General features: G+C 33.3%; 5 protein-coding genes across 11 annotated transcripts in view; 4 read left to right on the top strand and 1 right to left on the bottom strand.

Moving 5' to 3' along the window:
- Nucleotides 1-944: 944 nt before the first annotated feature.
- LOC108359942 (uncharacterized) lies at nucleotides 945-2,355 on the top strand. Its single transcript, XM_017612034.1, has 4 exons — nucleotides 945-1,526; nucleotides 1,586-1,705; nucleotides 1,762-1,838; nucleotides 2,143-2,355. Exons 1-4 carry the CDS (start codon nucleotides 1,463-1,465, stop codon nucleotides 2,269-2,271), a joined length of 390 nt encoding a protein of 129 aa, XP_017467523.1. The 5' UTR covers nucleotides 945-1,462; the 3' UTR covers nucleotides 2,272-2,355.
- Nucleotides 2,356-6,502: 4,147 nt separating this feature from the next.
- Nucleotides 6,503-8,540, bottom strand: PGAP5 (Per1-like protein PGAP5). Of its 2 annotated transcripts, XR_001847020.1 has the most exons (7): nucleotides 8,093-8,540; nucleotides 7,852-8,036; nucleotides 7,626-7,792; nucleotides 7,338-7,544; nucleotides 7,122-7,258; nucleotides 6,803-7,052; nucleotides 6,503-6,567 (listed from the first exon to the last, which is right to left on the bottom strand). XR_001847020.1 is itself a non-coding variant. In XM_017612026.1 (6 exons), exons 1-6 carry the CDS (start codon nucleotides 8,333-8,335, stop codon nucleotides 6,888-6,890), a joined length of 1,104 nt encoding a protein of 367 aa, XP_017467515.1. In that variant the 5' UTR covers nucleotides 8,336-8,540; the 3' UTR covers nucleotides 6,787-6,887. The 2 variants fall into 2 exon arrangements, 1 of the variants encoding a protein (XP_017467515.1); XM_017612026.1 differs by lacking the exon at nucleotides 6,503-6,567 and having other exon boundaries at nucleotides 6,787-7,052.
- Nucleotides 8,541-8,634: 94 nt separating this feature from the next.
- Lam (Lamin) lies at nucleotides 8,635-13,979 on the top strand. The gene is made up of 4 exons (XM_017612024.1): nucleotides 8,635-8,737; nucleotides 10,090-10,543; nucleotides 11,110-11,813; nucleotides 11,872-13,979. Exons 2-4 carry the CDS (start codon nucleotides 10,108-10,110, stop codon nucleotides 12,583-12,585), a joined length of 1,854 nt encoding a protein of 617 aa, XP_017467513.1. The 5' UTR covers nucleotides 8,635-8,737; nucleotides 10,090-10,107; the 3' UTR covers nucleotides 12,586-13,979.
- Nucleotides 13,980-17,724: 3,745 nt separating this feature from the next.
- Nucleotides 17,725-25,882, top strand: Oscillin (glucosamine-6-phosphate isomerase Oscillin). Of its 6 annotated transcripts, none has more exons than XM_017612018.1 (6): nucleotides 17,725-17,983; nucleotides 22,425-22,531; nucleotides 22,706-22,833; nucleotides 22,904-23,445; nucleotides 23,968-24,058; nucleotides 25,659-25,852. In XM_017612018.1, exons 2-5 carry the CDS (start codon nucleotides 22,434-22,436, stop codon nucleotides 24,028-24,030), a joined length of 831 nt encoding a protein of 276 aa, XP_017467507.1. In that variant the 5' UTR covers nucleotides 17,725-17,983; nucleotides 22,425-22,433; the 3' UTR covers nucleotides 24,031-24,058; nucleotides 25,659-25,852. The 6 variants fall into 6 exon arrangements, with proteins under 6 accessions (XP_017467507.1, XP_017467512.1, XP_017467509.1 ...); XM_017612020.1 differs by having other exon boundaries at nucleotides 17,728-17,945; XM_017612019.1 differs by having other exon boundaries at nucleotides 17,728-17,971.
- A 29,940-nt stretch (nucleotides 25,883-55,822) lies between these two features.
- The window catches only part of Ret (protein kinase receptor Ret oncogene), a 39,831-nt gene continuing 34,158 nt past the window's right edge, over nucleotides 55,823-61,495 (top strand). Inside the window, exon 1 of the mRNA XM_017612017.1 lies at nucleotides 55,823-56,186. Within this exon, the coding sequence (XP_017467506.1) occupies nucleotides 56,051-56,186 (136 nt within the window). The 5' untranslated portion in view covers nucleotides 55,823-56,050. The remainder of the gene's footprint in view (nucleotides 56,187-61,495) is intronic.

The raw sequence follows: 61,495 nt of genomic DNA, 5'->3' as shown, positions 1-61,495 counted from the left end.
TTAGGGGGTGATCCAGTTGCACCATCTTTACCGTCTGGATCGTTGCGTGATCCATCTGATCTTGAAAATCATGAATTAGAGTTTGATTCAGTCGAACCTGATCCTGAGCCTTTAGCTTCAGGATCTTTAGATAACTTAGGTTCTGAGTTTGAACAAAAAAGTGAAGAAATTAGGCTATGGGCCATTAGGAACAATGCATCTCAAAATGCATTAGACGATTTGCTTAAAACTTTGCGCGCAGAATAGGAGTTAAAGGTTTGCCGCTTTCGGTCAAAACTCTCCTAAATACAAGCAGACAAAAGGTTAGCGTTAAAAATATTCCCAATGGCGAGTTTTTATACATAGGTATACAGAAGAAGTCTTAATCGATGTAGGTATTGATGGCTTACAACTCCTTAAAAGTTCGAATCGAGTTTTGTGGCCTATACTTGGAGCTCTTTCAGACTTCCCTAATGTGAAACCATTTATGATCGCTTGTTTTTCCGGTTTGAAAAAACCGGAAAGCATTAATACTTTTATGGCCGATTTTTGCTCAGAAGTGACGTTTTTGAGAGAAAACGGGGTTAAAGTTGGTCAAAACCAAACATTAAAAAAGTTTAATGTTCGTTTATTTTCTTGCGATTCTCCAGTTAGGGCGTATGTTACAGGTATTATGTCACATAATGGTAAAAATGGTTGCCCCAAATGTTGTCAGGAAGGATTGTATAGAGATAGATGGGTGTGTTTTTTGAAAACAGTTGGTCCACTTAGATCAGATATAACTTTTGAATTGAGAACTAATACCTCTCACCATGTTGCCGAATTTAAAGAAAAAAAGAGCGTTTTGGAAGAAGCAGGTAGCAGGTAGCATATATGGGGATGAGATAGTTAGCTTCAATATCCACGGCTTGCTTCATTTGTCAGATTGTGTTAAACAGTTTGGCCCTTTAGATTTCTTTTCAGCGTACAGATTCGAAAACTATATGCAGTTCCTTAAAAAACTGGTTAACAAGCCCAATCAAATTTTACAGCAAATATATTTAAGGCTCAATGAGAGACAAGGACTTAATTCTGATTTTAACAATACTTCGATTGGATCATTTCAGATAAATCCTCTTAAAGAAAAAGATTGTTTTTGTTTTAGTCCAAAAATTGGACCTTTGAAAGCTTTTAACATTATAAAGTCATCCGAGTCAGATAAAATTCATTGTAACGCTTTTCAGACAATAGAAAATTATTTTGAGGAACCTCTTCTTTCCGCCAGTGGTCTGAGAATAGTTTTCGCTAGTAATTTAAGTTCTGAAGTCGTTGAAGTTGCTATTGAAGACATTGACTATAAGTACTTTTGTATCCCTCACACTGGAAAATTTCTTCTGATTCCTCTCTTGCACAATTTGTTTCACGATTTTTCATACAATACCGCACATTCTGTTTGAATTAAATAAAACAAAAACATAAATTTAATAAAGTTATATAATTTTACATGAGCTTCAACGTTAGCAATCTTTTTGAAAGCTCCATGTTCCAAGGCAGTCAGGAGCGAAATGGTAAGCGAAACCACTTTTCTTTGAGTTACAAACATGTTTGTAAATTTTTCTTGGCATAGATCTTGAATCAATAATTCAAAAGAGGTGCTACACGTCCACAAATGCCAATCATATGCAGGCAACCACATCTACACCAATGAGCCCAGAAATAGCTGAGGCACCTGCAGCATTCAATGAAGGTAATTTAAAATTTTCCGCTGAATTCAAGTTAATTAAATATTTTGTTTCATTTCAGAAATGATGGGAATGCTAAAGGAAATTTTAGAAAACCAAAAGGAGCTTGCAGCAAAGATGACGACGTTGGAAGCCAATGTGTGTAAATGTTTTTCATACTAAATAAATTTTTTAATTAATATGTCCTATATTTTAATAAATACCATAAAAATCCAGGTTCAAACTTATTTTAATATAATACTGTGAAAATTCGCTAAAAATTCTTATTAAAAAGTTTGAAATTTTGATGAAAACTTGCAGAATTATTCTAAACTTCGTACATAGTTTGAAATTTGGATTTTTATGGTATTTATTAAAATATAGGACATATTAATTAAAAAATGTATAAAATTTATTAACTACGAAAAACATATTCATATTCATATTTACATATTTCTAATAGCAAGTTATTATACACGCCAAGGTGGCCTTTATGGTGGAAGGGCAAGGTGCTCTGACCCACAACCAAGGAATCATCAGCGAACAAGTTGAACATATACAACAAAATGTAAGAAATAATTCTGAAAAATAAAAAAGTACATATACAGCTACGATCAAAGATTTAGCACCAATATTCCAAATGATATTGTTTGCAACTTATGTTTATTTATTTATTTTCAATAATTTTCATTGCAAATATAATTCAATCTACTTTTAACATAAACCCCATAAATGAAAGTTTAAAAGCTGACACAAATTTCTCAAATTTTAATCCAACAAAAATTAATAATTATTTAAAATAAATAAATAAGCATAAGTTGCAAACAATATCATTTGGAATTTTGGTGCCAAATTTTGGTGCTTTAAAGTTCTTTAAAAATATTTTGTAAATGAGGCCATAAGAGCTTAGGGGGAGAGTTACAACACAAAAATACATTTAAGGCGCAGCGAAGCACGCCGGGTAATTGCTAGTATATATATAATTTGCTAAATTCATAGGCCATCATTTGTCTACTTTATTAAATTGAAATTTTCAGATCAAATCAAATGCCAAATAAAAGTAAAGGGCCATTCCATTGTGAATGGTGGCAATGTGATCAATAGTGAATTATAGCTATGTCATCGAAACTTAATTTTTTTATGACGGTCTTATGCAGTTTTTTCCATATGAAAACTTTTACTTTGTATGGAAGAAAATGCGTGATACGGTCAGCAAAAAAAAAAAATATATCCAAAATTAACGTGATTTTTAAGCAACTTCGAACTTGGACTTTTTTATACTAGAATTTAGTAGGCTATAAAGCTGCATACCCAAAATTATTCTGGAAATGAAAATGCTTGGAATTGGAATGAAAAGTTTGTGGAACTTTTAAAATTTTTTTACAGTCTGAAAGTTGGATTTATATGACCTTTGTTAGACATATTAAACGAACACAATATAAATAGTCAAAACTGTTCAAAATGTTAAGGTGCTATCATTTTGTAGCGGGCTGTAAATAAATAAAAAACATATTCATCGTTTGAAGAAGGATGTACAGTACGGAAAATGAACTTTTTGTGAAATTATTTAAGCTTTTGAGAAAATGATTTGAAAAAATAGTTTTATTGGATAAAAAAAAATTAAATGACCTTCAAAAATTAGGGATTTTAAACTTTTTCCTTTTTGGCCTGAAAATAATAAAATTAAAAAAATTTAACCGCATGTTTCTATGGTCGTTAGGACCGAAAAAACACATTTTGAATTTTATTTTGAAAGTATTTTGGAATGAAAAGTTTTAATAATAAATAATATAATATAATGTAATAAATTTGAATAAAAATTTGAAAAAACAATTTCCTTCACCTTAAAAACGCCCTTTTTGACCTGCATGTACATATGTATGTAATGAAGCTAAAAAAAATAAAATGCGTTATTTTTTTGGTTCTTCCGACCACGAAAATGGATTCCTTGTCGCTATTTTCTGGTCAAAATGGGGAAACATTTGAAAATCTCTGTCCTTGAAGGTAATTTAAATGGTGAAGGAAATTTTTTTAATTTTACAGAATTTTCGATCTTATAAGCTTTAAAATACTGTTACATTTTATTCGCTAGCTGTTCTCTTGCTCGACATATTAGATTTTGTCACACAACAAGTTAATTTTCCATATTGTGGGACGCCGTAATAGAAAAAATTTAATTCAGTTAAGTGCGCAGAAATTGCAGTTAGTCCTTTTATGATATGTCAAAAATCTTTAAAATAGTTAATTGTATTTCAAACGAAATGTTCTTTAACTGTATTTACTTCTACTCTGCTGAGCAATTGTAACAAGAAAAAAATCACTTTGACAAAGTAAGGAAGCAAAGTAAATTTCAAGGCTTTATCCTCTGGATTTTAGTCCTTATATTCTGTGGCCATTATGTATTTTTATTCAATGCGGTAGGTCTAACTAAAAAACCTCGACGCTTTTTTCTCGTAGTTTTTATTCTGTTTTTAACCGACTTCAAAAAAAGGAGGAGGTTATCAATTCGACGGAATGTTTTTTTTTTTGTATGTTACCGCATAACTTTGGACCACGTCAACCGATTTTTATAATTCTTTTTTTTTAAGGAAAGGTGGTTTCTCAGAATAATTTCAAAAAATGGACTTGGCACCTTTTCACCTTTAGGTAACGATATGCATATAGCATCATGCATATATACAATAAATAGTATCTACAAATCGTCACTATGAATGCAAAAGACCCTAAATGCAACTTTTCCGAAATTCACTTACTTATTTACCAAAATTCAAAGCAAAACAAGATTTATAGGTATCTTTAGAAAGCTTTTCCTATGTAAATTTAAAGTGGTTTGCTTTCTTTATACAATTTCAAATTTGTCCAATAGGCTCTTTTGCATTGATGGTGACGATATATTCTACGCATTACAAATTGCAACTATATGTGCAATTATCGGTCAATTACTAACGTCTGTGATAATGCCTGACATCTATGTATTTCACTAGCAGAGATGTAAAAGAGAAAGGCATTAAATGTTAAACTATACAAAAATACAATGTCGTTCCCACGACAGTCGGGTCTACGTAACCGGAACGACCCAGATTTATATCTGGCCAAGGACTGTCACTCCAGCAACACTCCCCAAAAAGTCTTTGGGGAGTTTGTATGCTGTTACAACAACAACAACACAATGGAATCTATTGAAAACCCTCACAACTGTGTTTTATTTATTTTCGAGTTTTATTTAATTGTGATATTGCTATGTCGACAAACCATAAGAGCATAATACGAAGCATTTAGCTGTTTTCAGAAATGCATCAAACCCATGCATCGGTCTTTTATTTCGAAACTATAATTGATAGAAATCTCTTATTAGCGCAACGAAGTTTGAATTAGGCATTTAATCGTAGTTCTGCATATTGAACATCTCCATCAATTACACATAGCTAAGAGATAAAATAGACTGATGCTTTGGCCTGATGGATTTCTTAATACTAGGTGTACTTCTTTTAAGTAAGTACATGTGTAAATGAATATTTTATTTAAAATTTAAAACTTCTATTTATTTTCTGATTTTGCTCGTACATATATGGAATCTCCCAGCCCACTTTTCTCCTTTCTATTTTTTATGGAGTGCCACAAATTGAAGGTCTTCTAACTTTGGTACCCATAGGAGTGCTTTCAAAAGGGCTTTTGGAGTGCTTCTAAAGCTGCTTCTTTAATTCATAAAAAGCAAGTTTTTTACATATTTAAGGTTCATATTAAATATATTTTACTAAAATTAAAAATGCATCACGAAATTCATTTATAATGCTTAAGGTTTATAAACTATATAATACAATGTTATATGTACATTCGCGTAAATGTAAACAGAAAGGCATGCAAAGAAACATTTTAGCATTGCTTCACTTGACAAGGCCTACCTACATTATGGTTCGAATACGGATAGCATCGAAACCTCAGTTTGATTGTCATATGGCAAATATAGTTAAGTGCTATAAAGTGTAAGATAATATAATTTAGTAGTCTAAAAAAGGTGCAGCAATAATTGAAAAAATAAATACATTGTCTCAATCAAAAATTCTGCGGATTTAATTTAACTATTTTGTTAGCGAGGAATTACTCGAGTTTTAAGGCAGTAGATAGAATTCTTAAGACAAAGCTGAAACAATAGAAATTTGGATCTAAGATCCATGTACATATACCAATGACAAGCATATATACTAGTTCCTTTTTTTAAAGCTTGAAAGTACTTTTAAGTCACTGCGGAGAAATCACTGAGAGCAGTGATGAAGAATAGTTTCATCTATACCGACCCAGTAGATAAAAGTTTTTGCTAACAAAGAATATAGGATATAAAGATGCTGGATCTGTCGACCCATTCCTCTATCTAGGTACTATATCGAGAGGCTTAGTCCATTACACAAACGCTTTTTAGCATAAATACGAATATAAATGGATGCTATGGCATTTTGGTGCGGTTAAACTAGCCGAAGATTGTTACGTAATCAAACCGATATGAAACTTCTTTATATTATACGTATGTATGTGCATATTTCGCTCATACTATTTTGTCGTTTAACATAATTAAATCTTATGTATACACTGGATGTTCCACTCATTTCATATTTAATATATACATATGTATGTATGTATATACTAGTTATAATTTGTATTTAAATAAAACAATTTAGAGAATATAATTTTTGACCTTTTATTTGCAAATAGATTGCAATCCAAATTTCTATTTTCGTTTTAATTATCACCGTAACGGCTGTGTTCACGAAATTGGACCTCTATTTTTAATATTTTTTTCAGCCGGTATTTAGAGCATAATAAAACCGTTATTTTTATTTGTACGTACTTTTAAGTTAATATAGTATTAAAACAGGTAAATAGAACGCAAGTAGCTACGCTCGATTTATTTATTAATTATCAAGGATTCGCGAGAAAACAAAAATAATAATTAAAAACAGAAAACTTCAAAATAAAGATTTGCATATCCCAAAAAATACCGATCATTTTCGGTACCTGGCTAAAAAAAAATAAATTAATTTTGCTGTCTTTTAAAATACAAGTAGTTATACTAAATCGGTTATATATGTACAATTTTTAAGAATGACTAATGCTTTTGAAAATTTTTAATCTACTAAAATTAAGATGGCCGCAAAACCTAATCTGGAAATCACATACAAAGGCATACAAATACATTAAAATTCTGTAATATGTTTAAGTAATCCCTTTTTTTATCCTTTTGACCAGAATTTTTTTGCACAATTTCCATATAATTGCACCCAATAACAATGTCGCAGTCGCCATGTAAATATTGTAGACATGCTGTTGTGGCAGCATATTGCATTTTAACACAGAATAAGTACTCGCACTAAATGAAGCCTGTAGAAAGGAGTAGAAGGTAAGAAAAAAAGAGTACAAACATTGAAAATATAAAATGTTTCGCCATACCATTAAGAAGCTTGGCTCAACTTTATTACGCCAACTAAAGGAAGCTACTGTATACTCTTCAACACCAAAACGATTAATGCTGAAGCAATAGTGATGACTATGACCAGCAAAGGCAACGCGTGGTAGGAGCAGGCGACCTAAATTATATATTGGTGTATTAGACGTAGGCAAAATACCTACTATGCAGTCTCACTTAAAAATAAAATAATGTGTCACCTATTAAATCGGTAGATTCCTTTGAAAGCACCTCCCAGTTTTCACGAAATAACTCTATATTGGGTGCATCATGTTCCCTGCATACTGCATCCGATTTTCGATAGGTAGGAAAGTGTTGCATCAAAATCGGACGACTGTAGGTTTTGTGCACCTTAAGCGCATGGATGTCGGTGCATGTTTCCCGGTTTTTTAGACATGTTAATTGTGCTGCAATGCATTATTAGTAGTTTTCAAACAAAATTTCTTGTAACAAAAAACTTCAAGATGTGTAATTATGTATATATTTACCTGATATTTTATTTAAATCACGCAAAGCTGTGTTACAGAAGCTACAGCCATCATTTAACATTGCCATCGAGTTGATCATTACAAAATGATTTCCTTTGATTGTGTACATTTCCACACCACTGCTATTGAAGTGTTTTGAAAAACGCTTAATAAAATAACCGCCCATTCTATAAGAATATTTGTGAATAAGTTCAATACATTAAAAAAAAAAACAACTGCTTTGTACTTATAATGGAATCCGATATCATGATTACCCACAGCACTAATAATAGGAACGCCGGCTGGTGTGCTGAAAAGGCGATGAAATCGTTGTACATAATGTTCAAAATCACTATTATTAACAAAGTCGCCCTCATCGAAAAGGTCACCCAACACGAAAACGACATCGGGTTGGAAGAGTCTCATTGCAGCCTATAATATAATAATTACTTTAAAACCTTTATTAAACAAGTAAAAGCACATTTTACCTGAAAACTCCGATGCATATGCCATTCTCTGTACAGCCGATCTAGCCAGTGGCCACGTATTGGACCCAGTAGATGTGTATCGGCAACTATAACAGCCCTCAGCTCCTCCTCATTTCTATTTTTAATGATTTTATGTGACAGCTTTGGCCAATTGCAAAATGAAAGCTGAATAAAATCCGCCAAAAACTCACAGTACAGAAATGTTAACAAGGCAATGCACCCAATTTTTGTCCGCCAGTGCATTTTTAGTTCTTACATTTCTTGCAAATGAAACAAATTGGCAAACATTTTTAAGTAAACAATAGCAAAACAAGAACAATTTCAGTCGTCGGCACTTTGTTGTTAAAAAATAACGAAAATAGTTCAAGTTAAAAAGGAGCAAAAATGATGTTTACGAATGGTTGTACGAAATAAAATGAAAAGAAAATAGAAAAGGGTGTGTAAAAATGTCATAAAAGAAACGGAGCTAACAAAACTTGGCAGCACTGACTTAACGAAACGCCACTTTCATCGTAACTGACAGTTCGGCAGAATAGCATAACCTCCAAGAGCGCAGTGAATTTTTCTAACGAGTAAAGTGCGTCTGCTGGTGAACTTCTGTTAATTTTTTAATAAAACGCTTAATTAAATTGTGTTAAATATTTGGTGCGTATTCGAAAATTGTTTTCCGAAACTTTGTGTTAAGAAATAAAGTGCGCGTTTAATTATAATATAATTAGGCGAAGAAATGTTGGTTTAGAACGCGATGGCGTGGAGAAAGTGGTGCATTTAGCAATGGCGGCTTGATAGCCAGTGAACAAGTACCAAATTCTGGCGCAAAATTCTTTTGGGGGAAATTAATTTAGTCAAATGTAATACCAAATTACCAAAAGAATAAGTACGTTTTAGCTGCTGGGTCCTGAGTTCTGAATTTAGATCAAAGGAAAGGTCAAGCAAAATCATTTGATAGGCAGCTGCAGTGGTTGGAAAGAGGAGGGGGCCCCTTATAGTACAGTCGCCGTGATGAAAATAGGCAGTATTGTGCGCCCATGTTTTTGAGGGTATCAAGGGATCACGTTCGCAGGGCGATGCCAGACTTGACGCATAGTTGCGAAATTTCAGTACCTTCGTTAACTTTTTTTTCACCACAGTAGATAGAATAAAATTTGTTTAGATACATATCGCTAGCTTAAGAGCGAAATACACCACACAAGCGGTTTGACAAACCAAGCGAAATTTCCCTTTGCTTCAAGCCATTTGTGCTGTGTATGGGGGTGTTTGAAGGTTTGACGGCGGTTTGTCAAACCTTCAAACACCCCCATAGACAGCACAAATGGCTTGAAGCAAAGGGAAATTTCGCTTGGTTTGTCAAACCGCTTGTGTGGTGTATTTCGCTCTTTAGAGTGAAAAATTGTGTAGTCGAGTTTTTAATTTTAAAATTTTACATGAGAAAATAAATAAATATCATTCAATAGAAACAGTTAGAAATAAAATAGGTAGTTATGGGTAAATATTTGTATCATAGCTAGTTAGATCTTTTCGAAAGCGATATATTTTTAATTGATATTGCCTCTTGAATCAAAATATAAAAATAGTGGACTTAGGCACTTTTCATTCTGAGCCAGCGGTACGTAGCTATTTTCCGAGGGTTATTGTATATCTATATTTAAAAAAGAAGGTATTGGCTGATTATACGAAAGTCGATTATAAAGTCTGTATAGGCATCTAGTATAAACAATATGTAGGCGTAGATTATTTTCAAAATAAATTTATGTGGCTACCTATTTAGAGAAATAAGTTAAGTTATAGAAACATGTATGATTGATAGTAAGATACATACATATATTGTAAAGGGGTAGCACTTCTTTTTCAATGCTTGCCGCCACAGAAATATTTGTACAATTACATACATTTATGTAAATTGGCCCTATCGATAAGGCCGCATTAAATTCACGTAGATACATATATTATTGTATATTAACATATTGCTTATAATAGGTTAAATATCTATATTTTAGGTCGTGTAGCAGTGTACAATGGCAACGAAATCAAAACGCGCCGGAACAGCCACGCCCCAACCGCAACCAGGCGGCACATCTACGCCTTTGATACCCGGCGCTAATCGCTCCGCTAGCCCACTGAGTCCTACGCGACATTCGCGTCTTCAGGAGAAGGCTGAATTGCAAAATCTAAACGATCGTTTGGCATGCTATATCGACCGTGTTCGTAATTTGGAAACTGAAAATGCGCGTCTATCCATTGAAGTGCAGACCACGCGCGACACAGTCACTCGTGAGGCTACCAATATCAAGTCTATGTACGAAAATGAGTTAAGTGACGCGAGACGGTTGTTGGATGAAACGGCACGGGAAAAGGCCAAATTAGAGATTGACACCAAGCGCCTTTGGGATGAAAATGAGGAATTGAAGGCAAAATTAGACAAGAAAACTAAAGATTGCTCATTTGCCGAAGGTATGAGAATATCCATTCTTATCATAAAAATGTGACTTATCAATCAATGACAAGCGTTTTGCGTTTACTTAGTATTTTTATTAGATTATATATAACAACATAAAATGTATAACGTCGTTTAAAGTGCAAAACCGCGTATCAACAAAACCGCGTATGTGAGATTGCATAAATTATTCTCTAGAGAGTAAAAACACTAATATTTCAAAATGGTTATCTTTTTTATAAAGCAATCGCATTCCTGGCTAGTATATTTCAGAACGAATGGATAAGGATTGAGCCAAGATCTTGTGTGAGCAAATCCAATTTTTGGCAGCCAATGTCAGTTAGGCGGTTTTTCAGAATGACGATACGCGGTTTTCATTTCATTTCATTTATTAAACAAATTCATTAGTACAATAAGATCTCAAAGTTCTTTTATAGTACAACAGTAATTATAAAGCACAAACATAAAGCAAAGAAAGGAAAACAATAAGTAAAACCAAATATAAAAAATAAAAGAAAAAGAAAAATGCAACTAATTCTTTTTGTACTTTAAACGACGATAACTTAAATTTATTTCCCTTTAGGTAATGCTCGTATGTATGAATCACGCGCTGCTGACTTGAGTAATAAATACAATGCCGCCAATGCTGACCGCAAAAAGGCTGTGGATGAATTAAATGAAGCTCTCAAAGAGCTGGAGCGTTTGCGCAAGCAATTAGACGAGGCGCGCAAACTACTGGAGGATGAAACTCTGGCTCGCGTTGATTTGGAGAATAACATACAAAGTTTACGCGAAGAATTGACATTCAAAGATCAAATCCACATACAGGAAATGAATGAAACACGCTCACGTCGTCAAGTAGAAATTAGTGAAATAGATGGCCGTTTGACCGAACAATACGAGGCCAAATTACAGCAATCTCTGCAAGAATTGCGCGACCAATATGAGGGTCAAATGCGTGCCAATCGCGACGAGATCGAACTACTGTATGAACAAAAGATTAAAAACTTGCAATCGGCAGCAAATCGCAATTCAAGTGCTGCTTCGAGTGCTATAGAAGAGTTACGTTCTACGCGCACTCGCATTGATGCGCTCAATTCGCGCATTGGCGAATTGGAGTCGACAAACAATGCACTGACTGCACGCATACGAGAGCTGGAACAGTTGTTGGACCGTGAACGTGCACGTTATAATGCGGATATTGCCAATTTGGATGCAGAATTGCAGCGTTTACGGGACGAGATGGCACTACAATTACAGGAGTATCAAGATTTGATGGACATCAAGGTAAGAAGCGGACGATTTAGTTTAATAGTCCACATATTTTAACGTGAATTTCTTGTAGGTCTCATTGGACTTGGAAATTGCCGCCTATGACAAGTTGTTGTGCGGTGAGGAATCGCGGTTGAACATCACACCACATACATCTACCGCTTCCGGTTCCTTCAGTCAAAGTTTACGTGGCACACGCGCCACGCCAATACGCAAAACACCATCACGTGGCGCTTCTACAGTGCCGCTTAAACGAAAACGCACAGTCATCGATGAATCAGAGGACCTCAGTCAATCTGAGTACTTTGTAACTGGCAGTGCAAAGGGCGATATTGAAATTTCTGATGTTGATCCGGAGGGAAAATTCGTAAAATTGCATAACAAAGGTAACAAGGAGTTACAAATCGGCGGTTGGCAATTAATTCGTACCGCTGGCAGCAATGAGACCTCATTCAAGTTCCATCGCACGGTCAAAATTGATGCCGGCGCTGTGGTAACTGTATGGTCTTCCGATGCTGGCGCGACACACGAGCCACCAACTAATATAGTAATGAAAACACAAAAATGGTTTGTTGGCGATAACATGAAGACATCACTGTTCAATGGTGACGGCGAAGAAGTAGCTGGCTCAGAACGTCTAAAACGCACAATCGTAACGCATTCTTCACGTCATCGCGCCTATGGCGGCCGTTTAGGCATCTCGTCGGTGGACGGTGTTGGCCATGAGGAACTTTACCACCAACAAGGTGATCCACAGCAGGGAGATGAAAAGTGTCGTCTCATGTAAATGTGTAGTTCGAAAGGAAAAAAAATGTAACACTAACAGCCAATTTCACGAAAGCAATTTAAGTGAAAAATGATTTTAATTTTTTGAAATTTCTATGGAAATTGACAAAATAAAAAATCATTTTCAATTTAAATTGCTGGTGAAACCGGCTGTAAATGTAAAATTACTACAAAAGATTACTATAATTTTCATATTTTTTAATTGTAATATCGTAAATTGGAAAGCAAAAAAATGTTTTAAGCAATACTGCAAAAGAGCGCATACCAAGAAACGTCAATTGATAAACACAATAACACTAACCCATTATCATCTCACCCAATAACTCAACCTAGTACATGCAATATTACATAGCATAACGAAATTCCCGCTTCATACATACATACCACATCACCGTACAAAACGCATCGTCTGTTTTTCCAGCTGCTGCTATAATTTTTTCACTACTTGCCACACATTTGGAATTTATTTAATATATGTGCAGTTTCTGAAATACTTGCTATCCCGTTTTTTCTTACATAATGGGGCAGTTAACTATAAAATAGTTTTTAATTATAATTGCGATAAATAAGTCATATTTTATTTTATTAAAATGACATTTAAATAGCTGCTGTAGTATTCATCTAATTATGCTCTACTCTTATAAATTAAAAGCAGAATCCTACCACTTAAGCGAAAGAGTAATAAAACACATGTTGAGTAATAAGAAAACAAAATTTGAAAGGAAACAAAGATGTATTAACGGTCGTCGCAGTTTTTAATGAATCATACAATTATCAAAGAGTACAAGGAAAGCAATTGAGTTTTTCTGCCATAACTAACAGTATACATACATACATTTATTTTTTTTCTTGCATTGAAAATGTACAAATTTATGGTTCCAGTTTCTGGAAGTTTGAAGCTTTGAGGTACAAATAAAAAATAGACAAGAAAAAAAGACTCGAAACATTTGCAGCAAGCAGTGTATTTTTTTTTTGACACAAAATACAATAGTTGAAATGGGCAGAAAGCTTAAACTTCTTTTCTAACCCTAGATTGCGTACATTTGGAAATCAAGTTTAGGCTGAAGTAGAACGAAAGAATGTAGCGGTCTAAAAAATTTTATTAATTAATGATGCCTGCTATGTGTGGCTGGAAGCTCTGCGGCTCCCTATACACTTCGCTATGCATATTAGCCATCATTGATTTGCTTCAGAAGGAATATTTTTTGGCGCCTGTCGGCGGTCTATTCTAATTGAACCTATGAAACATGAACATATGAAAGCAAACATTCAATGTTTGAACAACAAAATTAAGAAAGTATCGTCCTAAAATCTTACTTTTAAACAAACCTTACGTCTAGTTTTAAAATCCTAAAAAAATGTAGCAAATGGAGCTTAATATGTTGAAAAAATTTTATTTTCAAAATTTTTGTACACACCAATTGTCGCTAATTTAACTCTTGAGTGTTTTATTTAATTTTTCTTCTATTTCCGACCAAATACTAATTTCCCAAAAGGTACAAAAAAGTGATCCTCCTAAAAATAAAAAGTGAAGAAAACGGTTTGCGCTTTCTTTTCGAAAGTTTTACGCGCTTTCGACAATTTTCAAACAATTTAAATAAATTACATATATCTAATTATTACGTGTATGTTTTAAAATTAATTTAATTATAGTATATTCAAAAATTAAATCAAATTATTTGTCTTTATGACCATTCACTACACTTTTCGGAAATGCATACAATTTGTATTTGCAATGACATTTATTATACACATAATTTTTTTAAAGAAATAATTTGCTGTTCTCCCTGTGTTCGTGAAAAATTTTCAATAAAACTTAAAAAAAAATATTAAAATTGTGTTTTTTCAAGCTAAAAGTGGTTCTGTGGTTAGTTTAAGGTGTGTACATAATTTTTATATATCTTTGTATAAGAGGGTGATTGTGATCTTGAAATAAGTATTGGGGGTTTTTGTTAGTTTGATATAAGGCGTTAGACTCAGATAGACTCCATTCCCTGAAGATTTTTTTATTTTAAATGGCGGAGTTGATCTGTCAAAAAAGTGTCTAAAAAGCTCTTTCGAAGTTCGAATTTCCCCCTCCCAAATTTTCGGAGAAAATGCCACTCCCAGGGAGTTAATTATTGGAGAAACAAATTCCCGGCGAACAAATTGGGCTGATAGGATTCGTCGCTTCTAGTTCTGACGGATCGGTAGATAATCTATCTATTATGTGAACGTTCATCGTGTGTTGAATTAGGTAATGCCAAGTCCTAGCTATGTAGACGATTGCACGATTATAGCCACGTTACCAAACATCGACAGCCTTGTGGTAAAATCACTGGATGTCTCTCCGATCTTTGAAACATCTGCATTGCCAAGAACTTCGATGTCTCTGCCACAAAAACCATCACCAAACTCTCCACAACATGGCAATCAGTCTAATGTTCTGGGGTTTACGTGCGGTAACCCTTTTTTCTCAGCGCATAAATTCGCCATTTGTAAAAAACTATGTGCCAGGAGCAAAGTTTTCTAACAGATAAGCGGCAGCATTAGAGAAGCCGATAAAGAGCGTTTCGTAGTGGAGAAATCTGCCAAATCGCCAGAACGCAACTCTGCGGAAGGCTACAGGCTGCCATCTTATGTCGCCCGATCATCACCTTACTAAAGAAACCCGGATGCTGGCGGATAAAGAACACAACGCGCTATTATAGAATCAGCTCCGCATGGTACATATGTCACCGTGGGATTTATCCCAAACATGCTCTATTTCGAAACAATCAGCACCCACCAACTCGCCGAATTGCAACTGGTCGACTGGAGAACGGACATAGAGGCGTTCAACGAATCACGATATAAAGCGGCACTCAGTAAAATACATAGCGATGCTGTCAGAACGGGTCTTAGCACCCATAAGAACAACGTTGTTCTAGGTGGTCGACCGTCGCCCATCCATATTGAGGAAGCTGAATTGCCGAAAGAGATAAGCTGCATCTTAGCGCAATGCTATGCAGCCAAAAAAATATATAGGCAACACATGGGGATTGCCCAAGGTAACTTTGGACCGCGTTAACCGATTTCAATAATTGTTTTTTTTTTTTATGGGAAAGGTGTTACCTAACAGGTGGTCCCATACTAATTTGGTTTTAATCCGATTATTAGATCATGAAGAAATTACCGATAATCTTAAATTTTTAGATGAGAATTGAAGTCAGTTTTGTTTTTTGCTTAAAAATTACTTGTTTGTTCCCAAGTTCATTGACCTCAAGTACCCCGTCCGCGTACTTACTCACCAGATCCCAGTTCGTACCACCCTAATGCCAGTAAATTTAAGCTCGCTACAAATCATTAAAATTTTGCTAAGGAAGTATTTCGATTCGAAAGCAATTGTTGTGTTATTTGCTATTTGTCGTCATATCTTCAGCATTTACGGTTGGATCTAAAAGTAAGATATATAACGCAACCTCAAACTGTCATTTCGTATGTACGTTGCACGTATTTTATTTGTATTCCATTACCCAGAAATTAGCAGAACATTCAAAAACTTAGCAATCTGTTGAGTTTAGATTTTGCTTCACATTTTTTTCAGTTGCATTTTTATTGCACTGGTACAAATGGTTGTGCGAAGTTATGCGTAGTATGCATAATCAGACCTTTACGTATAATATACACCGTACACCGGGAGTGTAATCTATGCGAAGTAAATATAAAGGAGATATCGAAGCTTTCTATGAAACGACAAATTCTACAGTATCGGTCATATCTATAGCACGCCATTTCGAAGTGTTATTGTGTGCCACTTATGTTTATTTATTTATTTTTAAGAATTTTCAATTAAAATACAGTTCTTTCTCTAACAAATCCCATATAAACCCAAGTTTAACAATTTGTAGAAAACTTCAAAAAAGTGCAACAAATTTTCACCTATGTTTCAAACTTTTTTCTCGGAAGTGTTTGAATTTTTCTGAATACACAGTTTTATAGCCCAGTCAATTTTAGTCTGATAATGTGCAAGTTTCAAGTGACTGAAGGTTACCGTTGATTTTTTAGAATTTTTTTCACCAAAGGTGTTGCGGTTTTCATCCATATACAAACAAATTGAGTTTATTCATTATATGGAAGCCAATGCCACAAAAAAATTCTAAAAAATTAACGGTAATTCGTAGCCACTTGAAATTTGCACGTTATCAGACTAAAATTGCAGTGGCTAAAAAACTGTGTACTCGAAAAAATTCTAACACTTCCGAGAAAAAAGTTTGAAACTTAGGTGAAAATTTTTTGCACTTTTTTGAAGTTTGCTACAAATTGTTAAACTTGGGTTTATATGGGGTTTGTTAGAGAAAGAACTGTATTTTAATTGAAATTGATAAGTTGCACACAATATCACTTCGAAATGGCGTGCTATAGATATGACCGATACTGTAGAATTTGTCGTTTCATAGAAAGCTTCTATATCTCCTTTATATTTACTTTATTTAATTGAAAATTCTTAGCAGAAAATAAATAAACATAAGTGGCACACAATAGCCGTCATCGATTCGCCAACAGTGGGTACAACCAAACTCGCTAACGTCTATCCGTGCTAGCTAACTTTGTTGTTGCTTTCACATGCAAAATTTTTCGTTAAGCGACCGGAACTAAACATAGCAAGCAGCGAAGTGGCAAATCGATGACGGCTATTATCACTTTGAAATGGCGTGCTATAGATATGACCGATACTGTAGAATTTGTCGTTTCATAGAAAGCTTCTATATCTCCTTTATATTTACTTTATTTAATTGAAAATTCTTAAAAATAAATAAATAAACATAAGTGGCACACAATAGCCGTCATCGATTCGCCAACAGTGGGTACAACCAAACTCGCTAACGTCTATCCGTGCTAGCTAACTTTGTTGTTGCTTTCACATGCAAAATTTTTCGTTAAGCGACCGGAACTAAACATAGCAAGCAGCGAAGTGGCAAATCGATGACGGCTATTATCACTTTGAAATGGCGTGCTATAGATATGACCGATACTGTATATTAAAATCAAAACTCAGCCGACAACCGTAATGGGCAACCCAGAATGCGTTGTGGTAGTAGTACTACCGTGGTGGTAGTACCGGCGTAAATACTTATGCATAGTTGATAGCTTGCTGAGCAACAATTCTACACAAATTGACTTTCAGAATATATTTTGTGCTCACGCTGAGCACAACTGAAATAAAGAGTGCGGCGGTCAAAACTAAAATATACTACATATAAATATTTTATGGTGCTTTTTTCAACAATCTGTTTGTGAAGTCGGTTTGTGGTTTTAGTGATTGCAAATTCCTTAAGTCTGGTGCTTTTGCAAACCAAGAAATCTAAACAAAATTATCAGAGTTTTGATAGAAACTCGTAGGTACTGCCGTATACAGCATTTTTAAAGTAATATAAAAGGTAGTCGTTCGTTTACGTGAATACATATGTGTAAATAAATATGTATATGTAGGAGCATTTGTATAAAAAGTGATAGTAATATTTGCCGCTTATTCCCTAAGAGCCGTTCCTATCCACTTTTCCTGTGACATTCCATATCGAAAAAGGTCAATTACCTTGGGACTGTGTGCTCTGATGTGCTTGCAAAATTTTTTATGACGTACATGTATATGTAAATACCTATATATATATATATATGTATGTTTGTGTGAACACACTCCCATGTACATACATACAGTTGCGGTCAAAAAAATTGAATCAAAATTCAGGACAGTGGCTTTGTTTTTTTTTTTTTTTTTCTAGCAGATAATTATCAGGAATAAGAAGAGTGGGAAAATTGAGAGAATTACGCTCACGGAGAGCGAAATAAAGAAATAGTAAAGCAATGCAAAACTAGCAAGTAAACAGCTGATCGGTGTATTTGACTATCGAAAATATTTGGCGCGAATTTTCGTTTATTCATTTTGACTAGCAACTGTAAAAATTTTACTAGCATATAGTCTGTTCCTTTGAACTTCGGACTAAAACCTGTGGAACTGTCAAACTACAATTTTACTCTCTCAAATGAGAGTAAAAGGAGAACAGATGCAGAAGTGCATAGGAACGCAAAAAGCACTATTTCCTGTAAAAACGTCAGTCGGTTTGTTTACATGTCATTTGTACAACACTGATTTAGCTGAAATATCACTAAATAATTATTAAAATCTATACATATTCAAACATTTCGTTGTTTACCTCCAGTTTTTTTACAAATATAAGGTACTTTGCTTTCACCGCTGTTAGTTTTTGTCAAGTTAGTTGTTAGTTTTATATCAATAGGAACGACTTCCTGTAAGTTCTGACTAAATCCTGTAAACCGGACTGCTATTGGAACAGACTAATAAATTAGCAAGGGCTCTATTCTGTAACTGTGAGTTTTTAAGTGTACACTGAAAATAGTGTGCACTCTTCATTTTGCGATTCAGGAAGAGTGAGAATGAGTTGTAGCTGTCAAAATTGTGTACACTTCTCTTCCGAAAAACTCACTGAATTTTAATCGGTGAGTTTTTGGTTGTGAGTTTTGCACTCGGTGTACACTACATTTTATCACAATTACAGAATAGAGCCCCAGGAGAGCCACAAAAATAATAAAGCGTAAGAACGAGAAAGAGCTGCTAGTTTCTGCTTTTTTTTGTTGTTAAGAAACGCTTTTCAGCAGAAATTAGTGATAGTTTGTTATATTTATCTGTTAATAAACAAACCTGGTGTTGCTTGCAACTTATGTTTATTTATTTATTTTTAATAATTTTCATTTAAATTATGGTGTGATATAACCCTCATCAGTCCAACTCGGGCTACGCTGACCACAATATTTTTGCGCAGAACAATTCATTCAATTTAAGAGTAATAAGGTGTAAGTTTCAAGTCGCTAAATATTACAGTTGATTTTCTAGATTTTTTTTTGCCGAGGATATTAAACATTTTCTTTCATATAAAAATTAATTTTGTTGATGCGTTATATGGAAGAAAATGCCAAACACCCTCGGCAAAAAAAAAAATTAAAAAACAAGGGTTATTTTTAACGACTTTAAACTTGCACTCTATTATACAAAATTGAATGGGCTATAAAATTGCATACTAGAAAATTTTCTAAAAATTTTAAATAAAAATTTAGAAATTTTGATGAAAATTTATTAATTTTTGTGCACTTATTTGGTTTCTGACATGTCTCGAACTATATTTTAAATGAAAATTATTAAAAAAAAATAAATAAATAAATATGAGTTGCAAACAATATTAATTTGAATTCTGATGTTATTATTTTGACAACAGTTGTTATGCATATATGACATATACGGATTTTAAATTTTTCTTAAGTAATTTTTATGTGATAAGTATATAAATAGTAACAATTTTATTGATAGCAGAACAGAAGCTCTTAACTTACTTTGATTAAAAGTCATAGTCGCGTTGCAGCATTGTATATGAGTATAGAAGAGGCAATAATATTATGCATGCATATACATACATACACACATGCATGTTGCTTTATTGTGCTTCTACTTGTAATCAGACCATGCCAACTTGGCTCATGCCGTACCGTTTTACGCCGGTGGCTGATTGAGCTATTACAATTGCTTTTTTGTATTTGCTATTTGCACTACTAAATAGGAAAGAAAGACATAATCCTCTTTTGATTAAAAAGGATGGCACCTTATTTAGCACTTTTATTTTTCTATTTGGGCAAATCCAGCGAAAAGTCCACCGCGTAAAATAAAATTTAAAATCTTATATCTGATGTATATTGGAACGCCAGGATGGTGGCGCCAGGATCGAGATATTTTGAAAAACCGTATTTCTGCTTTGATTTGTTTCGCATTTGGCATATATAATTGAAACGTAGTAGGACATAGATTTGCAAAAAATGAAACCGCTGGTGGCGCTGATGTCAAAATACAAAGTACGTTCGGCATAAAATGTATGTTTTCTTCCCGTTGAAAATTCTTTCAAGAAAAATATTAACAAAACTTTTTCAATGGAAATTTTTAGTAACGTAACGCCAGGTAACGTCTACTCAGATAATTTCGCTGATTGAGCATGATGCAGAAAAGAGTTCTACATTTCAAAACTTGGAAACCTTAACCTTAAACATTTCTAATTTTACTATAAAAGATTTTAGTCTTGCCCAATTCGCAGAGCTTTGCAATTTTGTAATCGAAGTCAAAATCCATTTCCGTTTTTTGTAACGTTATGCCCAGCGCAGAAGTCTACTAATAAATATCCTTAAATCGCTGCTACCAACAGTTGTAATTTTTAACTGAATAAGGGCCCATTTAATTGCTAAGCAAATCTAGAAAAGCCTTTTAAAATTTTGACATCTTCAATTCTTTTTTTTTTTACATTTTGTCATTCGAACGTCACGAAACGCCAGTTTAGAAATACCCACAAACATATGTATTTGGCACTTTTTTATACCCAAATGGTAGCTCATAGCTAAGAATGGTTGGCAGCCCTGCCTGTAATGTGTGTAAAATATGTATGTATGCATATTTTTTTTTTACGTAGGAGATAATGCATTTACATATGTACATGCATATATTTATGTATTTATGCATAAGTTGCGCATGTGTTTTTCATTGCTTATCTCTCAAAGCTTGCACAGATCTCCAACCACTTGTAGCTGCCTATTTATTTAGCGCGTTGTTTTACTTCTCATTGCAGTTTGAAAGCTTATAATAATACATACAGTAGTGTTCAAATAAAGGTTACTACAACTATTATAAAATTAATTTACAGATATAAATATGATAAAAATAAGTTAATATAGCCACTGATTCAATATAAAAACAATTCCAAAGCGAATTCATACAAGGTGGTAGCGGAAGCCCAATAACTACACTAACAAATTATCCGCACGTTGACAATCAGAACACAAAAAATGTACAACAAACACATCCTTTTGACAATCTGCGCAATTCTCCTTGAAATCTGCTGCTCCGGTAACGCCAGCTTGTATGAATTCGCCTGAACAATCCATGATTTATTAACACAAATTTTATTCAAAAATTAGAAAATAATATTAAAGAAGTACAGTATTCCCCGCTTAATTGACTCCCGGTTAATTGATTTCCCCGCTTTTTTGAACCACCTTCTCGGTCAAAAAAATTTTGCTTACAAAATACAAGTAAATTTACCCGCATAATTGAACCCGGATAATTGATTTCCCAGCATATTTGGCTAAAAATATGTGTTATCGAAAAGAAATATACCTTTAATTTTCCCCGGTTAATTGCTCAACAAATTTTCGTTAAAAAAATAATCTGGCATTACCGCACATACGTTGGCATCTCTGATAAGAAATTGAAAAGAAAGCGGCATACAACATAAGATTCGTTAAATTGGACGACCATTGTACTTAAAATACACATATTTATTTTGTTTTAATTGATTTGGTTGCCCAATTAAGAAGGATTTCTGTAATTGCACGAGCTGTTCAATTAAACGAGTATCGGTTATTTGATTCCCCGGTTAATTGAACCAAAACTTGTGCAATTTTAGAAGTTCAATTATGCGCAGAATACTGTAGTACTAATTAAGCAGCGTAAAATTGTTCACTTTCTCTAGAACATTTCTCAATAATACTTTGATGGTATCTTCCTGGATTTTTCGGCTAGCCGAATAAGCGCTTGCGCCTTAAGTCCGTAATGTCCATTGCGTGTCCATTTTTTCGCTTTTCATTCCCTTTTCACTAGAGCCTAAAATCTCTTGATTGCCCGGAGCTCAAGGAAATTGGGTGTTCTTAAAGGCGATTAAGAGTTTTATTTTCAGTCTGTTATCTTTTTATGCTGTGATTACTCCTTTAAGTGGTGTTGTTCTGATTTCCTTTTAATGTCCTATTAATGAGTTTTTTCTTTCTTTTTAGTAAATTAAGATGAAATTAGTGATCTTAGACACAGCAGACTCAGTGGGAGTTTGGGCTGCCAAATATGTGATGAAACGTATAAATGATTTTAAGCCCGGACCAAACAAGTGAGTAGCGAATTCCAATTTTTTTTTGTAACATTTTATTTCGAAATAATTTCGCAAATTATTTCAAAAGATCAATTTTTACTCTTAAAATGTTTCCTTTTGGATTGAAATGAACCAGCGTAGTTAGTTGAACTATTCATAACAATTTCGCCCTTTTTTATTTTTTTCTCATAGATACTTTGTTTTGGGTTTACCCACCGGCAGCACACCACTTGGAATGTACAAGAAACTCATTGAATATCACAAAGCCGGAAAGGTGTCTTTCGAGTATGTGAAGACATTCAACATGGACGAATATGTGGGTACGTATTTATGTTTCAGCTGAAATAACATTGATAGTGTACCTCATTATATCCACATTCATTCTTGAAGGCATACCCCGCGATCATCCTGAAAGCTATCACTACTTCATGTGGCATCACTTCTTCAAACACATCAATATCGATCCCAAGAATGTGCATATTTTGAATGGCAATGCCAAGGATCTTCTAGCCGAATGCCAACAATTCGAGGCGATGATCAAGGAAGCGGGTGGTGTTGAACTTTTCATTGGCGGCATTGGACCCGACGGACATATCGCCTTCAATGAACCGGGCAGCTCGTTGGTCTCACGTACGCGTGTGAAAACATTGGCACAAGATACATTAGAGGCGAATGCACGCTTCTTTGACAATGATATGAGCAAAGTGCCCAAGCAGGCATTGACTGTGGGCGTCGGCACAGTGATGGATGCCAAGGAGGTGATGATTTTGATTACAGGCGCACACAAAGCATTTGCCTTGTACAAAGCTATTGAGGAGGGTGTAAATCATATGTGGACTGTAAGCGCATTCCAGCAGCATCCCAATACGCTGATGCTTTGCGATGAAGATGCCACTTTGGAGTTGCGTGTGAAGACAGTGAAATATTTTAAGGTAAGGGGAAAATTTAAAAGTATTTTTTTCGTATATTTTGTGTTTATCAATTTGCTGGATTTATGAAATATTTTATACACTTGTAAATACTATGTACATATGTATATACTGGTGTTATTATAGAATGACTCATCCGCACTGATCTCAAGCATCTTTAGCTCTTAGTTTCATATGTGTCGAAAAGTACACGACCTCATCCTATTTGAAAAAGCTTAAAAAGGGACAAATAGTTTGGTGATGGCGAATTTTTTTAAAACACTTGGTGTCTGGTACTTAATATGTAAGATGTTCAAGCATGTTTTTTAAAGAAAGAAACAATTTTTTGTAATTTCATTTGGTAGTAATTTAGACTCAATAAAAATACTAAATACTTTTGAGTAAAATGTGCGGCTTTTAGTAATATTTAAAATAATTGCAAATAATATCTAATAGCTTGTTTTAATGGTTTCTTGTTCCAAAATTCTTTGAAAAATATTTAAAAAATATTCTCGTATCTTTGTCTTTATTTCCGTAAAATACCAGGGCATCCTCAGAGATGTACACGAAAAAATGATTGGAGATGAAGCTGAGACAAGCGAAAATTAAATTGCTAAATTTTGCTTAATTTTGAAGTGTACGTATTTTCAAAATAATACACATTTTGTAAACTTTATAAGCGATTTAAGTATTCGAGAATAGATTTAAGGCTTATTGTATGTATGTACATACATGTTACATGTAATTGAAGTTGATTATGCATTTCTCTGAGAGTGCGAGACATTCGCATTACTGGCGTCTCAAGGAATTTGGCTCTTCTTCGTTTATACAGCTTCTGCAGAAGACATTATGGAGAACCCGTCTCACTTAGGATCTGAGGTAGTGTGTTTTTTTCGCTAGCCCCCCCTGACTAAAGTTCTCTATCTCGAATAGAAATTGCATACCTTTTTGCAAAGCTTAATCGTGATACACAATAGTCCGATTTTAGCTGTGCAAAACGGAATTTCTGTAAAAATTATCGAATCAGCGATTATCGAATTATCAGCGGATATAAAAACTCTGCCCAATATTAAGACTTATAAAGGATTCTCATTTTCGTTGTTGGTGTTTCCGACAGGGTAGGAATATGATATGCTGTGCAATGATTTTCCGTCATCCCGTCAAATTCGGCTTGGAGACAGAATGAAAAATTACACTAAGATGGCATAACACCCAACCCGGTTTGTCTCCAAACGGACGGAAAATCATTCCAAAATATATTATATAAAAAACCTATTACCTCATCACATAATTGAAAACCATAAATGCTGAAAATGAGGATTGAGATAAGAGCTTTGAAGTTTGTATTTTTCCTGTTTTGAATAAATATTAGGGTATTCACAAAATGTCGTAAGCATCGTAATGTCTTAAAGTTGTATACATACATTTCCAATGTAATGGGTGAAATAGTTTTAAGTGATTCGTAGGTATAATAATTACATATACATATATTTTCTATCCCTTTAAAAAGAATTTAGCGTAGTTACAAACATGATCGACTTGGTTTCTCGTTTTTCGATCTGGAGACAGCCACGTAGCTTGATGGATCTTTTTATGCTGGAGCATAGTAATACATAATACCATGTTTCGAATCCCGGCGAAGGCGATCAGCCCCAAATTGTTATCGGAAATTCCGTTGTGGGGGCTGAATTTTCGGACAGTGGCGCCAAAGATCCTTTCCTTGACCACCTTGGGCATTTGGTATCCACATCAGTGTGTTTTGAAATTTTTTGGTTTTTGTTGCACGGTGTAATCATATCCAAACTGTATGAATTTGTTTGACTAATATTATTTCTGCAACTTTCTCAATTTTCAACTGATTTTGGACTTAGATAGCTTTCTAGATAGGAAATATCAATAGAAATTAGGCGTTATAGTAAACTAATTGAAAAAGTTTCGTTTTATGGGATGGGGAGTAACACAACCTAGGTGGATCGCCAGTTGGAGAAGGTTGGGAGCCACTGTCTTATTGTATTGAGCTCACATCTTGCGCTTCAAGCAGTCAAAACAGATTTTAATAGATAGGGTTAGTCAAAAGATACAAGCATATATTTAAATCAAAAGAATATGTGTGATATATAGGAATAACCTTTCGCAAATAGAAATTAAGCCATTAATTTTTGTTGTTTTGTTTATTTAATAAGATTTGTGATATAAAAAACTCCGTAACTAAACCTTTTAATTTTTTTTTCCTACAGGGTCTTATGGAACTGCATGGTAAAATGGTGGAAGGTGTCTGAAGGATTATATCGTTTTGATACAAAATTTTTTATATGTATGTACATTTCGGATACAAATTACCTCAACGAAATAAAATTTAGTTATTTAGTACGAAATTAATGTTGATATTGCATTTGTTCTAATTAAAAATAAACAAATAATAAAAGACACACATATTATGTGGAATATAAATGTTAAGAAAATTATTTGAAAATATGTAGGTACATATAAGAATGCACAGAATAGCGTTAAATGAAAATTTAGCAGCAAAAGCAAACAATTAAGAAATAAGTGCTGAAGCTGGTTAATGTATAATGTTGCCATATTCACAGTTTTACCTGTAAATTACAGTTTTTTAGACAGTATTTTAGTTTTGTAAATAGCTTCCTAGTACGAACTACGGTTTTTTTCAGATTTGTACAAAACTTAAATTAAAATATATCTTTTGGTTTTTAGAAGTAAATGTTTGAGTGCGATGGAGTTGCAGTATTTCCTCTTTAGAGAAAAAACCGGGTCAGCTGCATGAATAAATTGTTATTTTTCTAAAAATTCCTTAATTTTTTTTAAGTTTACATTGTCTTTTTTTAATAAAGTATTAATAAAGTAAAAAAAATTCTGTGAGTGAAACAAATCTATCACTGCACGTCTGAAAGCATTCAACACAGCGAGTTTACTCACCGAGCTTGCGTGGTCCAGTGGAGGTGAAATTAGTTCAATTGGGTCATAAGGTTACGGCGATTGTTTCTTTGTTGTATTAAGAGAACTCGGCATTATTTGACGAAGAAAAAAGTGCTTATTTATCAAATTAACGCACCGACTCACACTTTGGAGCGTAGTTAATGGGGGGTTGTCGCCTTGAACAAACATTTTTCTGAACAAAATTTTTTACTGGAATCCGTAATAAAATTTACCTTTCTTCAAAAACAGGGTTTTTTTGCTAATTTTATGATCTAAAAAATTATATCTGAAAATGACAGGTATGATCGAAAAATCAAAAATTAAAATTTGGCGCGAAAAAATTAAACGCAACTTTAACATTTATTCTTGATCTAAAATATAAAAAATTACTACCACAACCGGCCAACTCCGTCCTGCGAAGAGTTAATTTTTCTTTTTAAAACACTTTGGGTCATCATTTTCACCAGCAATTCACGATTTCCAGAGGCATATTTATATCATAAGAACGCATATATCGTCAGAACGCATATTTCCATTGCCGTCTTAAATAACCTAACGAAAGTGTTAAGTCCGTTAAGAAGTGCTTGAAGTTCTCTAATTATCTGGCGTTCACAGCACTGTTAATCCCACAACGAAATAAATTTGACGAACGTTTTCCTCTTCACTCCTTGGCGGCAACAATGATCCGTTTCGATGGTGAATCGTTCTCACGTAACGATTTTTAGTAATATCTCGACATCAGCGCCTCTTTTTTGCAGTAGTGTTGCCCTTACCGTTACCAATACATATCTCAAACGTGAACCAAATCGGGTCGCCTCCTTTAAATATCGTTTTCTTTAGCCTGTAACCATCCAACGGTTAAATGATGATCTTTAACACTTTCAGGACCATAAACCTAATTAAAAAAGTTTGAATTTCAAATTGCGATGCCAAAAAAAGGCTGATGCAAATGTAGTGGTCGTTCACATTTTTCTTTAAAAAAATACTTATTGTCCTAAATATATATATTTTTTAAAGTTTAGACCGAAATTAAAAAATTTAATTTTTTTTCTTAAAAATAAAAAATTTCCGGAAAATAATTTTTTGCAATATTTGTTAAGATTTTTGTAAATTTTGATAAAAAACAGTCACAAAAGATATATTTATTACAAAATCATTAACAAATTTTAAAGATATATTTTTCTCAAAAAAATTTATATGGATATATTATTTATCATTTTCTCAAAAATATTATCTACTATTAAAACTTAACTAATCTTATTTTAGGGACGAAATTGATTCTCAAAAAATTATTCCTACTAAAAAATATTGATTACCCATTTTTTTTTCATGTATTTAACCCAAATGAAAATACAAAATTTTTGTATACATATAGATTTTATTAGTTTTTTGCTATTTATTGGCCTAATGAAAAATTATATTCAATAATTTATTGAGCTTGAGGCTGTTTTTTATGAAAAATTATTGTGAAAAAACAACAATAGTTAACAAATGGTGAACTCAAGCTTAATAAAATTGTTTAGTATATTTATTCTTAAATTTTTATTCTCAAATCCTCAAAATCCTTATTTCTTTAAAAAGGAAAAAATTAAAAATGTTATTGTGTACATACATACATATGTATATACACATTAAATCGAAGTAAACTTGAAATTCCTAGCTGTTCTCAAAACAAATTTACCTATTCCAAGATAGACTTTATTTCTTTAAAAAAAGAACCAAAAATTTTGTTTCCCAAAACAAAGTTTACTTTTTAATGTCTCGTAATTTTTTCTAATTTTCGCAATATATTTTTTTCATGGAAATCGTTTTTTTTTTAATTCTTAGTTTTTAATAGTTCTGATAAAAAATCAGATTTTTTCTTAAAATTAGTTTTCCTAAAATCCCTACAGTTTTTTTCCCAAGAAAATTAGGGAAATATTATTTACAGTATTTTTGGTATTTTTGTTTTTGTGTTTCTTAAAATTATTAGTTAAAATTATGAAAACGTAAATACAGAACCGCCAAAATGCACACTATGGGTATTTATGGAAACTCGCAAATGCCTCCTAACCGCGTAACCCTCGTAAATTATTCGATTTTTCTTACCAAAATAAGTAAGATTACGGGGTTTACATGGTTACGAGGCATTTAAGCGTTTTGATGAATTACCCTACTAAATACATTCTTATGAATACAGGACTTTTTGGGAAACATGTTTCCCTTGATAGTGAAGGGGTTAATATAAAGTCTCTTCTATAAACACATCTTTCAAATCCTTTCCAATATATAATCTGGCTAAGGTCGAGAAGGCTAGCACTTGCACCTAAAAGACAGAACCGACTACGCAGGCATAAGCGACATTCAGGCGGACAATTGTACGGTATAGAGGGTTCTTTAGTCCCAAATTGCTCTGTTGCCTTGGTAAGAGATTTGTCTTGAAGCAAATTCCAATTTAGTCTCTTATCAATAGACTGCAGAAAACGGAGCATGAAAATCATGTCCACTTATCAAGGGTATTTCCAAGATATTTAACTTTTTCAGATTTTTGAAGCACTGTCCTTCAAGGGCAAATGAATCAATGCTCTCCCTATATTTTCTTGCGAACGGAACAAGAATAGCTTTTAGTTAAGGCTGACCCTCTCATCGGCTCACCAATTTAATACCAGCTGTACTCATAACGTCTCAGACAGGACTGAATCAAGGCTATATATATATATATAACTAAGCCACCCGTTTCTTTCTTCAAAATATTATTTTTTTATTTTTTAAATAATTGCCACTTATTGCATTTAACTCAAATTTAAAGCAATTCTGTAATTCTACTTCCTACATATCAATTGCTGCTATTTACTGGCAGCAACCCGATACGTTTTTATTCAGCGGTTAATGTTGCCTAGTTCCTGTAGCGAATTGTGCAAAGTGCAACGCTCCCAAGAAAGGGGCAACACGGAGTTACGCGATTAATGTTGTTTACCAACATTGCATCATTTCACCTGATTCGCGGTGAACAAGCGGACTGTAAGCTGGTCTGGAGTATGCTCAGCAAAACAAAAGTGCATAAAATTTAAGAGAGTGAGAGATAGGGGAGTGGGGGAGGGAGATTGCGAAAAAAGCTATAGAAAAGCAGAAACATCATTAAAACGCTCCACTTTGTTTGACCATTGAATAATTAAATTGTAAATCCCAATGGATAGCAAAGTGATCAATGTGTATGTATATATCTATGTATGTACATTTGTATGATCGCAAAGTAGTACATTAATATTCACTTAGGGCCGTTTTCTCATCCAACCTTCAGTTTACCGGCCACTTTATCGTCTCGATATACGAGTTTTCGTTTTCTCATCAGCGCATTAATTTCTCGAATCGATAAACTGTTGCTCACCCGATGCAACCTTTAAGATTTGTACCCAACTTTAAATTTTGGTTTGGTTTTGGTTCATGAGCCAGATATATTAGATATTTCAACCAAGGTTTTGGTTTTTGCTAACAGTTGCTCTTGCTCTATATTTGCTTACGTTGCATTGCCAACCTTTGAAATTTTATGACGAATGTAGTGAAGTTTCACTCTCGGAAATGTAGTGAAGTTTCACTCTACGGAATAACAAATTTATTTTTACCTGCAAGGTAAGAAAACGAAAACACTTTAAATTGAGGAACAATTTATCTGCCCTGTTAGTAAAGGCAACTTTGCTGCTTACATTAGAAAATGGCCCTTAGTATATTAGACCTTTCCACCTACTTATCTAACAAAAAATATTGTCGTACACTCCTGAGTTTAACAACACAATTTGGAAAAAAATATATTTTTTTTCTGGACGAAACTACATTTGTTGCTGACAGCTACATACATGCGACAAAAAAAATTATTTTGAGCGCGTGTGAATCGGTAACAAAGTGAATAAAATTTCAGTACCTCATGAGGCTAGTGAAATTTTTGACAAATGCATAGAAACATTTGTATATCGCAAAGATTGTTCATGATTACACACACTTTTTGTTAAATAAAAGCTTAAATTTATGAATTGCAATCAACGATGGTAGATGTTTTCGTAAAATATTAATTTAAAATCTGTGGTTATCAAAAATTTACTGCTCTCAAAAAATATTTCATTTCACACAGCAGATTGGCAAAACTGTCTCACCATAGTAGAAATATTATTCAACAGCTTTCCCCATAGAACTTTGTTACCGATTGCCACACGCCCTTTAAAATAGTTCCATCGGAAAAATTAAAATACTTATTTAGGAGAAGTTTATTTACTTTTGGTGAACCTTAATTTACTGACAGTAGGTGATAAGAACTGAGAACAGAGGGTCAGTTCTCGTTCTGCGTGATTGCGAAGTGATAAAAATAACACTTTTACACCGCATTTATTTCGGTGTTAATTTTATACTTTTCACTTCACTTTACGATAACGCAGAACGGGAATTGACCCTCAGCTGGGCAAGTTCTAGAACGGGGTACTTAAGGTCAATGAACTTTGGAACAAACAAATTCTGTAATAGAGACAAGAACATTGACATGTCTTACTACATATAATATCCGATTGTAAGTGACGAAGAATTAAAAAAATGTGACCTCTACCTTTGGCCAAAAAAAAAATTTTTTTTCGAAATTGTCTTGAAAAATACTTTAGATTTCTATTTCCGGTGCAGTCTAATGTACATACATACATACATACATATGTATGTTACTAAGTGGATATGTCGATTTTTTGCAGCTAATGTTCCAAATTTTCGACTGCAGCTCAAATGGATGGATGTCATTGGCCGAAATAAAAAAGAAATGCAGAGGCAATAGTGGGACAGCAGTTAGTGTTTAATAGAAAAATGGGGCAAACAGATTGGTAAATGGCGAAATGGGTTTGTAGACACTTACTTACTATAAGTATTTACATACTTACGTATGTATGTATGTACATAGTATTACGTTTGTTTAAGTGGATATAAAATTTCAATTGTCAAAATTAAAGTTAAAGGCTAAATAAATAGTATTTACAAATACTTACATCTCCTAATCAACTATCATTATCTACAATGTAAAACATAATTTTTGCTTATCTACCCAATTATGCATACAAGCCAATTTCAATCAATACCTTTTTATGAAACTTGCGTTTATACGTTGTCACTTATCTGTCGTCCTCGTATGGAAATACAGGTTACCCTTAGTTCAATATAGTGTTTACATATTACATATTTTATTAATTTTATTTCCTGATATGTTTGTAAATAAACCGCTACAACGCATGTAATTTGTAACTCCATTAATAAATGTCAAAGGAATAAGTGGTTTGTTGTACATATTTCACACTAATTTCTCACTTACTTGCATATCTGGATATAAATTTGACCTAAAACTGCCAAAAACTAGGAATACTAGTTTGCAATTACAAACATAGCAATGTGTGATTATAACTGCATATGTATGTATTTATATAGGTAATATCACATGTGTCCATATACCCTGTAGGCAATGTAAAGCGTGGTGCAACGAAATTTTATATATGCAGGGGCGCAGCCGGACAATTATTTAGGGGTACGGCTGTAGATTAGTTCAAGTATTTCAGACTAAGTCTAGCTAACGCTAGATGATCACACAGAATGTGGTCTGACGTCTCTTAGTTTTCAAGTGTGTGTGTGGTCAGGGGGAGTGCATGTGCGAGCGCAGATTATTATCACCGATTAGGTACACTGTGAGAAACCTGAGGGAGTCCGATATCCGTTAACCTCCGTAACATCAGGTTTCAGGTCATTCGAGGATCAAATAGGAAAACATTTATTGAATAAAGATAACAAATTCATACACGTAGGTTTTTGTTGTCGCTGAATCCTTGATTCTTCAACACTCACTGTTTGGCTATACTAATTTTTCATGACACTCCAATACATAGTCAAGTACTCGCACTACGTTAAATGAAGTAACATGCGGGGATGGTCGACCACTCTGCGTAATCACCTATGGGAATAGGCGGCAATGTGTCTCACTCCAAGTTGTTTTTAGCGAAAACCTAATTAGGACTAGTAACTAGTATTCTTAACTTTTGTTTTAATTTTTACGATAACATTCAAGAACTAATTGTACATTTGCGCTTAATTACCATTAATAAAGTGGCTAAATTGTGTAATTTTTTCTCGTCTTCTTGAGGTATATATGCACATACTTTTAGGGAATTATAATTATAGGCTTTCAGAGTTAAATATTATAAATTTTGGATGTATTATATGCTAATATAAGTATGTCGTTTTTACAATTCCTTGTCAACTAAAGTAAGGATAGATTAACATCAAAAACATACGAAAACTCCGATATTTCAATAACTGAGGATGCTCATTTACTCCAAGTTCATACTTACAACAATCTCTTAACAATAAATAAGACTGTTATAGACTTTTAGGTAGTTTAGAGAAAGTTGGGACGACGATATTTGGTACCCGGTGCGTCGGGTATATACTTAAAATTCGGTTTCGCCCGAACTTATACTTATTTACTTGTGTAAAGTATCATTACGGTGACCATCCGTCCTTTATTTTAAAGGACAGTCCTTTATTTTAGCACCCTGTCCTTTATAATTTTTTTCAAAATAAAGGACGCCTTTTGTCCTTTATTTCTTAAACTGTCCTTTAAATCGGCTCTGCATTTTTCAGAGGTAAACTTTTAAACGCAGAATATGAAAAATGAAAATGTCCCTTATAAAATATAATGAAAACCTTCCCCAGTTTGTTTCGCGTCCCACTAGAGGGTTTCTATTTAATCGGTTATCTTTGTACAATCTATAAAGCACAGGGAAAGTTGTGCTCAGGATCGTGTTGCACGCTGAGTTTCCAGTTTCACTGAAAGAGAACAATAAACCCCCTGCTGCACAGTGGTTCAAAACTGGCATTTAGTGTTCGTAATTCATTGGAGCCTTCATATTTCACTTCATTTGATTTATATTTATTTTTTTTATGAAAGCTTGCAATATTTGCAAGAGACCAGTTGAGCCTGATTTCTGAATTTTTATTTGATCATATTAAATTTTTTTGTGCAAACTGCAGAAAAAGTAGCAATTTTGAAGAAAATGTATTCTTTTGTTCCAGTTAATAAATGTTTCATAACAAAAACTAGTTGAAAACAATTGTATGGTTCCCTCAAAACAAAACACAAAAATACAAAAAATTTTAAATGTTATAAAAAAATGTTCACCAAAATAAATCTTTTTTTTTGCTTTTTTGTAAAATTTAGTTGAAAAATTAAGACTCCAGTGGATTATAAACATTAAATTCCAATTTCGAACCACTGTGTGCTGGCTTCGTCGAAGTCCTTGAAAAAGGATTTGGCTTCATTTTTCGCTAGAGCATTGGTAATTGGACAATTAAATAATATAATTAACTGGTAAATACTTGATTTAAATTACGATATGGGTAAGGTTCTTTTATCATACAAGTTGTATGTACGTATTCCCAAATCATTTTGAAAAAAATGTCCTTTATTTTACGTTGGTTAATATGGTCACCGTAAGTATCATACATATTTTATATATGTAGTTAGGCTACCCTGGTTCTCATGGCCTCTTATATGTATGTACATATTTAATTCAAAGTGAAGTGTGTAATATAAAGTTGAAATGAAAGTTTAAGAAGAAAGGTCAAAGTAATTAAGGTTAGGAGAACAGAGAGATTAATAAAGGCTTTAATCTGTTGAATAACTTGCCTTCCTATACCTGTCAGGGCTAGACTAGGGTCCCATGGGTTACAATCGGTTCGACAACTGTGTTGAGTGCTTAGTAGCGCGTACTATTACCCCGATGAAACTGGGCTTGATCCCCTTAGCGCTTATGAATAGTGTCGATGAAATCAAAATTATTTTTTCAAATGCAAATTGTCGATGCTTGTTTCTTTTACACCTTAAGCCTTGATGTCATATGTTGCAAAATTTTTAAGTTCCAGGTATCCTAGGAAAGGTTTGTATTTGCTGCTTGGCTTTCTTTAACATTTTAGGTCAACATATAATTATTTTTGTAACTTCTTCTAACGGAGATCGAAAATAACACTTTTTTCGAAATTTCACTTCAAGAAGTCGAAAGGAAAGCATTTCTCTATTTGTTATTTGAATACAGAAATTAGATGCTTTTTAGTCAAGTAATATATTAATCTTAAATGATTTAAATTTTTTTCAAAATAGTCAACAATTAATCGTTATTTTTTGACACGTATTTTTCAGTAAAATATAACAGTTAAAATTTAACTTTTATTTTTTCGATGAAAACTAAAACTCAACATTTAATAGCTACTTGATCTGGCTGTAAACGTTTAAGTATGAAATGTTTTATTGCTGAGTATAGCCAAGATATTTGTTGCTTGTGAGCTGATAAACAAATAAGCGATGTAATAAAACAATATGAAGATCGATAGTAAACTGTTATTTTTGATCAAACAAATAAAATTGAAATATTAACTACTAATTTTGATCGAACTAAAAGTCAAAAGTTAACTGCTATTTTTGACCGAAAAATATAAATTCCAAATTTTAACTCTTAATTTTTGATCGAAAACATATCAACGAAAAAATGACGACTATTTATCGACTTTTTTGACAAAAAGCATAACAGTTACGGTCCCTGATCTCCTATAATTAAAAATTGAAAGAATATAAACTTTTTAAATTATTAGAAAAATAAACTTAGGCAATGTAGATATCCTTGAATAATATGCATCAAAGTTTTTATAAAATAATTTTCGACAACTTTTCAAGGCATATCTATTCTTGAAAACCCGAATAACTCCGTAATTTTTATTAAAGATTTTCATTTCTGAGATGTTATTGAAAATATATTGTTCCTCACTATTTATATCGTTAAAATAGTAACCAATTACAACTTGCGATTTTTAAGCATAGAAATTGACAAAAACTTTAGAGGTTTTCAAAAAAGCTATAATTGGCAAAACACTCTTTCCTTTTTAACCGACTTCAAAAAAAAGAGGAGGTTATCAATTCTTCGACATATTTTTATGTATGTTACCGCACAACTTTGGACCACGTTAACCGATTTCTTTAATTCTTTTTATAAAGGAAAGATGGTTCCCCAGAGGTGGTACCATATTTATTTGGTTTAAATATGATCATTGGATCATAATGGCCCGCTTAAATTATTATATGGGAATTGAAGTAGGTTTTGCTTTTTGCTAAAAATTACTTGTTTTTAACCAATTTCGGGACATTTTTAAATTTTTAAATTCCATACCTGACTCTCTGTGTGTAGACTTTGTTGACTTAATTATCATATTAAATTTTTAAGCGTAAAGTGCAGAGAATGTAGATTTTAAAGTAAATCGATTATCCTGTTGCTGTAATAAATGTTACATAGCAAAAACGAATTGGTTTGGAGGCAGACCGGTTTCGGCATTGTACCATCTTCAACGTCATTTTTCGTTCTGTGTGGTTGGAGTTTGTGTGCTTAATTTATGTTCATTTAACTTATGTAGGTAATGTGAATTTTGTCGATGAGTGAATATTATACGATGTTTCCACGATTCGTAATTCGCTCTCTAAGTAATTCGCTAAGTAATTCGTGAATTCGTTCTTGTTCTTGTTCTTGGCTATTTATTATTATTTTTGTGTACTGCGAATATCGAAGATGGAGCAAAAATTTAAGTTATTATACAAGATTTTAATTTATATAGAGAATATTTTATTAATTAATTTTCCAGCAGCTAGAAAAAGTGCTAGCAAATGGAACCAGGCCGTGAAAACTTCGATATATTTCCGATAAATATTAGGGAAGGCACCGATTCGTTCGTCATTCGTATGTCATTCGATCTGAATTACCTTACAAATGAGGTAATTCGCTCGCTTTTGTATGGCGAATTACGTAATTCGAAGGGTAATTGCAGAATGGGAGAGCGAATTACGTAATTCGAAGGGTAATTGGATGTCGAATGACAAATGGGAGAGGGAATTACGAATGAGAGAGCGAATTACGAATCGTAGCATCGTCGTATTAGATACGCCGAGGTGTCCTTTTTGTTAAACCAGGTAATGGATTTATTTTTCGGGAATTCGATATTTACGTTCGTTATGATATTGTTGTATGGTTTTACCTGCAGATATTTGGGTAAAAGTTGGTGGTTTTTGTCATGACGGCACTGTTTGACAAAGTTTCACCAAAAATTTCAAACTTATTATTATTATCATTACTAATTTTAGTATAATAAAGTAAGAATTCGCGTTGAATTTTAATATTTCTTTGGTAAGTATTTTCTTCCATAAGCAAAACATTTCGAGCACACTTAAAATGGAAGAAAATTGGTTGAAAAATTAACGCTTTAGACTATTTGGAACACTTAATTCCAGTTTGGCACCACTGTGTGACGGCACTGGCGTTGAGCCCAACGATTTCAATGTCATCTACTTCGCTTCATCCTTTTTGGAAAATATGGTGTAGCGACCCTTTCCAATATCAGTTTGAAGAAGATGCAAGGAAGTGAGACGCCCTATCAAAAACTTATTTTCGAAGGGTCTCTTCCTTGTTAATTTGGTCGCAGGAGGAGGATGCTTTTCACATGGAATTCAGTTTTACGCATGGACCCACAGACAACTTCTCTATTTAATAAATTGGTTGCCTTTCTGGAACAAATTCAATCATTCGAACAAATATGTATGTCCATAGTATATTCATTTACATTTTGTTAAATTATGAAATATATCCTTGAACTCAATTTCTAATTTGTTTATAGTCGCTCGAATGCACTCATTCCACTCCCGTCTTTGCAAAAAGATGCACGCATTTGTATGTGTGTACATAGTACATTTTAATATTTGCTTGTGGATTTGTGGGGATATATCCCATTTGGAGTCTCATGAATGCTACAGCATTTATGTATAAAGTGTTGGCGACATACTTGAATTCTTTTATTACGCGTAAATACTATATTAACATACATACAAATATACATATTTATGTCACATTACTGCACATAAATACAAACAATTATTGCGGCATGTAGTACCAACGATTTATAAAACAAGTCAACAAGTGGAGAATGTGAAAAGTTATGAACGAAAAATGAGAGTATATGGGTCTTTGCAGTGACAACATTCATGGCAGGACATCAGAACATAATGGCGGCACAGCGACGAGTCGCGTCTTGTGATAGTGGCATTCCGTTGGTTGCTCTCGGATTCTTTTACGTTTCGCATTTAATTGCACTTTTTCTACTAAAGTGGAACAAATATTAGGTGCGGGACGGACAAGGAGGGTGCAAATATGTAGTTTCTTAGGGGCAGCATAATTGCTGGACGAGTATTAAAAATTAATTACACATTGTTGCAGGCAACAAGTATTTATTACGAACATAGTGGTGGCAATTTTCTTTTTCGAAATTAAACAAAGAATACTTAGTAATCATAATTAGGGAATTCCTCTACATATGTTTTTTGGCGTGTTGACAATGATTGTACATGAAAATGTTCACACCAAAGCTCTGTGAAAATTCTTTACTTATTTAATGCTACTTAGAGAATACAAAAACCAAAATTCCAAATCATAAAAGTTTCTACTTCAATAAATAAACGTATACGCATTCGAAGTTATTGGAGCAAAGGAATTCAACTTTGAAAGCCTGAAATTCCGCTACTTTTTTAAAGCAAATCCCCAACTCCCACGCATGCCACGCTGCATGCAGTCGGACTTTGGGGATGTTCTGGTTTGCAATTTTTCTTTCAACTAAACAAAAAAACAATCTTTGAACAACACTACAAATACTGACATACTGAAATACATACATACAAATGTGCGTAAAAAAGTGTATGTAAACACACCCAGTTTTTGGGCAGCGTCTAACAGTAGACTACAGTACAACAAAATGCAAGTGCAGGGTGGAAAATTTGCTGCTCGTTCACTTCGAAGCGGATATATTGCCTTTCAATAGTTCGTTGGGGGCATTGAGTGGATTATTTTCTTTTTGTATTGGCAATTTCAGGGAGCGCTCCCCTTTTCGGCGGGCGTCGCTTGCCGACTTTGAGTGTTTGAGTGCTAAGCTGTGGTTGGGGATAATTACCATATTAAAATCTCTTGTCGAAGTAGTGACAAACATTTTTTTAGTCTGCGATTTTTTGGAACAAATTTTATTTACGTTCTTCAGACCATAGAAAATTTATGGTATCGTGGTGCCGTTGAAAAAAAGAGGAAAGCAGGAGTTATATATGATTTCCTTGAAATTGCTTTTGAAGTAAATTTACAGTCAGTCTGAAATTCAACGAGATTTCTGATTTATTTTCGAGAGCCTTAGTCTTTTTTTGGAAAACATAATAAGCTCTTATGTACTGTACTATTGCTGTGATATCATTTATATTTGGTATATACCAAAAGAACGTTGCTCCTGACTCATGCAGGTGATCCGGTCATCTAGGCTTTACTAAAAATTCTGCAAACAACTGTCAAAGAGGCAGCCTATAATAAGACAAGTCACGTCATCTGCACAGTCCTGGGCGTTAAGATGGACGAGCATAGAATAAATCTCCTGTCGAAGGAGAGAAATGTATAACTATCACTTGATTTCCAGGGAATTGAGGATGGGTAAAGTTTTTAATCGTCATTCATTAGCGAGTGGCGCAGGGGCCCGCCACAAAACACAAGTTTTTCCAATGAAAATAAGAACTGCGATCGGCTGGGGAAGACTACGACTGACATCACCGCCATCGATGAAAAGCTCTGCACGTGGCAAGCCAAGAAATAAATTCGGTCTTGCGACTTCTACTAGAAAGTAGTTTTACCCTGTGCACATCCATGCATAATGTATAGAAAGCTTAAAAAAGCTTTGTCCCGAGGCTTTGGTTTTCTTGTTTATTTGCGACCACGCCTTAATGGAACGGAAGACCGAGGTTACCAAAGATCCCATGTATGAGCGCTTGGAAAGCGCCTACGAGCGCTACCACCGCCACGAGCAAAAAATCGTGCTTGGTGATTTCAACGACAAGGCGGCCCAGTGAATAATAATCGAAACGTCCGATAACGGACTGAGGCTGATCGACTTCTCCGTGATCCGACACATGATTGTCTACATCACAAACCTAAGAAGATGCATCAAGCTACGTGGCTGCCTCCGGATAGAACAACGAGAAACTAAGATTAGCAATAAATGCAGACTACTCGACTAGCACACCAGCTCGCATTCTTCAAAAATCCGACATATACCGGCATTTCTCGCTCATTACGTACGATTCCTGCGAACCCAAATGAAAACTGGTACGAGCTGCAGAGAAAAAAGGTGCCGCTTAAAGAGCCACTCTGCGATCGGGCGCAACGCGAGATATGTGTGACTGATATAGGCAGCTGAAGAGAAATGCGAGCCATATTTTTCATAATTTACGACCGCGGGGAGCGTCCTAAATGTGCTCTGCTCAATCCACAAAAAAGCGGGATCAGCCTTCTAAGTACAGGTTGTAAGATCTCATCATACCTGAGGAAGACTAAAACCCACAGGCATTTTATGTGAGACTTTAGGTTATCAAATCTACCAGATACCAAGTATAAATCATACGAAAAATCTTGGAAAAGAAGAACATAGGTGTCACCTGATTTGAAAGCCTGTTTACTAAAATCTTAAACTAAGGAGTAAACACTTTCAAATAATAAAATAATTCCATTTGTTGCACATGGATGATTGTGAAAAAGTATATAGCATGTCGTCAACCAATTCCTTCAATGAGATTCGAATTAACCAAAACAGATAAATAGATTAAAACCAACAGGATATGATTGACTCACCGTTTGAAAAAATTGATAAGAATGGTGATTGCAGAAAAACAAAACAAAGCAAAACAAAAGAAAACAAATTAGTTTCAGCGATGAGCAAAGTGGCAAAGGGCATAGGAGACAAAACAAAAAAAAAAACCAACAGAGCAGCCAGCAACAAATAATGCCGGCAAAAGCATGCCGCTGATAGAGACGGTGTAGCAATGACGTGCCAGCAGCAGCAGCAACACGACCAAGACGCACTTGCGAGGGTGGTTGATATCATAACCACCAACTGCTTACAACAAGCGCCAGCTATGCACGCGTCGCCGGGCACGATTCGCGTTGACTCTCATCGTTGCCGTGTCCATAGCTGATGTTAATGTTAGATTCCATTTGACGTCGCCAACTATAGTAGTACGGTTGTACGGACGCATGGACGCATTCTCCAGTCTGCGGTTCGGTTAAGCTAAAAAATATAGATAGCATAAAGAAACTTTGGTTCAACGACGACATCATTTCGCTGCGAACAGCGCTTGTGTATGGAAGTGAGCGCGAGTAAATAGTTTGTAAGGCAAATAAATTTGACGGTAACGCGAACAAGTACGAATTCGTATTTTGCTAAAAAAAAATTGCTTACAATATTGTAAGCCGCTTTTCGGCACATGCTGAGAAAAATTAATTAAAATAAATAACACAGTGTTAAAAAATAAAATAAACTGAAAGTGAGTAAAAAGTAACAACCCAAAAAAAAAAACATAAAACCAAACTGAAAGAGGTTTTAAGACTGATCAAAATAATAGAAAATATATAAAGGTGTTTGTGATTGAATATGTTATTACAAAAAAAGGTTTTATTCTTTAACAAAAGGGAAAAGAATCTCTGGTAAACACAAATACCAAACAACATAAGTGATGAATTGTAAGCTGAGAACTCCGAACCAAAATTTGAGTTGGCACTGTATTATTTTTTTTACCAAATTTTCTGATTTAAAAAATTGTGTTTGCACAGTGGAAGATTTTTGGCATTTATTGAATTTTTTATTATCGCTGTTATGAAAGGACACCTATTAAAACATATAATTTTAACTTGTTGAATTTAAATACTATTTCACTTATCATTAAAATGTGTTTATCATAACTTTACGAAACCAATGTATTGACATGTTTTGACTTTATATATAAATATTATTTAATTTTAATAATTTTTTTTATAAAAATATGGCTTATTCCATAACAAAAAAATATAAATCCAAGTTTCAAGATTGTACAAAAATTAAAAAAAAAAAAAATTAACAAGGTTTCATCAAAATTATAAGATTTTAAAGCAGAATTTTGAGAAAAATGTGTGATGTATAGCTTTATATCCTATTAAATTTAATCAAATAAAGTGCAAGTTTGAAGATGACATCCAATTTTTTTCCTATAAAAAATGGTTGAACATGTTTTGTTAGTGAAAAATGTGTGACACTGTCAAAAAAAAAAAATTACGGTATTTCGTAGCAAGTTCAAATTGCACTTTACTATATTAGAGATGAGTGGGATATAAAATTGCATACCCACAAATTTTCTGAAAATTCCGGATAAAAAGTGTGAAATTTGCATGCAGTTTTGTTGATATTTTTTAGTTTTGAATGATTCTTGTTATAGATTAAACTATATTTTTATTAAAAAGTATTTAAAATAATATAATAATAAATTACACAGTCAAAACTTCTGAATCGTATGTGAGGGTGGTATAGTTATGATCAACACGAAATGTTTTACATCACTATTCTAAACAAACAAATTTCTTTAGAATAGAGCATTAGAAATTATTTTGGTTTTGTGGTATTTAAATTAAAAGGACTAACCAAAAGTATTTTTCTTCGTATGTAATTCCAAAACCAGGAGCATATCACTAGCTACACATTTTTTTTGAAAATGCTTTGCGATAGCCATTTGCCAAATCCACAATTATTTTAAAAATTGTTTAAATTTTTCTATGATTTAGATACCAGTTTTCAGCAATAGTTATTGTTACACCACAATTTTTGCATTCTTAACAATATGCATTGCATGTAAGGTGAGCGTGGTTTTTGCCCTATTTTGCCAATTTTCGATACCAAATGACTCGGGAGCAATTTTCATTAAAATATTCAAAAATTTTAAAGTGGACGCGTATGGACACATGGGCCTAATGACAGACGGAAATAACGGTAAAGCTGAATGGATTTCTCATATCATTCTGAACATTTGCTTTTAAAAATAACTGCTACATTTAAGCGTAAAGATATAATGCCCTTACCTTTAAATGCAAAACCAAAAGAATGGCAGTTTGGGCTTGAAAATTTTGCACAGATCTATCGAACAAATATTAATCAAACTGAAAAAAACCATCGGATCATTCAACCCGTTAAAACTGAAAAGTATAGCGAACTGCAGAAAAAAAATCTTCTCAAATACAAATGAATGAATGAATGGGATTTCTTTTTTCAAGATGTAGAAAAATTAGGTTGTGACTTACCAAATATACGAGTATAAAGACCTTCTTAATCTGATATGCTAGAAAAATAGTTAGGGCAAAGCGGAACTACTATTTAATATGTGAATATGACACTTAAGGTCATTTTATTTTAATTTATTTATTTTTATTTTAAGCACCGTTGCCACTACCAAAGTTCCTACCAAAAAGGATCAAAACCTATATATATATATTTTATGTAAGCATTATCTCATAATCTTACGCCGGGCTATAGGATAACCCAGCAGTGTTTCCAGGTCATTGTAGTGAAGAATCGTCAGTTTGGCTTTCAAAAACCGTCGTTTGCACGCATTTGCAATTTTAATGAACATAGCCACGAAACGCTTTTGTTTTTTTTTTTCATTTTAAAAAAATAAAAAGTTGAAATTTTTACGAATTTCATAAAATCCGCATTAATTTTGGCAAAAATATTTTTAATTGCAGTAAAATCACAATTTTATTTTAATTTTTTTTTTCAAACTGCCATTTAACGATGTGCATTAAAAACTGTTCATACTTACAAGTTTTGATAAATAAGTTATTCACAATTCCCTTCGCACAATAAAATATGAACCAGTCACGTCACAAAGCAAAAATTTTGAATTTGATCGCCAAAAACTACACAAAATAGTGATGGAAGAAGAAAATTAATTATACATAACTACTATTAGAGCTGCCACATGATATAATTTCGATACGACAATTATGTATTAGCAGAAATAGTAAAATCTCAATAAGTGTTTACACTGCAATTTTTAATTGTCTGTGTAACTATCTTCAAAGTTGAGAACCAGCCAAATTTGAACATAACGAAAAATCGTCATTGGGTCACAAAAATCGTCAAATCGGCATGGCAGTAAAAAATCGTCGAAATGGCGACCAAATCGTCAACCTGGCAAAACGGACTTTGGAAGCATTGCCTTAGCGTTAAGTGATAAAGTAGGAGTGGTTCGGAGCACTCCGCTAATTCAAACAAGAGCTGTTCTTTGCCGGCGTTTTAAGTTCTAAACTTTTGTAGACTTTTCTAGTGAATTACACCAGACCAAACTTGCTTTCTTACTGCCAGGAAATTGCATTTGGAGAGAGTCCCTCTCTCATTAAGTATAGAGCAACTGTTATCTATTTTCCTCGCTCCACAATATTTGGCTCCCAGGATAGCTTCCTGTTCAGCATCACGCCCTGTCAGAGAGCAAAAGTTTAACAGTTACCATCTATCTCTTGGTGGACTAGCTCTGTCTTGCCGGGAATAATAGTAACTCCGCAACTAGGAGACTAATTTGGGATTAAGTGTGCATATTCTTGCATGAACTTAAGCAGTATGTACAGAAACTCATCCCTCACGTTGTCAATAACCGGGCAGCCTTTCTAACTCCTTTAAGATATCGTTGGCGACGTTGATTTAGAAATAATATAAGAAAAAGCCCCTTTATGGTTATACTTATAACATGTACACACGACGGAAACGGTACCCCATTCAATTACGATAGTTCTGAATATCCCTGTTACCTCAACAACTTAATTTTAATAAAATAAAATATGATTGTATATCAAGAAATTGTATTCCATTAAAAAAAAGGTGTAAAATACTGAGCGCTGCAACGAAGCTGCTCTTCATAAACCAACTGATTCTACCTTATCAGTGTGGCTTCAAACCCTGGAGAAGACAGTAGATATGTAAATCGTTACATGCTTGCCTGTTCGACGCCATTACTAAATTTGAGTTCCCTGCAAAACTAATACGGCTTTGCAGAGTGACGTTGAGTACAAAACCTTCAACTCCATTCAAATTCGGAAGGACGTCTCCGTGCCACTTGAAACCAAACGTGATTTTAGACAAGGCGAGGTAATCTCGTGCGACTTCTTTAATCTGATGCTGGAAATAAGAGCTACCAATATGAATTGCAGCACACTATATGCATACATACTTAATTTTGAAGTAGTGAAATGGTTTTGAAAAGGCTAAAAAATAAATTTTAATTTTAATTAAGGTAACTGAAATATGTGTCACCCAATGGGTGCCAGACGATACAGGTTTAAGGAGTTAGTTGTTGAAAATATTTTGCAGCGGGTTGCCAGATGTTTAAAGAGTCGAATTTAGTGTGCTTATACACAAGTTATATGAAATATTTTAAATATGGGTGTCAAACAAACTAGTGTTAAGAAATGTTTAGTTTGAACATATACAAATGTTTGAGGTGTTTGAAGTGCATTGCCACCTGTTGAAAAACTTAGTTTAAAATTATTTTATAAGATAAATGAATTATTAAAAGTTGAGTGAACTGTGTTTAGGAGAGTTGCCTCCTGTTTAAGAAATCAAATTCAACTGAACAAGTCAGTTAATTTCAATAGGTATCAGAATTCCAGACAAAAGAGATTTAAAAAAATTTAAGTTTGAAAATACTTTTAAAGAGGGTTGCCACCTGTATGAAAAGTCGAGTTTATTCAACTTATGCTTCTTCTCTTCTTTTTTGGCGCTGTAACCGCCTAAGCGATTTTGGCCGAGTTCAACAGTGCACGCCAGTCGTTTCTCTTCTGTACCAACTGACGCCAATTGGAAACGCCAAGTGAAGCCAAGTCCTTCTCCACCTGATCTTTCCATCGCAGTGTGGGCCTCCCTCTTCATCTGCTACCACCAGCGGGTTCCGAGTTGAATACTTTCAGAGCTGGAGCATCGGTGTCCATTCGAACGACATGACCAAGCCAGCGGAGCCGCTGCATTTTAATTCGCTGCATTCCATATCATTGTAAAGCTCATACAGCTCATCGTTCCATCGTCTGCGGTACTCGCCGTCGCCAACGCGTAAATGCCCGTAAATCTTCCGCAAACTCTTTCTCTTAAACACTCCAAGAGCCGCCTCATCGGATGTTGGCATTGTCCATGCTTCTGCGCCATATACCAGCACGGGCATGATGAGTGACTTATAGAGCGTGGTTTTCGTACGTCGAGAGAGGACTTTACTCCTGAATTGCCTACTCAGTCCAAAGTAGCACTTGTTGGCAAGAGTGATTCTACGTTGGATTTCAATGCTGACATTATTATCGGTGTTAATGCTGGTTCCCAAGTAAACGAAATTCTCTACTTTCTCGAAATTGTAACTGTCAACAGTGACGTGGGTGCCAAGGCGCGAATGTGCTGACTGTTTGTTTGATGACAGGAGATACTTCGTCTTGTCCTCGTTTACCACCAGACCCATGCGCTTTGCTTCCCTATCCAACTTGGAAAAGGCAGAACAGAGTTCGCGGTTTTGTTACCGTTCAACTTATGCACAATGTTAAAATATGAGTGACAAACGTAAGAGTCATCTTTTCGAAAGGTAGTATTTATCAACAAAATTTTTTGTGAAGGTCATCAGATCTGCACCGTTACTTCAAAAAAGAGTTGACAATTTGAAGCATTGGGCCAATAGCTGTGTAATAAGATTTTATTTTTTTAATCTAGAATTTTTTTTAGCGGTGCAGGGTGATTTGAAATTTTATTAAATGAAATACCGACACCATGCAAGAGCTCCCTTCACTGAAAAACGGCTGGAGGAGTTTAGATGAAACATTTGGAATATTTTTTTAGCTTTCTGAATAAATCTAAATTCATTGTTGGCGTTTTAACGCCATGTGGGTTCACTAGTATTCAAAATTCAGAGTGTATACACTGAAGTTCACTAAAAAGGGTCCGCTCATTTGAGAAGATAAAGCTCCTAAATATGATGATTTATAGCTAAAGTATGTGCACTTTTTTCTGGTTATTCGGCACGTATTTACGTGTGTTTAAAATTAATCCTTTCACTGTTCAACATTGACATTTTCCATAAAATTAGCATTTAAATAAATGAAAGTAGAAAAAAATATTAATCATGTTAATTGAGGTTGCGTATACGCCACCGCAAAATCCCAATTCGACCATTTTCGAAATTCCCTAAGCCAGCAGAAGCGCTGCTGCGATATTTTTTCTACGAAATACACACTTACCGGTCATTTATTAATACTTTTTGAAGCTTTGGGAGTCATAATTATTTCGGTAAATTTACGAAAGTCATGTAATTAACTGTCAAATGTCACCAACGTCATTCGTATTCGCATTCTCATCATCATCATCATCATTATTCATTCATTAAGTTTGATACTCAATACGCCAACACAAAAAATGCAATGACGAAAACGTAAAACTAAATCAGTATGCAGTAGCGCGTTTCATTTTTCTAAATAAACAGTTACAATTCAACTATCCTGCAAGTGAGACGTGTCGAACGGTTAGCTAAAAGACGAACGCGCAACTGAACGCGCGGAAGTGATTGCTGGGGCGGGCCGCACCTTAAAAGTGGACGCAAGTATTTTTTGAAAGTAGAAAAACTAAGTAAGGAAGGAGTGTAGTGACCATTTAGCCAACACTTGGCCACGTTTTGAGCGGTCAAAAGCGCATAAAGCATAAGCCACATACACACACGCATGCATAGCAGATTTTTATGTACTACTATTGCACTGAAAAAGAAGGTCCTTACATTGTTACGCGCTGCATTTTTTTTCTCAATCTAGTATAATACAATGAAATTCGTAGCATAATAAAAAAGGTGAAGTGGCAGTGAAAGAAAAAACAAAAAAAAATATTGCAAAAATAGAGCCAGCAAGCATTATCACTGGGTGCTATGTGAAGTGTAACAAAGTTGTTGTAAGGTAGTGACGACTACAGGACACAGAATGTGTGCTGGCATTTTTGATTCTTTCATTCATAGCGTTTGCAATTTTTAGTGCTTTCCAACGGTTTAATGAAATTATCAGCGCTCATAACCTTTCACAGTGGGCGCATTTAATGTAGCAAAGCAGTAGAGTTTAAGTTCGTGCTTTTTGATCGCTTTCATTTTTATGTACGTATATAGTACGTATGCAATCCTTATACCATATACACATGCCGTGTTCATTCAATGTACGTACATACATACGTACATATGTACATACTCATGTAGCGCGCCTGAAAGTGCACTACAACTAAGTACTATTGTTTGCCACAATCTTTCTGTTTTGTGTTTGTTGCCAGACCCAGCTTTGTGTTTTAGTAGCTGCTAAATGTTACTTAACTTGTTGACTGCCTTTTGTTTGATTTTATTCGCACATAATAACATTGTTTCGAGCGGTCATTAGACCCTTTACAATGTGTTAGTTTTAGTGCGCGAGTCTGCTGAATAGTTGAATGGTGGCTGTGAATGAATGTTATAGTGGATATGAAATGTTGCGAATAATAAAATATGTATAACAAATTTACATAGCAAACCAATATAAAATAGTTTGTTTTATAATGTTTTTTTTTTACTGAAATGTACATTAGGCTTGGTCAATTTAGTATGATTGTATTGTAATAGTATTGTCTTAGGACTAAGAAAATAATAATTGGCCACAAAAGATTAAAAACAAAGCTTATATTCAGCAACATTGGTTGCTTATATATGTATATGGAATACGTTAACCGATTAGAACAAACTATATCTCAAATTAAATATTATTAGATTTAGTATCTCACGTTCAAATGCATACATATTTTTTCATAAGAATTTAAGTTGTCGATTTATTTACAAAGAACACGAAAAAAATTATCTTTTCTCATACATACACTTGTGGTCAGCTGATTAAGTTAAGTGACATTTTTGCCATTTTTGTCTATTTTTCTTTTGTGTATTTTATGTTTATTATATTTTTTATGTTTATTATCTTTTATAAAAAAAATTATAAAAATTCAACAAACTTCACCAATCACACCCAGAAATTTTACACTTTCTATAGTTTTATAGAATTGTCGAGCATACTTTATATGGAGGAATATTCATTATGAAAAATGAAAGCGAATTTCTGAAAATTCCGAATAAAATATTTGAAATGTTTGGGTGTAAATGGAAAAAGTTTTTTGAATTTTTATAATTTTTGTATGAAGACTGAAATTTAAAAAAAGCAATTGTTTAGTTTTTATTCATAAGGCCCATATATGTATAAATTTTAACGATTTTTTTTCAAATTAATTTGAACTATTTTTTTATAAAAATGAGAAAAATGCACAATACCGTCAACAAAATAAAAAATATTTTTTGTAAAACGATTATGTATTATTATAATCATTGTACAAAGTTCAATAAACATATTAAAATAAAATGTTAATAAGCCACAATAAAAGTGGCAAAAAAAAAATAATTGCCAGAAATCAACTGCAAGTTCTACTTACACTTTATTATACTGAAATTGAATGCGCTACAAAACCGCCTAGATGCACAAAATCTTTCTAAGGGATCTACTTAAAAAACTTGAAATTTGTAAGAAATTTTGCTGATTTTTTTTAAATATTGTACAAAGTTTGAAACGTGAATTTATACGATTTCTGCTAAAAAATAAACAATATTAAAAAGAAAAAATTAACCATCAAAACTTAACAATATACCCTATGTCCTTATCATCAAACAAAAGTCTTTCGTAAGATATTTGTCAAATCTGGCAACTATCTTGAAAGCTCTTTCTATCTTTCGAAAGACTAACTGAAAAATCTGCTAACGAGAAAGCCTTCGCGCTATGTTGTTCGTCTTTTAGCAATCAAGTTTTTTTTTTAATTCAATGAAATTAAAAAAAACATATATGTATAGATATTTCGTCTTAAAACAATAAAAATTAATAAATAAAAGAAAATTAAAATAGAAAAAATTTAATGAGAGGAAGAAGGGAATAGTACTTAAAAATTAAATTAGATTATAAATAATTTTATTAAAAAAGACAAAAAATATAAGATCCTAAAAATGAAATGAAATAAAAAAATATATATTTTTCCTTTTAAAAATCTCAAAATTAAAAGAAACAGAATAAATAAATAAGAATATAAAATTAAATTAAGAAGAAAAGAAATAATTAAAATTAATTGTAAATGAGAAAATGAAATTTAAAAATATGTATCTTTTTTACACAATAAAATCTAAAAAAATAACCAAAAAACTAAAATAATTTTTTTTTAATGAACAAATAAAATAAGTTCCTAAAAATTAAATGAAATTAAAAAAATGTTATTTTTAAAACAAAATCAAACAAACCATTAAAGAAAATTAAATTAAGAAAAAAATTTTATTAGAAAAGAAAGGGAATACATAAAATTAGTTTCTAAAAATTGAATTACAATTTTAAATAAAAAATCTGAAAAATTGAATTAAAAAAGAAAAAAATGTAGATAAAAAAATTTCCGCTGCGTCAGGACTTGAACTCGGATCTCTCGATTGGAACGCCTGTGCTTTGCCAATTCGGACATTGCGACTGTTGGAGTGACGTGAGCTAAATCGTGCTTTCTCCCAAAAAAGTTTTTCACCACCAGTGGTGGATGAGAGAGCTTTTATTCCAACACTTTCGTGCTAGAATAACAAAAGCCTTTGGAACTATCTTGCCAAATGACTTTCATTTGTCTTACGAAAGATTTCCTTTTTGGTTGTTTGTGTTTCCGACAGGATAGGGGTATGATCTATTGTGGAACGATTTTTGTCATCCCTGGTCAAATTTGTTTTGGAGACAAACCGGTTTCGGCGTTGTGCCATCTTCAGAGAATGAAAAAAGATCCGGTTTTGAAAAAATTGGTTAGAGAATTTAAAATATTTCGAAAATGATAAAAAGGTTTGAAACTTTTAGGTAAATAATTCGAAAGATTAAAGTTTTTGTTAACATTCTTTTGAATGGATTTAAACAAAAAATTAGGAACACTTTTACCTATTTTCTTTAAATATTCGATTCGTTGAATTAAAGCAACTCTAAAAAAATGTTGTTTAAAATTACGCAGTTTCCTTTCATAATGAGAACAAATTTACACAACGTGTTAATTAAATTAAACACTGTTGTTTACTTTAATATAGCAAATGTGTGGCGGGGAACAAAATTAAAATCTGTTTGTTGAATTCTAAACCCATAACTACGCAGTTTAACAAACAAATGTTTAAAATTGGAGGGGAAGCTCGGCCAAACACTTAGCAAAAGTGTAAGCGCTAAAATATTATTATTACATATTATGTTGCACGTTATTTTCTTTGCATTCAATTTTGAACATATTAAGTCAAAACATATTTTTTCTTCTTTAGGTGGGTGACGTTAAAGCTTTTAAAAAATTTAAATTTTATGAATGACATGTGTGTGTGTAAAAAATCTTAATTCCTTAAATATGTATACGGGTATATGTATGTCCTATGTACATACACATGCCTGCATGCCCAATTAATTAATCTTTTCTTTCAATGCTGTTGATTTAAGAAATTTGCCACATTTGATATGCTTAAAACATTAACAGGCATACCTACAAACATACATACATATGTAGCTTCACTCATACACACAAATGTTTCTTTTATTGACTTTTCATAATAGTCGGGCAAGTACCGCTTATGTAGCAACTAAATTGGACAAAGCCTACTTTACTCACTTAACTACCCTGCTGAGAAATGCTAACCCAGCCGGCAAAAATACCAGTACATTAACTGGTATGAGCTAGAGCGGCAACAGAGATAAAGAAAACTATTTCCTGTGATTTTTCTTTAAGGCTGAAACTAACATAAAAAAAAAACAATTTTCACCTAGCCGAGGTGAACTTCGGATCTCTCGAATAGCACGCTAGTTCTCTGATCTGTCGACCGCTGCGACTGTTGTAACGATACGAGCAAAATGATACAAATACAGGTGTTACACTAAAATCGAATTTTATAAAATCTGATTTGAAAGTTAAAAATTTTAATGAAAACAGTTTGAAACTTTGATTGATATGGTTTCTTTCATAGCATGAACCATACATTTGTAAAAAAATAACAAAAAAAAGTTTATCTTGCAAAGCATTGTGAATATTTAAAAATAAATTCCACCACGAAAGATAATGGAAGGGGTATATATTTATGTTGCAAATATATGTTGCCTTTGTTCAGCAAAATTACTTACGAACTTCGTACTGTCTTAAGGATATTTGACACCAGAAAATTTCTTCGCCATTTCTTCTGCGTTTTTTCATATGAAGTTTTGAATACTAAGCTTTAAAGATGAAGAGAAACATTTTGCATCCTTTTTTATTCATATTTGTGAGATAGGCAGTTTATGCAGTTAAGCACTGGTTAAAGCCACTATGCTGCATGTTTTTTTTTTCAATTTTCAAACTTCATAAAAAATAAGTTACATACATATTTACCTCGCGGTGATACAATTATGCCAGTTGATTCTATACTTAGCACAATATAATATTTTTGGAAAAAATAGTATTCCATCAAAATATAACTGAATACTAAAATTTAAACCCTTGCTTAATAATAACACACTCGTTAAATGAAAGCACCGTCGAAGATTAAATTACTTTCGTTCCCATAGCCGGAAAGACGCAAACTCATATATGGTCAAGGACTGTCACTTCAGCACCCAAAAACTCTTTGGGGAATTTGTATACTGTTACAACAACAAAAACATTAAATTATGTACTTATTTTCGAAATTGAAAACAATCAAAAACAAAATTATAATGAAGGTTAAATTTTTCCATATAATGCTGGATTTCCACTAGGCATTAAATGGCAAAAATGACGAATGACAAAGTCGGGCATTAAAAAATAATCGTGTCATTACATTAAAAAATAATCATTAAGTTCATTTCCACATGGCATTTTTTTAAATGATATAAATTTTTTGTCATTTCAATGCCTAGTGGAAATTCGGCATAAGTTTAGAAAGGTTTAAGATACCAAATAAAAATGTTTGTGAATTAATTTGCAAATTAAAATGTTTATAATATGCAGCATTTTTACAAGCGCATTTATAAAACGTTGGAGCAAAATTTACGCACATATGTGCCAAAAATATGTTTTTTTTTCGGAAAATGTAAACGTTTCCAAACGAAAAATGTTGAGGTTACTTATTTCAGATAATTATGTAATTGTTGTTTTTGATATTGGAAAAAACGCTCTTTGATAAAATATGACTATCGGCACAAACAATTATTTCGCGCAAAGCGGTCGATATGTACATACATGTCTATGCATGTATGCGTAAACTTTTTATTGAATCCAACTTCTGCCTTCCAATTTAATTGAACACTACTTGTACATAAGTAAGAAAAAATCATCTCAAAGTCGGCGAAAGTCAGTCAACAAAGCGCCATCGTTTTGCGTTTTTATTTATTGGTTTTGAACTTTTTTTACTTTGTCCGAACATAATTTACGCTGGGCTAGCATTAATTAATATGTTTGTGCATGGACAATATTTTGTAATCTCTTTCATGCAATTCAATTGTTCTTCATGAATAATTGCATCAAAGTCTTAAGTGCTAATGCAATTTTAATTGAGCAGCTCCTTTATTATGTTGTTTGAAAGATAGTCGCTTTTCATTTTAGAATTGAAATGATTTATAGCTCTATTTGATTTGTAGCGAAATGCATATTTACAGTGTATGCAGTACTTAAAATTTGCTGATGAAGAGCAACAGATGTAGAATACACTTAAGTCTTTTTTTATGCGGTATTTGCGTTCCTCAGAAAGCCCCCCCCCGCCCCCCCCTCGAAAAAAATCCGCATAAAAAGTTATATCCCTTCATAGAAAAACAGGGGATGCATTCCAGCATTTTCAAAAACCGCATAAAAAATCCAGTGAGGCAATACTAAGCAAAACAAAGCAATTTATTTCTTCACATCAACACTTATTATTCCATGTTAAACTGAACATTAATTAAATAAATAAAATTTATCTGTATTTAAACCAAAAACAAACGAAAAATACCTCAATAAATATATGAATTATGTAAGAATACAAAGAGAAAGTAATTATCAGAAGCATTGCCCCTTATACACTGAAAAAAAGTAACAACAAGTCTCAAAAAGGCAAAATCGCCACAGAGAAAAAATGAATTGAAAAACCGCATAAATTTAAATCCGCACAAAAAAAAAACCTAAGTGTATATGTATGTACATTAGGGTAGTCCGAAGGATTGTTCTATATCGAAAAAATATATTTTATTTTGAAATCAAAAAATATTTAGAGGTCCCTTATAGCGCTCAAAGTTGTCCATGTATATTATATGGGAAAATACCACTTTTCGTAGAATGGTATGGAATTCTTGTAAAACAATATTTTTCGATCGGAAAACTATGGTTCTCTTCATTGTTTATTTAACAATTTTTTTACACCAAATATTTTTTATCTATTCCCCCATTGCATTTTCTAGCATTTTCTGGGGATGTTGGGGGACCTATAAAACATGGTTACTATGAAAAAATGGCTAAATAAATAATTGGGATTAATTACTGGAAATCTCTTGAAGAAAAATAGGGTTCTTCGATCGAAAAAATATTCATTTTCAAGAATTCTATGCCATTTCCACGAAAAATTCCCACATAAAATACAGCGTTTGAGCGACCTCTAAATATTTTTTGATGTCGCAAAAAAGCAAGGGTATGTATTTTTCGATCTAGAATAGTTCTAGGGGGTGAAAGCAATAAAATTCCGACTTTACTTTTTCCACATGCAATTTTGGACTACCCTAGTGAACATACAAGCCTTGCTCAACGAAATTTATGAGACTATCCTATTTAAAATATTTTTCGATCTTAAACACCATTAAATTAAAACAACATTTTAACCCTTTCAGTACAAACGTCTAATACATTGGGCAAATTAATTTTTTCGTAAATAAGAGCTTTTGTTTAAAAAAAAAAAAACAGTTGTTTTGAGAAAATAATATCATTCTTCCTCATCGCGTTTCTTTAATTATATTATCTGAATGCTGTTGAACGTATTTTTTTTTCAAAAAATGAAAAGTAGCACAAAAGTCGATAGTGAACAGTGTAATGTTTTGGAAAAAATTGACTATTTTCCAGGGAATTGAGGTTCGAAAAAATTTGAAAGTATTACTCGGGAATTTGAAATACGATTCACGAAAGAAAAATTAAAAATATTTGAGATCACTTTTCAGTTTACAAACCTAGGATCCCACTGTGCAATATAATGAATGCTGAATAACGCTGAAACTGACAGTTTTATAAAATTTTTATTTTCGAAACCAACGACCCAAAATTAGCCGATATAAAAATCTTCAGATTAAAATGCAAAGTCAATTATAAAAACTATTGTTGAATTTTTCTTTGGATGTTTGCGATCTTTTTAGCGATTGTTTTATTTCTGGACTTCTTTTTCTTGTTTTTGCCATTTCTGCTGCCAGACGAAATGCACTTTCATTGTTGAAACTATTAACAAAAAATGTCTTATCTACTAAATACTTATCAGCAAACAATGTCCGCTATGTAAATATTTTTACAATTCTGCATGGGAAGGTACATGACCTTCTGAAATCTTAACAATGCTGTGAATGAAATTTTCAAATTAAAAGTCAATGCTCCATGAACAAATTGAAAAGCAATAAAAACATACACTGCTGCAACAAAGTATTGGCACAGCAAATTTTTTACAATATATGCAACAATTTTCATACTAATATTTTTCCGCTAATTTCGTATAAAAATATAATTCCTAAACTTTGTGCAAAACTCGCGAAAATTCAGCAAATTTTCATGAAAATTTTCAACTTTTTAATCAGATTTTCTAGAATTTTTTTGAGTATGCAGATTTGTAGCCCAATCAATTTTATTACAATAAAGTGCAAGTTTTAAGTAGCTAGGCATTACCGTTTTTTGGCAATTTTTTCACGCAGTCTCTTCCATACAAAATTTTTTTTATATATATGGAAAAAATGCAAAACGCCTTCAACAAACCAAATTCTCAAAAATCAACGCGATTTTTGACTAACTCTGAGCCTGATTTTTTTACTAGAAATTAATGGGCTGCAAAACTGCATACTCAAAAAAAAAATCTAAAAAATCTGATTAAAAAGTTAAAAATTTTTATGAAGATTTGCTAAATTTTCGCAAATTTTATACAAAGTTTCGGAATTTTATTTTTATGTTTTTTTTTTTGTTGTTGAATGAACCATATTTTTAGACAAAATTGGCGGAAAAAATTTGCTGTGCCAATACTTTGTTCCCGCAGCGTGCATATGTACATACATAAATATTTGTAATTGGTATGCAAACAAATTAACAACCAACACCGACAAGAATAATACATACATGTATGTATGTACATACACATGTGTATGTGTAAAAAGAATTATGTAGAAAAAATAACTACATAAAAGTACATAATAATGTTCGTGGTTAAACAACAAATAGACAATTGAAAAAATAAAAATAAAAACATACAAACCAATCAACAAGCAAACATTATTAAGAATAACAAATACAAAAACAACATTTAATAATAGCGCGCAGCAAGTGTGCGTTTATGTCCAGAAGTGAAGTGCAAAGCAAAGTGGTGTTAGGGCATAGTGCGGAAAAGTTGACAAAGCAGTGACAACAACTTGATAAGCAAAGAACGGAGAAAGCAAACTAACGCCTGAGAAACGCACACATACGCGTACATACATATTTACATTCTTTGGGCTACCCTGCGGCGTTGAATAGCAGAGGCAATATCTCCAATATGCCGGTTCCTGTGAGTTGGCGTTGGCGTTGTTGCCGTTGCAGATTAAATGCCGACAGCCTAATTGCGGTTATAGTTGACTTGTTGTTGCCGCTCCTGCTGCTGCTGACTTGTGTCGGTCATGGCACCTGCCAAGGTGAGTTTTGCTGTTATTTATTTATTTATTTTTATTTTTATTTTTTCATAGCTACATAACTCAGTAGGCTTACAAATGTGTGAAGACATAAATATTTGCTTACGTGTATACATGTTTATGATTCTAAATATTATCAATCTGTTAAGTTGTACAGACGCAGACAACACCTATAGATATGCACTATTTGTTCACCCGCAGTTGACATTATGAGTAAGCTTATGAGCGAGCACTCTATTTTGTTTAAAGGGCGTGATGAGATCGACAGCTCAACTTTTTGTAACTCATTTATGTAAATTTCTAAAATATTTTTGTTGATAAGTAAAGCAACATTTCTTGTAATTCCCTGCGGTATGCCCTTTAATGTTAGCCGCATGCACCGCATTAACAGTGAAATAACTTTAAAATAAACCATAATGTAGTTTTAGGTAGTGAGTGGGAGTGATGACAGATAGGTTGTCATCCGGATTAATATATAGGATATTTCTGGAAATGAGTTGCCATCTTTTTAAATTCTACAAATAATTAATTATTACGTTAAATAAAATATTACAAGAGGGTGGATGTGAAACGAAAGCGGCTCAAAAACAATGGCCCATAGTTATACTTAAAATAAAGTTGACTATAAAGTCAAAAGCAGCCTTTTTGGCCGATATCCCATCGAAAGTTATGTCAAAAAGCTCCTTTTAACTTTAGAGTCGACTTAACTTTGACTATAACTACGGGCCAATTTATTTCGAAAATATTTTTGCAGAGTTGCCGCCTGCTCTAAAAGTTAAAATCAATTTAATTTACAAGTAAAATTAAATTTTATGGCATGGGTATCAAACTAGAGAGGTTTAAGTAAGTATTTAAATAGTTCTATATGGATATCAAACGAGTGAGGTCTAAGAAATATTTATGTCGAAAATATTGTTGACGAGAGTCATTACCTATTTAGAAATTAAAACTCAATGTAACTAGCAATACTCAGAATGAAATATTTCGCTAAACGCCAGAGAGAGATTTGCAGAACTTTATTTTATACTTATTTCAAAAAGGTTTGCCACCCGTTTAGAAATTCAAAATCAATTTGAATTACAAGTTAAACGGAATATTTTGATATGGGTATCAAACGAGAGAGGTTTAGGACAAATTTACTTCACACAGGGTTGACCCCTGCTAAATAAAAATCAATCTCAATTTAATTGATAAGTTAAATGAAACATTTTTTGATATGGGTATCAAGCGAAAATGGTTTAAGTGGGCATTTTTACAGTAGCTAGGCAAAGGTTTCGGTATTTATTTGACAAGTTAAATGAAATATTTTAATATGGGTGCCTAGCTCACGAATAGCACCAATTTAAGAGAACATTGCTTGGTGCTTGCCATAAAAAGGTGACTAAATTTTACGACTCGCTTACGGAAGAAGCAACGTTTTCTCCTGAGGCACCCTTATACATATGTACATGTGCAGATATAATTATGTATGTATGTATATATGTTACCGGCCAAACCCGATCTTAGGACTACTAGCTTTGCTTAGGCTAAACCAGATAAGGGGCCACAATATCTTTGCACAGAACATCTTTCCGCATAGACGGCCTTCGGCCGCACTTCAAAAAAATAATCCACAGTCCAACTCCAAGTACGCAGTCCAAAATATTGTTGCGTCCAACTTATTTCCACATTCGACGGATATATTGGATCTATGTAGAACTAGTTTAGCCTAGATGTGGTTTGGCCGGTAACATATACATACATACCCTGCAAAAAATTGTGAGACTAATTTCTAAAGAGAGTATTCCGAGATTACTCTTAATCGGGTACAATTGGGAATTACCCCGCTGAAAAAAAATAACAATTAATAAAAAAATAACCCACTTGTAGTTAGTTTTTTGCGGGATTTCTATAAAATATATAACTTGTAGTTAGTTACAAAAAGCCAACTTGAAACTAGTTGACAAATAATGCGGGAGTAATGACGGAGATTGTTTTCTTTAAACGCGTTTCTATTTAATTAAAAAGGAAGATCGAATTTTCATATTATCATTTTGAAGTCATGTCTGACGGAGTTCGAATATGGGACCACCTACAGCAGAATATGGAAACAAATATGAAATGTAATAAGATAAACAAAGTAAATAAAAATAAAATAACAAAAATTTCGTTTTTCTTTTTGATATTTTATGTCCAAAATTAGTTAGTTACAACTTAGTTATATAAAATGCAGAGGTAAACCACTCTTGACTATTTCGCGGCCATCGCCATAGACATATAGTTAGCTTTCGTCAAAGAAAATATACAGATAGTAAGTGACTTTTAGCTCTTTCGTAATCAACTTAAAGTTAGCTTATAGTTAGATAGATTTCCTGCAGGTTAATTAGTCGAAACTAGTCTCATACGGGTATTATTTCGAGATCAATTAGTCTCGACTCATCCCTTACGGGTATAATTGGAGATCACTCAGTCTCATCACCGACTCATCTCTAACGAGTTAATGATATGTACGCACTTACTCAATGAACTTGTATGTGCGGCGTTGGCACAGAGAGAGAGAGTATTCGCTTATCAAAACTATGAACCCCGGTTCGAATCGCAGCTGGCGCAAATTTTTATTTTTTTTTATTTTTTAAAATTGACTAGTCGCTTTTTATACCCGTTAGGGTATAAATGGGAACAATTAGTCTCTTTATATGAACAAAAGCGAACAGTTCATTCCACATACACATAAGAGATCAAAAGTGGTATTAGTCGCATGTTCCTTTGCGATCGCTCCCGGAGTCATCCCGGATTAGTCGCATTTTTTGCAGGGTATGTGCTTACATATACTATTCCTAGAAAATATTTGATTGACATTTGGTCATCGCGCTTTGATATCCGCTACGTCATAGGCGTGGACTCGACAACTGACGTCAACGTAGGCGAGTTTTTTCTGATGGATAGCAACATGGCTGCATGCATGTATGCTAACGGTGCTGCTGAGGCGTATGTAAATATGCATAGATACATACGTTCATGTTGCTCCTAAGTACGTCACATGCTTGTACAAATTTTCGTATCTAAGGTACCTCATCTTTTTTTTTTGTATTTTTTCTTGAAAACATTTGGGAACATGCATATATGTACATGTGTAGTAAACACCTCTCCTGTTTTGATGCACACACCCTCTAGCGTATTTCATTTCACCTTTCTATTAGGGGTTGCCCATTTGATGTTTTGATGAAAGGTCAGTCATATGAGTTCAGCATGAAAATAGCCAACAAAACAAAATAAAAACATCACTTATTCGAAAAAATTAAAACTATGAGGCACATGGCTGATTTGTACTCTCCATTTTCGGTGATTAATTAAATTTCATTTTGATGTAAATATTGCACATAATGTGAAGGCATTGTAGTTGCATACCTTCCCGATAGGACAATTTCGAATTGTTTTTCGTCGGTTTTTAGGCCTTTCCACAGCCAATTCATTATAAAGGTAAAGAAAGGTTGGTCCTTTTTGAGATTCTTATCGAAGCGCGGGCAACCACGGCACGCAGTAAGTACTTTGGAGTGGTATGGGGCCTTAGACAGGCGAGGCTCATTGGTCTGCTTTTTCTAGGAAAGATATTAATCTTTGGAATAGAGCCATCATCAAGGGGTTTATTCATCATCTAACCTGTCATAATCACCTGCGCTCTCACATGCACAGAATTAGTCTATCCACAGCGACAGTTCTCCTGCAATTTTCTTAAATCGGATCACATGATGTGTGATGGTCGGGTATTGGCCAGACTAAGACTGCAATACTTTAGTTTTCACCGTCCATTCGAACAATACTCCCAAGTTCTACTGGTAGGCAAGTCGATTTAATCGATTTTTCCTACTGGCCATATCACGTATTCGCCTCTCACGAGCAAATGAAATTAATACTTATTTTGCGAGTTCACAAAAATGCTAACCAAAAGTCTTGTTAACCTTCCGACCCGCACATAATGGCAAACAACATAAATTGATTGATTTTTGAATTGCAAAGCAAATTGGAAATCAATTTAATTTTGCTGCATTATGAAAGTTGGCTGCCTGCCTTCATATTTTTTTTTTCACTACAATTAAAATACTTTGCAATTTGGGTAGAAGCAAAAAAAAAATGCAATGATGGATATGCTAAGTATCAGCCGCACACGCGCTCACTATCAACAACAAAAGTATAAGTAGATTAAGTTAAAAAAAAAAATATATACCCAATATAAACAGCTGCGAACTCAATTCATTCGTCATTATTTGGAGATTGTGTAGGCGTTTTCCTGAAAGGTGATTACCGCAACGATTAATTGTGTGTGCTTGTATGTGATGAATGTGGGTGTATACTATATACATATAGTTCTTTAGCTTATACCGGTGTGTGTGTGCGTGTGTTGATGCCTAATGTATTTACCTTGCGAGCAATCAACTGCATTTGCGCTTTCCCAACTAATCCTTCGTGTCAATAACGTCACTTACTCCGCACTTTTCTAGCTACCTACATATACATAGACAGTATTTTAATAGAAGTTTCATGCCGCGTACTGCTGCTGATAAGATAAAACAACACATAATGTAATGCATAGATGTATGTACTTCATGTGTGTATATATGTACATACATATATATGTATGCATAAGCGGTTCTTTAGACTTTGTACCAAAAATTACGTACGAATTTCGCACTGCGGACAGTCAGCAGACTCATCAATAATTAAATTAAATAATAAATAATAATATTCGTATACTCGTACTTTTCTACATACATATACAAGCTCGTAGTGTTATTGTTGAATATAGATAAGTTTGATTTAAATAAATACTACTTAAACCTTATTGAAATTAAATAAAAACTCGTTCTGGAAATGGATGGCGCCTTTTTTAAATTAATGGCAATGTTTTGATATAAGTTTAATAAACACTTTTACATGGTTAAATTATATTAGGTGTAGTAATAAGAGCGAGAAGAAAGATTTAACACTATTCACAATTGAAAATTGGCCTTTAAAAATTTGTATAAGATGGCCGAATGCCAAGAAAATAAAGGAAATAAAGCGATAAACCTGTTTAAAATTTCACCAATGTTTGTAAATTTCCAGACTTCTTCATCTTGGTCGACGTTTTAACCGCTTAAGCATTTTCCCAAATTCACGCATTAGGCCGAATTCAAATAAGTAAATTTAAGTGAAAGGTCTGAAATTTTAAGAAAAGAAATTGCTTACTTTACCATCTGAAACATTTAAATATCTAAATACAAATATTTTTATTTTTATTTGAATCTTTATCTTTATTTTTTTCTCTATCTTTATTCTTTTTTATCTATATGAGC

This window comes from Rhagoletis zephyria, unplaced genomic scaffold, assembly GCF_001687245.7.
Source record: "Rhagoletis zephyria isolate East Lansing unplaced genomic scaffold, Rhagoletis_zephyria_1.1 Rzeph_scaffold_00492, whole genome shotgun sequence".
In the NCBI taxonomy this organism is placed as follows: Eukaryota; Metazoa; Arthropoda; class Insecta; order Diptera; family Tephritidae; genus Rhagoletis; species Rhagoletis zephyria.
Note: the sequence above shows the minus strand (reverse complement) of the source record. Positions and strands in the feature narration are given on the sequence as shown.

Bases quoted from the DNA above. Each gene is read 5' to 3' on its own strand.
- Lam (XM_017612024.1), top strand. From the start codon at position 10,108: ATGGCAACGAAATCAAAACGCGCCGGAACAGCCACGCCCCAACCGCAA. The intron at 10,544-11,109 runs GTATGAGAATAT...ATTTCCCTTTAG, and splicing joins AGATTGCTCATTTGCCGAAG to GTAATGCTCGTATGTATGAA. The intron at 11,814-11,871 runs GTAAGAAGCGGA...AATTTCTTGTAG, and splicing joins AAGATTTGATGGACATCAAG to GTCTCATTGGACTTGGAAAT.
- LOC108359942 (XM_017612034.1), top strand. From the start codon at position 1,463: ATGAGCTTCAACGTTAGCAATCTTTTTGAAAGCTCCATGTTCCAAGGC. The intron at 1,527-1,585 runs GTAAGCGAAACC...TTCTTGGCATAG, and splicing joins AGGCAGTCAGGAGCGAAATG to ATCTTGAATCAATAATTCAA. The intron at 1,706-1,761 runs GTAATTTAAAAT...GTTTCATTTCAG, and splicing joins ACCTGCAGCATTCAATGAAG to AAATGATGGGAATGCTAAAG.
- Oscillin (XM_017612018.1), top strand. From the start codon at position 22,434: ATGAAATTAGTGATCTTAGACACAGCAGACTCAGTGGGAGTTTGGGCT. The intron at 22,532-22,705 runs GTGAGTAGCGAA...TTTTTCTCATAG, and splicing joins TTTAAGCCCGGACCAAACAA to ATACTTTGTTTTGGGTTTAC. The intron at 23,446-23,967 runs GTAAGGGGAAAA...GTAAAATACCAG, and splicing joins AGACAGTGAAATATTTTAAG to GGCATCCTCAGAGATGTACA.
- PGAP5 (XM_017612026.1), bottom strand. From the start codon at position 8,335: ATGCACTGGCGGACAAAAATTGGGTGCATTGCCTTGTTAACATTTCTG. The intron at 7,545-7,625 runs GTAAATATATAC...AATGCATTGCAG, and splicing joins TGATTTAAATAAAATATCAG to CACAATTAACATGTCTAAAA. The intron at 7,053-7,121 runs GTATGGCGAAAC...TCCTTTCTACAG, and splicing joins TTGAGCCAAGCTTCTTAATG to GCTTCATTTAGTGCGAGTAC.